Source organism: Acinonyx jubatus, chromosome A1 (assembly GCF_027475565.1).
Source record: "Acinonyx jubatus isolate Ajub_Pintada_27869175 chromosome A1, VMU_Ajub_asm_v1.0, whole genome shotgun sequence".
In the NCBI taxonomy this organism is placed as follows: domain Eukaryota; kingdom Metazoa; phylum Chordata; class Mammalia; order Carnivora; family Felidae; genus Acinonyx; species Acinonyx jubatus.
The window spans coordinates 48,019,821-48,091,909 of NC_069380.1; the positions used below are offsets into that span (position 1 = coordinate 48,019,821).

The window sequence follows — 72,089 nt, forward strand, 5'->3', positions numbered from 1 at the left end:
CCTAACATAGGCGCCCAAGGTTGGGAAACTGAACCCTGGTTTCTACCCTGGGATGCAAGACTCAAAGAGGAAAAACTCCATACATTTAAAGAGGCTTTTTGTGGCTGGTGGCTGGCCACAAAGCATGACATACCCACAGTGGTTTAAGAATATATGGTACCTGGCACATAATGAAAACTCCAAAAATGTATTTACTTTTGTTACCACGGGGTATTATGAAAAGAAAATGAGATAAATTATGGTACTCTTGATATGCATGAATATATCCTTTTGTTAGCTCTTTTCTACTTTTTAAGTATAAAGTATGTTTAAAAAGCATGCCTCAGGTGCAAAATATTTTAAAGATCACACATGCAACCTTGTGTAAATTGCAAGACAACACATTGAATGTGTTAGATGTCTTGTGTTTTTCTCTCTAGCTTCCCTTGTCACATCCCTGCATCCTTCTCTGGAGACTAAGACTCCGATAGATAGCAGCAGGCTTCTTTAGCCTCAGATTCTCCTTGAGTCTGCCAAAGAGAATGCTAGCAGGAGATCAGAGGGCGGAGGGAGCGTAAAGACAGGAAAATGGAGCTGGAGTTTTCTTGCAAGGTGCAGGGATCACGGGGTTGGCTGCATCCCTTGGTCCAAAGTCACATAATGTTTACAGCACTGTCCATAATAGGCTCTGGTAAGTAGTGGGAAAGAGGGATAAATTCTATGTCATTTAAAATGCTACTTGATTTTGTAACAGAAATATACATTTGTGTTCTTTAGCTTGGTTTCTTAGTTTTTTGTTAGTAAGCTTTCTCCATCTTCAGGTTCTCCTGGCCTGGCATCTTTCAGCTCAAGGATGGTACCAGTGCCCCTGGTAACCAGCCCCATGGTACCACAGTATCCTTTGTACTTTCTGCACACTTGAAAGTAATCCCTTAATTAAATTCTCCCCAAATATATAAGTTGACTGAGCCATCTCTTTCCTACCTGGACTCTGACCAATATCCTGAAAATGCATTGTTGAAGGATATTGTAGATACACATAACACAATATTTGTTTAGAATTAAAAATAACTATGTGTTTCCTGCATCTCTTTTATTAAGCTAGTTTAAAGTGTGTACACATGAAGGGACAGTGTGCTCAATAAAAGTCTGGGGAAGGTGAGGGTTTACCTTCAATAGTTAATTAATTCGGTGAACATTTATTTGGTTTCTTTGCTAGTCCAGGCCCCGAGCAAAAATTTAAAATAGTTAAGGGGAGTATGACCTGCACTCAGCTGTGAGTCTTAAAGAGGTAAGGTCTCAGAACAGTAGAATTTATTTTTTTCAGCAACTTTCAAGTATATAATAGCTACTGAAATAGAAATAATGACTAGAATTATTCATGTGGTCATAATAAAAAATTGATAACAAGAAGAGAAAATGTATAAACACTGTCTAGATTTTCTAGTTTCTTTTGATGGCTATTTTGAATTCTATAAAGTAATTTTGCAGGCATCTTTACAAAATTGTAATTTTTAAACATACGAATATCAAGAAGGAACCATTCAATTTTCTGTGGGCAACTCAATTTTCATGAGAGTAAAGCAGAAGTTAATTGGTACATGAAGTTAAAATTCCAAGAGTGTAAAAGGATCACTCAGTTAAAAACTAATTCTCTCTCCCATTGTTTACAAACACACACACACACACACACACACACACACACACACACACACACAGAATAAATCTTATAATTTTAACTGTATTTTCTCTAGTGGTATTAGTTTTTATTTCTTATATATAAAGATCTAAAACATGGAAACTTCTCTTGTCTCACTGTGAGATCAGTGTATGGTAAAGGAATATATAAATGTTTCCATCCAAAGCATCATTTTATACAATTATCAAACAAGTATAAGGTAATAGTGATGAAGGGTTTTAAAATCCTTCATAATCACTCTTATTGTATCACACAGATGTGAGTGTAATAGGCATTTTATGAAATATTTTCATATCCTGTACTTTTTTTGGCCTCTGAGGCTCCCCACCCATTTTGTCAATGCCAGTTGTCCTTCCAGAAAGAGGGCGGGTACCATCTGGAACAAAGAGGGCATTGATCAGTTTCGAGTTCTAAAGCCAACTTTTAAAAAAATTCCAGCAAGAGAGTTGAGCCTTTTAGAGAGTGAAAAGAGTTTTCTAAAATGCCAAAAAAGAAAAAAAGTGAGAGAGAGAAAGGAAAATGAAAGAAAGAAGAAAAAGCAAAAGGAAAAAGAAATCCCTCCTGTTCTCATATCAAAAGCAAAGACAGGGAGTTTTGTCTGTAAACCCCAAGTAGAGAAAACAACTAGAAGAGAGAGTGGAAAAGGCTCCTGGTCAGAGAGGCAGACACCAAAGGAGACCAAGGCAGAGAAAGAAGGGTGTCCTGGCTTAGCCCTAACTAAAACCGGAACGTGGCGATGGCAAGTATAGTTGGGTGTGGTGTTTGAAGGCTGTGAAAAAATACATAAAAGAGAAACTGTTCAGAATTCCAGCACAGCGGGACTTGTTTTTCTCTTCCCTGGGCACTGCCTGGGAAGATTAAAGGCCACCTCAGAAAAGTGCTTGGTCCAAGATGGGACACTCCAGGCCAGCACCACTCAAAGTGCGGTCCTGAGAAGGTGCTGGCCCGCAATTCTTTGTTGTGGCCTCCAGTCCATCCTGAGGTAAGTTCTGAAATGGGTTTAGAAACTTCCATAGCAATTTGATAGACTAGTGTCATGGATTGAATGTTTGCGTCCTCCCCCCCAAGCCCATCACATTCATAATTTGAAACCCTACCCCTCAATGTCATGGTAGTAGAAGGTGGGGCCTGTGGGAGGTCATTGGAATTAGACAAGAACTTGAGGGTTCTTGAGGGAACTTGGGGTTTATGGATGGGATTAGTGCCCTAAAGTAGAGAGAGAGAGAGAGAGAGAGAGAAAAAGAGAGAGAGAGAGAGAGAGAATGCACTTGCCTCCTCTCTCCTTCCCTTGATGTGAAGATACCCCCAGAAGTTGTCACACTGGCCCGCTTGCACTTTTAGCCTCCAGAACTGTAAGAAATACATTTCTGTTGTTTATAAGCCACACGGTCTGTGGTATTTTTGTTATAGGAGCCCAAACTGACTAAAAAACCCCAATTTTATGCCTGTTGAATCAAATATGTTAAAAAACTGGGGCTTGTATTGTGTACCTCTTTATTATTTATTTTTCTAGTAACTGATTTTTATTGTATTTTATAGAAATACTGGTCTGCAAGGGATGGTGGGGAGAACCCATTACAGTTTGAGAAGCATTGTTCTGTAGGCTGTATTACAAGTGGCTGAGTGAGGGCTCAAATAGAGGGATGGAAGTCAGACTCTCCACTTCTCCAACTCTCCCCGCACTCTTGAGTCTCATGTACCACGGAAGGAATCCAGAAAGCAGTAAGTGTGTTTAACTAGTAGGGTACATGGAATTACCTGAATGAAGAATCCAGGAGCCAGCTGTGGAGACCAGAGCAAAGTGACCCCACAGCACAGGCTGCAGGGTAGATGGCTAAATCAGACCTGGACAAATCTCTTGCTGATCCTCAAACAGGCCCACAGTGCCAGGCCAAGGTGTTTTCACAGAACCAGTGTGGGAACAACCCATGAGTCCACCAGACCCAGCACTGTGGGCCCACAGGTCATTCAGACAGGACATTAATGAAGCAGTGAACAAGGACCTAAAATTCATCTATTTGCAGGATCTCAGGGCATGGCTCCAGTAACTTCTATCCCAGTAACTCATGGTTTTGAAAGTCCCCCATCCAGGAACCATCTTGGGAATGGGAGTGGAGAAGACCAGAAAGATTCAGGATTTACTCCAAAGTGACTGCCCCAAAAGCTTATATACCGTCACTTGAGAGTTATGTTTTCTCCATTACCCAGCAGTGTACTAGCTGGAGAGCAAAATTAAAATAGAAAATAAAGAAATTATAGGGGCGCCTGGGTGGCTTGGTCGGTTAAGCGTCCGACTTCAGGACTTCGGCTCAGGTCATGATCTCATGGCCCATGAGTTCGAGCCCCGCGTCGGGCTCTGTGCTGACTGCTCAGAGCCTGCAGCCTGTTTCAGAATCTGTGTGTCCCTCTGTCTCTGCCCCTCCCCTGTTCATGCTCTGTCTCTCTCTGTCTCAAAAATAAATAAACGTTGAAAAAAAAATTAAAAAAAAAAAAAGAAATTATATTTCTTTCTCACCTAAGTGGTATTGCATAAATTATTGACCCTGCCATGCACCCAATAAATTGTGAAGATAAAAATCATGCCTAGTACATAGTACATTTTTAATAAAGCCTTGCTGAAATATCAAAGGGAAGTCAAGAATGTTACATTTTAAAAATATCCACATAAGCAGAATTAGGATGGTATAGGATCCACTACAGAGGCACTCTCCACTTACAGGGTGGCTCAAGCATCTCAATTCCATTGCTCAATATTTTAGGTGAAATAAATGAATTATATAAGAAAGTTGTGGCCATGTTGATTGACGGTAAAGTCCTGAGTAAGCAGTCAGATAGGAAGTTCTCCAAATCAAGGGAATATGCCTCAGGGGGAAATAATATTTAATCCATTTAAAAAGAATCGTTAAGCTTCTCAAAAGGATGAGATACAACAGGTTGGGGGGGTGACTTTCCCCTTACCTCTACACAGAAACGTCACTGTAACAATCCCAAATCCCCTCTCAGGTATTGACTATGACCTCTGGGGATATCTAGCAGGTAACGATCATAGTCATTCTTTCAATAGACATGACAGCAGCCTAGTAACTAGGCCAGATGCTGGAGAGTTAAAGATATTTAAAGATAAGTTACAGACTTAAAGAGATTCTTCCCACTCTTAAGGAGTTCACACTCCGGTGGGAGAAACAGAAGTGTAAACAGAGACACAACAATGTCATCTATGCCATGAGCAAGAGTGAAGGAAGCTACATAGCAGAGCAGGAGAAGTGAAACATCTTTTTATAGGCTTAATCAGTGAAGAATTCCCTAGGAAGGAGGTGATCTTTTGGGCTGAGTCTTGCATACTTCGGCAGCAAGGGTGGTTGGTAGAATCAGGCAGGCGGGGGATGAGGAGAGAACAAAGTATGTCTAAGTTTACAAAGCAACAGAGATGACACGCTTGAAGGACTTGACATGGTTCTTCTGTGACTGGAGCCAAGAGAACCTTTGGGGGTATGTGACAGGTGGCAGTGAGAAAAGTCTGCAGGGTCAAGATGAATGTTATAGATGGGTTTGAAGGCAGAATAACCTGACTGGAAATCGTTTAGAAGTATTATTCTAGAAGTTACACGGCAGATGGAGTGGAGTGGGAAAAGGCTGACCAGCTTGTAAAAGTCCAGGTGAGAGATGAGACCTGGCACTTTCTGACTTCCAAATATGACTCATTCAGGCCCCCATAAGAAAAAGGGGATCTTTGGGGCGACTGGGTGGCTTAGTCAGTTAAGCGGCCGACTTCGGCTCAGGTCATGATCTCGCGGTCTGTGAATTTGAGCCCCACGTTGAGCTCTGTGCTGACAGCTCAGAGCCTGGAGCCTGTTTCAGATTCTGTGTCTCCCTCTCTCTGACCCTCCCCCATTCATGCTCTGTCTCTCTCTGTCTCAAAAATAAATAAACGTTAAAAAAAAAATTTAAAAAAAAAAGAAAAAGAAAAAGGGGATCTCTTCACATGCAAACTGGACCTGGAGTCCATAAGCCTGGCTAATCTCATGTCCGTGACATTAGTTCAATCTCATGGAGTGTTTCTGCTTCTCCCTGCAGACATACAGCCCTCCTCTTGATGGAATAGCTCATTCCCTCCATTTTATTTATCCCAATTCCTAGATGTTTTGCATATTAGTCTTTTCCCGACCAAGACAATTTTTGCTGTTCTGCCTGTTAGTCTGTTTCCCTCATAATTCTGCAGCCCAAAGCATAGGTAAATGAGATTTAGGTTTCATTCCTATAGCACTGGAAATTCCATGCCCCTTTGGGTGCTACCTTTTTATTCATGCAGACATTCTTGCATAATCTATTGTGGTTTTTTTTAAGTTTATTTATTTATTTTGAGAGAGAGTGAGAGAGAGCGAGAGAGCGTGTGTACAGGAGCGGGGGTGGGGGGAGAGACAGGGAGAGAGAGAATCCCAATCTCTGTTATGGGCTCAATCTCACAAACTGGGAGATCATGATGTAAGCCGAAATCAAGAATCTGATACTTAACTGACTGAGCCACCCAGGTGTCCCCTAATTTTTTTTTAATGTTTATTTGTTTATTGAGAGAGAGAGAGAGATAGAGAGTGAGGTAGAGAGCCAGCAGGGGAGGGACAGAGAGAGAGGGAGACAGAATCCCAGCAGGCTCCACACTGTGAGTGCAAGCCTGATGTAGGGCTCCAACTCACTAACTGTAAGATCATGACCTGAGCTGAAATCAAGAGTCAGACGCTTAACTGACTGAGCCACCCAGGCACCCCAGTCCTGTATTTGTTTTTTAACAGTTGTCTCCTTTCACTATCTGCAAATCCTAGTGAAGAAAGCACTTTTCATTCCCAAGATGGCTTCTCTTATTATTCTATTTTTAATGACCAAGAGAAGTGTGCATCTTTCAGCCCAAACAGGGAACCTGGTTTGGAGCAGTTGAGTAGGACACAAGTTTAGAGAAACGTTCTAACACTGCTATCCCCTACACTGTTTGTAAACCTTTTTCACATTGGCCATTGGTAGTCTAGCTCTTCGTTGTTGCTAATTGGATCACAGATGACCTCCAGGTACCTCTGGAACTCCAGAAAGTTTCCGAGGGCAAAGATCTGGAGATGGTTGACTCCTGAGGCTTTGCATATAGACTGCAGATAGCAACCTATTGTTTGGGAAGGGCTGTCGTCACGGTTCCTCAGTCTTCCACAACGCTACATCCAAATTTACTCTTCCTGTAAAGGTCTATTGCCTGTTGAGCCTACTCTAGTCCTGTTAGTCACATCTTTCTATTGCAAGGTACCACAGAGCTCCTGTCTTCTTTGCCTTCTTCTCCTTCCTTTCTCATCTCAAGCTTGGGATGAATTTGGCTAGATCTTCTCAATTGCATTTTGCACTCCTGGTTAAGCAAATGTAAAATTCATGTCTACATATTCTCATGAAGCTCTTCCTCATACTCCTGAGACAACTCCTATGATTTCTTTTTGATACTATTCTTTTTCCCCATACTCTGATTTTGCACATCACTGGATCAAATGCTGTGTTTGAAGTCTTAGGACAAGCCTGCACCTCATTCTACTCTTGGGGGAAGCAGATGAATGCAGACATGTAATTCAAAGGGACCCAGGAGTCAGGAAATCCAGGCTGCTCTGGCTCCTCTCAGATGGTTCCAATTGCTAGTATGACAGTCTTTGCCAAGGAGGGCATTAATTTTAACCATAGAAACCTGGCAAGTCAGACAATTCAGCTTGACATTGCAATTCAGCAGTGGGAACTATTAGTTTTGGATCTGATTTTAAGTGGTCTCAGAATACCGGTTACAAACAGAAAGGGTTTCCTCAAGCCAAGTCATATGGTGGCCCTGTGTTTCCTTATCTGCTTTCAGCCAGGCAACCTGGGACCAGAGCATGTGCTGCCCTGTTGCAACCGTCTAATAGTATGACAGGCAGTTGTCCAGCTCTGCCGTTCTTGAATTTTATTTCATTTTTGCCTGATTTCATTATCCCTGAACAATGACATGTACATTACTGGGGAAAAAAAGAAAATACAATTGGAAAAATCCTAAAAGTCTCTTATAATTCCACCCTCTGAAAGTAACTGCTTTTAACAAATTGGTGCCTATCCTTCTAGAAGAGGCAATATGGGAAGAGAGATACAGAGGGAGGGAGAATTGTGCTTGCATTTCCTATTTCCTTGGAATTGCTCCAAAGCAAAATCACCAAAGCCTTGCTTTGGCCAGGACAGTATCCACTTTATCTTTGCCTCACAAGGATGGCTTGCTTCTCCATCCTAGAAGGGATTGTCCTATCTTCTACAGCCCTACAAACAAATTTGCACCCCCTTGAAGAGACTGTGATTGCAAGGATACTCTTGACCCCTTTTCTGTGTTAGCCACCTCCTTCTGGTTGCAAGGCATAGAGACTAATATCTTTAATAAAAAGGAATGTTCATTTTTGTGCACTTGTGTGCCAGATCTGCAACTGTCAATCTGTCTACAAGTCAGCACTTCCAAGGACTAACTTCTCTCTATTTTTCTAACACAGAACTCTTGGCTTCACCCAGCATGTATGCTCTGCTCTCCTTTTTTTCTATGGATAGGTCAATCCCTTCCATATTCCACATCCAAATTATGGCAGGAAATAACCTGCTAGATGCTGCTGTCTCTTTTGAACAGAATGTTCTGTGTTAAGTGACCTCATTAATCACTGGGTACTCTTGGAGCAGGTGTGTCTGCTCTGGTCCATTTATTAGCAGCTCTTCTTTAGAGAATGGACTAACGCTTCTTTCACAAAAGAGGAAAATAGGAAAGGTCTGGGTGGGTGTGGCAGGCAGCAACTAGCATGCTCAATAATGATATTGCCAACAAAAGAAGTGGCAGGGGAAGGTAGGTAGGGGTTTGATTGAAAGCTATTTAGGAGGTGGAGGTTACAGGACAGAACTTAGTGACTGATCATTAAACACTTAGATCTCTGGTTTACGTGAACCAGTTATGGGGTTCTATGAAGAGATAAAGAGTAGAAAAGATGGCATTGGTTTAGGAATTTATTTCTAGGTATATCCTAGAAATACCTAGGGGATACCTGTCATACTATGCATGGGGATATCTTGCAAATAATATCTCTTTGCAAATACTAATGCAAATCTAGAGCCAAGGGTAGAGATATGGCTGGAGGAAATTGATTTGGGAGTCATTGTACATAGATTGCAGATTTCAATCTGCTGCTTGAGGAACTGCTCTCTCCACCGTGGAAAAAGGCCAGATGCAAAAAATAAATAAATAAATAAATAAATAAATAAATAAATAAATAAATAAAATGGTGGCAAACTGAGTTTTGAAGGGAATACTACTTCTTTTTAGAGTTATTTCCCCTTATCAGATTTATAAATTAACAGCACCAATAGTAAAAATCAAGCATCAATTTCCCAACAAAAACCTTTTGAAGACCATTATAATTCATAATACTTCCTGATAGGATCTGAGACAACCTAACCTAGCTATTAGGATAAAGTAATTAAAGGTAGTGCTGATATGTTCCAGCTGCCATTGAGACGTATAAGGTGAAAAACAGGAAATGTTATGATCTATGTAATGTGAAAATCTGTATTCGGCTTGGTGGAGTATAACAGGAAGTGACTCTTGTTGGTAAAGAAGGTTTTAAAATGCCCTTTCCTTGCCACAGTTCACAGGAAATTAATTATGTCAGGGAAACGGAGCTGCCAAGGAGAAGGCAGACCCGGCACTCAGGTTACAGGGACAGAGAGCTACAGTATCACCCTGCTATTCCCATTGACCAAAAGGGAGGTGGCTGGCAATCTGTAAAACAGCTTTACCAATATTCAGTCCCCAAAGACTCTCTTTTGAAAAGCGCATAACTGGAGCCTCAGAAGAAGCACAGCTTGAATGGCTGGATGCAGAAAGACCTTTGAAAGAAGACATGGAGATTACATGGACGTTAATTGTTTCTTAAAGCTTAAGGGAGAAACTCCAGAAGAGCAGGGAGATACGATAGGAAGTAAATGGAGATTTTGCAGTGCTTCCTTCCCTTTCCACCAGCACTGCCATCAGCACTGCTGGAGAGGGGGCTTCGGAACGATGCAGCTCTGGCTTTCAATCCTAGTTTTATTATTTATTATATGTGTGACTTGGGGCAAGATTTTAAACTTCATCTGTAGAAAAGAGATGTGGCTTAGCAGTATTGCAAATACCGAGATAATGAATGCAAAGTGCCTGGCCCATGGAAAATACTGAAATGTTGGCCCTTATTATTTCCAAAGAACTTTGTCAATAAATACAAAAATACCTGTAAGAACTCTTCTAGGTTCCCTTATAAAATTACTCTTCTCAATGCATTTCCCCCTTGGGTTTGAAAATCCATCCACCACAAAATCTTTCCTACTAAAATAATTTAGTTTTAGGAATCTTACCTTAACATTTGAGGTTAATTCACTGGTTTGAAGGCTAAATTGAATGACATTCATTTTCCTCCAAATCGTAAGCAATTTTTAGTTTTAAAAATATGTTGAAGTTTCTATTTTGTGTATGACTCTGCCTATTACTTGGATGATTCAGAAACCCAAGTTTCTGTGTGGCATCTGGAGGGACTTCAGGAATTCATGGCTGGGTGGATGATTGCACCACCATTGCTGCATGTTTGGGATATTTGGGCTGTGTAGCATCTTGCTAGCAACTTCTTTCCAGTTTATTAGTGCATTGCAGACTTCAAGAGGTCTCCCTAGTCCTTTGAGTGTTGGGCTTTGTATAAAGCCAGAGCCATCCTAAAATAAATCATAGGGCATATGTTGATGACAGAAAATGACCATAGAGTTATCTTCCCACTTACCCTTTATTTTTATATTTAGTGAACTTCCTTCGACTTTGACATAGTTGCCCTATATTTTTTTCGTCCTTGGTTGTCTTTAAAAAAATTTTTTTTAATGTTTTTTATTTATTTTTGACAGAACAGAGACAGAATGCGAGAAGGGGAGGGGCAGATAGACACAGAATCCGAAGCAAGCTCCAGGCTCTGAGCTGACAGCACAGAGCCCTAAGCGGGGCTCAAACTCATAAACCATGAGATCATGACCTGAGCAGAAGTTGGACACTTAACTAACTGAGCCACCCAGGTGCCCCTCGTGGTTTTTTTTTGTATGTGTGTGTGTTTTGTTTGTTTGTTTGTTTATTTGTTTTTGAGAGACAGAGAATGAGCAGGGGAGGGGCAGAGAAAGAGGGAGACACAGAATCCAAAGCAGGCTCCAGGCTCCAGGCTCCAAGCTGTCAGCACAGAGCCCAGTGCGGGGTTCGAACCCAGGAACCATGAGATCATGACCTGAGCCGAAGCTGGCCGCTTAAATGACTGAGCCACCCAGGTGCCTCTGTTCTCTTTTTTAATATTTATTTATTTCTGAGCAAGAGACTGGTAGAGAGAGAGAGAGAAGGAAAGGGAGAGAGAGAGAGAGAGAGACTGAGTGCAAGCGGGGGTGGGATAGAGAGAGAGGGAGACACAGAATTCTGAAGCTGAGCTGTGAACACACAGCCCAACTTGGGGCTCAAACTCGAGAACCGTGAGATCATGACCTGAGTCAAAGTTGGATGTTTAACCGACTGAATCACCCAGGGGCCCCTTTTTTGTCCTTGGTTCTATTTTGCTGTGTAAATATTCCAAAAGTAGGTACTGGTAGATAAATTCCTGAGGGGCAGAGACTGACAGCAAATTCACTCAGAATGGAAACAAATTACTAAATACATTTTGCTGTATTTAAGCCAACTTAATGAGTTCATAATTAAAACCATTGGCAGAGTGTCACTGCATCATAAAATGTTGTCAGATGAAGTTCTTTGTGACCAAATTGGGGGTGAAATGAAGAAGTACCTCATTCTCCTGAGACAACTGGGATCTACTCCTGAGATTTACTAGACTTTCAGAGAAGCTAACATGTGGATTGAGGTTTGCGAGAGGCCCTGCCAGGCGTGTAGGCACTAAAGTGTGCGACCTTCTTACCCAAGCATATAAAGAAAAAAAAATTATCTAAAAAGTGATATTGACTGGCTCTGACTCAGCAAAAATGTCCTTGGGTCCAAACAAATACATAAAGCTTTGGTAACCATGTATGATTAAGGATTAACTTGCTTTGGCCTACCTATGCAACTTTCCTGATCCCCACATGGTCAGAGAGAAAGGACTTGGCTCTCTCTATATGTCATTTATAACAAAACTGCACAGTCAACTAGAACAAATACATCTGGACCCTGAAACTCTTTTGCTGGGCAGAGAAGGTGAGAACATGCTTAGCTGAGTTTGAAGGCTTTACTGAAAGGGAAGGGCCATCGCGGGTTGTAAAAGGATGAATCTTTCCTCCAGATTGTAGAGGTTTTAAGATTATAGTCATGGGAGAAGAACTGTCAAATATGAACCTGTCCCTGGTAATTAACAGCTTCCAAAGGTGATAAACTGGGCTCCAAGTTGTCTCACAGGTAATGTCTGATACTGAGATGACAGGAGACGCGAGTTTCTTCACATGGCATCTGAACTAAATAGTCAAACTGAAGAGACAATTTATTCTCTGTCTTTCTATTCTTTGTTATGATCCATTTCATTAACCAGAACTTCAAGGTTATACCATGATACAGAACCATGATAAACTGTAAGAATCTAATTGTCAAGAAAGAACGTCTCATCTGTTTTCATTACCCATGATAGGCCCTTTCTTATTTTAGAATACATTTAAAAATTTGCAGTAGGTGGTTTACACAGCATACTTAATAACACTCTAATACTTCTATAATCAAGTGTTTTTAGAAGTGATGGCTTTGTACTTCTCTGGTTATCTTGGTTACAAAAACATTAACTTTACTTAGAGGTTATGGACCTTTCAAATATTTTCAAATAGTATTAACAATTGACTCATTCAGTTTCAAACAATTACCTCAGGCTTTCATTCCCTACATTCCAGGCAACTACTTTGGACTGGCCCATTAGTCTCTGGCTACTCTGGTATTTTCCTTCTCTATTCTTCCCTTCTCTTTGTGTTCCCATTCAACCGCAGGAAATTCGGTAATCTATACAAATTATCTCTTTCCTTCATCCACTAACCCAGGGATATGAGCTGCATTGCTAATTTTCTAACAAGGAAAATATAAAGTGTTGATTCTAGAATGGGAATGAATGAGTCTGTGGTAAGAAGTGGTAGTTTAAGCTATACTTTGTTTTTTTTGTGAAGCAGCAGGCTCACCATGCGTAGGATTATGGAAAACAAAACAAAGTACAAGACAACACATTGGCAATTCATTTAACCCCGCGCTTTAGAACAAAACCTGGAACAGTTGAGGATCTAAAGCCAGTCTTCAAGAGTTTCTAAACATTTGGCATCTTCCCCTTTACCAGTAATAAACTACAAATTATATCTTTGTTCCACTATACAAATCTTATGTAAATATACACAGCACACAGTATGGGACGGGGAAGTACCATCATCTGATTCCTTAGGACAAACGATTGGAATAAGTGGTAAAAAGAGGATTCCGTCCATCCTCGAATCAAGTGACAGCCTGCTCACTTTGCATACCACTAGGGTATATGCTTATTTAATTGTTACTTTCTTATCTTATCAAGATGTTAATTCAGGGCAAATTATTTTGTTATCTGAGTTTACAGTGAAAAATAGCAAATATAATTCCTGCTATGCTACTCTGTTTGCTGCAAGTGATTAAATGAATTGTCGGTACCTTTGTAGGAAGTATTTCACGGATATTGACTTATCATTGAATTAAGCATTTTCCCACAGTTTTTTTTTTTTTTGAGATATAATTAACATATAACATTGTGTTAGTTTAATGTGTACAAAATAATAATTTGATGTACATATATATTTTGAAATGATTACCACAATAAGTTTAGTTAATATCTATAACCTCACATAGTTACAAACTTTTCCTTGTGATGAGAACTTGTAAGATCTATTCTATTAGCAACTTCCAAAAATATACAATACGGTATTCTTAATGCTATTTATTATATCACCAGGACTTACTTATCTTATAACTGGAAGTTTGTACCTTTTGACCCTTTACCCATTTCCCCCATCCATCCCCTCCTGAATTAGATATTTTTAAAGCATAATCCCAATGAATCAAAAACACAGGATGAAGAATGTACAGAATTAAGAAAAAGAAAAAAAATGTAATTATTATTGTAAATTCAAAAAAGTTAATTCTATTTTTGACATAATCAATGTTCACATTCAAGACCTTAGTTGGTTAAGTCAAAAGGTATGAAACTTATTTTTTTTTTTACAGTAATAATGTGATCCTACAAGTTTCACTTATTAGAAGCAAACACATTAAAGAGATGGTCTCTTTTCTGGAAAATCTGTCAGAAGTTTATCTTTGAAATCTCAACAGAGGAATAACGCAAACCTTGTAATATAATCTTGCAAACAGGCCATCCAGAGTGCTACAAAATGGTACTTCAAGGATTTGAACTCTTGGTGGCCACTCACCAATTATGTGTAATTAGCAAAGAAAAAAAAATACTACTACCTACAAAACTGAATGCATATTTTAAAAAACAGATATATATTTTGTTGGAGAATTTGCTAATGTTAATAGTTTGGGTAATAGCAATGTTAAAGAGATCATCTAATATTTTTGTTTAAAGGTGGAGTTTCAAATTCAAAACACTTTTTTGACTTCTTTCCTTCAAAATGGGTTGTCAGAAAAAATATTTGGATTAATAATTCTCAATGTAATGTACAGTCCTGTTATAATCCAGGGGAAAAAAAGGTCATATAAAAAGCATATGAGAAAAAGAGAAGGGGCAGAGCTTTACTGTGCACTGGGCATTAGAATTGTGGGTAAATTCTAGCTTGGTTATTTTTGCAGTGGTCTCAGTGCTGTGGGAGAAAGAAAGACGAGAAATTTTCCAAGTATTTCATGAAAAAGCACTAAATACTGATAAGAGATACTATCTCAATTCAATTAAACACAATCTTGAGTGACACAACCATGCACGAGGCTTTGTGGCAAAATAGAGGTATAAAAAGAGTCTCAACACTTAAGGAACTTACAATCTTATCACATAGACAAACATATTAAAAATATGTTCCACAGCCAAGGATAATGACAAAAACCCCATTTGTATTCAATAGATATTGAATTCTGTTCTTCACAATGTTCAAGTTACTCTCTGTGAAGTACAGTGAGAGCCACTTAATTTCCTTCCTGCAACATCTGAATTTCCTAGGCTAACTTTGAGGGCCAAACACCCAGTTCTTTTTATTTTTTTTCCAATTAAAAAGCTGTCATTTTAATTAAAAAATGTTTAATGTCTACCATAAGCTTCTGAGAACTGGGATTGATTTTTAGCCATTTCTGAATCCTATTGAATACCTTGTACATTGGTTAATGCACAAAATGTTCAATAAACATCCGTACAAGAAAAAATAATTGCACGATGAAATGAAGAAAAGAGCATATTTTAGTATCTTACACACACACACACATTATAGTCAATAAATGTACAACTCACAAAACCTCTTACTACCTATGTGATCTTGGGAAAATTACTTAGCCTAAATGAACTTTAGTTTCTTTATTTGCAAAATAGCAATATAAGAGTGCATATTTGATAAGATTTTGTGTAGATTAGATTTAACAATATAAATAAAGTGCGTAGCATAAGTTCTTGCATATAATGAGCATTCCATAATTACTAACTACCTTATTATTATTTGTCACTAGCCTATGTTTAAAAAGATTTGAAGCAACTAACACTAGGAAACAGATATAACAAAACAAGCAAACAAACAAGAGTAGAATGAGGCAATAGTGTTGACACTTAATTTTTTCCAGTTCTTTGATCGAATAAGTCAAATTGGTTTGTAGCTAAAAAAAAAAAAAAAAAAAAAAAAAAAATGCCCCATACCAGGTAGTGTTTTATGGAAGAGAAAGAGAGATTTTTGTTGCATCTGTAAAAATTTACTTTTAACAAAATTACTCAGAGAACATGACAATATTATAAAACAGAGAATGAAAAAAAAAACTGAAACACCAATGCATCAAAGATGAGAAAGTTTGCCTTCAGGTCTTTGAGTAATTAACAAATCCGAAAACTCGTTGACTTAGGTTTTTATGAAGTCATACAAAACTACATTCTCTAGGTATCCAGATGCATGGTCCTAAAATATGCTGACTTGGTAACTGACAAATTTTTCTTTATTATTGCGGTGAATGAAGAAGCTTCTCAAGAGGTGCTCAGCTTAACAGAATTATGCTTCTCTCCACCCAAGTGCTTACCACCAAAACCTGTTCAAAGATTCTAAAACCTAATGTTTAAAATCTATCTGAGGAGACTGGCCCATTATTCTCTAGGTTACCTATAGTACAAAATAGTATCACTCAGTGTCTAAGTTAAAGTGTTTTTAACTGTGAGGCTATGCTATTTGCTCCATCTACATTTCTTCCAGGGTCACAAAATCTGGCTGCATCTGCTTATGATCCAACTGTTTCTTGAGCATATTCCCTGTAGGGAGTATCTAGAGCTTCAGTGCCTTCCTTTCCATTCCCCATTCTTCCTTGTTTAAAATGCTCACTACTCCAAACATGGGACCTGGTGATCCAGTTGCTTTCTTGGGCTCTCATAATAAATGATTATTTCTGTTGGTTTCTAGACTTGAAATCCAGTGTTCCCTTGGGACCCCACTATATGTTACCTCAAAGACCCGGCTGTCTGCTAGCCCACTGGCATAGATAGCCTATTTTTATTTGTTTTTTGCATTGTTCTCTATACAGCAAAGTTGGCTGGTAACCCTGTTAAGCGAAGATTGGGAGAAGAGAGGTCACACTATTGCATGGTCCCATAGCCTGCACAGTGTGACTTCTTGTTGGGGTCTGTGAGCTCACAACACAATTCAGTGATGATGGCAGCCTTCCACACAGATTCATGACTGTGCTCTTTTGCCTATTATTGTCTTTCCTGTGCTCTGGGCTTTAGGAAATCTTGGGTTGGCTATTGTCTGAAACCTGATTTAACTTATAATGCTGCCAGATGCCGTGTCTCAGCTGCTCAATGGCATTTCTGAGCTTCTGCATTTGGCTCTCAGCTGAGTCAGCTCCCTCAGCCCGATGTTTGTGTCTTTAGCTAGTCCCAAAATTGTACACGGGAGCTGACTTCTCATGACTTGTTCTTCAGTACCCAAATGTGTAAATAGCCAATGACCAGGTCACTTGGAGGGAGTCGGGAAACTCATGTCGGAGGAGTAACACTTCATAGTGAATGACTGTCATATCTAGGGTTCTAGATGGTAGGATACTGAAATTGGTGAGAGGAAGTTCCAAGTGGAAGCACCTCATGGGGAAAGGCAGATAAATAGTTGTATATGGTGTGTGTGTGTGTGTGTGTGTGTGTGTGTGTGTGTGTGTGTTTTAAGGAAGTCAAGCAAAACATTTTGCTTAGAGGCTTCCATTTGGATTCATGGAGTTGAATAAAAATTTCATATGAGAAATTATGAATGTAAAAATAAAGAATCTGGTAGTATATTATTTATCCAAGGGGAATCCATTGAAAGTTTTTAAGAGGCAAACAATTATTAAAGGCCCAGGCATTTCATTGGTGCTGGAGAACAAAGGATACTAAGACCAATATTTGATATTTTCTCTCAAGGAGCTAAAATTCTAGTAAGGGGGGCAGATACACAGGTAAATGATTTTTATGTTCAATTCAAGCTCTTTTGTCCAATGCAGCTTGGCCCAGAGGTTGGTTTATTAACCAAATAAAAATTTGGTTATATTTAAAAATACCTTTTCATATTTTAATTTAAAAGATTACACATTAGATATTTCTACTGATTTTTAAAAATATAAGTCAAGGCCTTTTCTTCTATTATTTTTCTCACACAAGTCATATACATAATGCATGGTGTGTGGTTTAATATTTGTGTTTTTTAAAGTGGAGTGAAAAACTAAAGAAACATGCAAAGTAATGAGTGTAGATCTTCCTAGAGTTTTTCAGCTTTGTAAACTCGTATTTTAGTTATCTTGCCCACACTTACTTCAACAGTATTACTTTCAGCAATTATCTAGTCTTTTAAAACATTTACATGTGTTTTCACAGAAACAATTCTTTTCACTCTTTTCAAGTAGTATTGCACCAGTTACCCTGAACATTAGAATAAAAAATAGCCAAGTACAAACCCCCAGACTTTTTCATGTGACACCAGATTCTACCAACAGCATGATATTTGAGAAGGATTTTTCTTTTGCGAAATGAGACTAGTTACAAAGAGATAAAAACTGTTCGTGTGAGATTGAGTTGAGGGCTTGGGCGCGGCACGTATGAGAAAGAAGAAAGAGACAGACCTAAGGGTTATTTAATTTAGTTGAATCCATGTAAACACATGTTTCCCCTTACAGGATAGTTACAAGAAAAAGAGTGGGGAGCCACTGTCCAAACAGATTATGATGTGAATGGCAACCCCGAGATTTGGGTGGCAACCCTGAGATTAGCAGATGCCTTGGGTGAAGGAGCAGGGTGCATAAGGATAGTGTTTGCATTCTTCATGTATTTGTACTTTCCTCAGAGAGGTATATATATCAAGAGACATAATGAAGAGAAAGATGTGAAAAGGAGTTATCAACCTATTAAAACAGTGATTATATAATCCTTTCAAACTTTGGAAAATGAAAAGGGATGCTATCAATAGTTACACAGCTTAAGCCAACCAGGACTCTTCCAGAAACCAGAATGTATGTCTACCCAAATTAAAATCCTCTGTAGCATGTGATCTTAACCACTATTGACAGGAAGAAGAGCTTTAAAAATAAATATAATTGATTGACAATGAATTCCCTCATAGCTCTTTTGTATCTGAAGTGGTTTTCTGTGGAAACTTATGGTTTTATATTAATTATCTAGTTAATGGCCAGATTATCTGAAAAAATATCTTGAGAATTATTTTATTCATCATACATATCTCTTCCATATTTCCTAGGAGAGAATATTTAAGAAATATCCAGGGATTTCTAAAATCTAAGCCATAAATTCCTGAGAACTTTATTTTTCTTTTCTTGGTATCCAAGTATTAAGTGTTAGAAAATTGAATTTTTTTTTTTTTTGAGGAAAAGTTGCCCTAGAAACACTACTGCTATTATCAATGTGTAAAATGCCTTCTCTAAAACAAAGACAACTGAAAAATTATTAGTTGATGACAGAAAAGCTGAAAACATGTTGTAAAAGAAACACGGGGGATACTATAAGATCTTGTTTCTCATTACAGTGTACCCATATACTAGGTGTTCTTTCCAGTGAGAAAACCAATACCCAGGATTCTAAGTGACTTGTTTAGAATTTTACCTAGTACATCATTCACAATGATATGTTGGAATGTACAACCCCAACTCTTCCATATACTCAACATAAATAATCCAACAAGCTGCTCAAATTCCTTCCATGATTCTGGTTATAAATTGACACTGATCTATGCAGATTGTAATGAAGCTGTGGGCTTAGATGGTAGGCTCCATATTAGACAAGCCTCCAAAAAATGTTACCAGGCTTTACTTGCTGCAAAGTTAAGGGGTAAAACTGTGGGCCTGAAAAATTGTCAGACTAGAATCCCTAAGCAATTGGTGTTCCTCACTGTAACCGAAATAATCAGAATTCCTTTGTGAGGCAATACATAGTGGCTGGGTCAGCCTCTATTTCTTGAGGTCATTTGTTATGAGAATGAATATGGGAAAAAAAGAGAAATCCTCTGAAGAAGAGAAAGTGGAAGAAAGCAATAAAGGCAAATGGAAAGCGAGTGCTAAAAAAATAAGAGTTTCTTACTTAATGTAGTATTGTTTTGATTTGACTTATTGTAACCTCAGAAATGTGGTGGTCTGGGAATATCAAAGGTAGACATTTCAAAGAGAATAAGATATGAGTCATTCTTCTTAGGTGAAAGTGACATTAACTGCCTCCACCCTTTGGCTTCACATGGTTTGAGGGTTTTTTGTTTTTTGTTTTTTGGTTTTTTTTTTTTCCATTTTCTATGCTCTGCAACATCCACACAGTGTCTCTTGCCATGAAACTCAGGTAAAGACTTGAAAGCCTGGCTCCTGGGGCTAACAGATAATGCACAAAAGAGCCACTTTTCCTCTGTGCAGAGCTAATTGACCAAGACAGGAAACAAAACTTCAGGGTAGGCTTCATTAACAGCATGGTCTACCCAACTGAGCTAACAAGTCTGAACTAAAACATCATGATGCTATTTGCATGGTGTTAGCTGCATAAATGTACTTTTTAGAGGAAAGGCCTCGATAAATATGCAATACTCCTAAAAAGTTCTTATTTTTTTGTTTTTCCAAAGGAAAATGATGATGGGAAAGAATGTAAATAAAATAGAAAATGTGAACATTTTCTCTCCCTTCCATACCCCAGGAGTAATAACTATATGTATGCTCTCCTTCTGGATCTGTAAACTTGTAACAAATAAGGACATAATTTTAATATATGCTGGATCATATAAAACATGCTGTTCTCCTAGCCATAGCAATTAGGCAAAAAACGAATGAATGAATGAATGAATGAATGAATGAATGAATAAATAAATAATAAAGGCATCCAAATTGGAAAGGAAGAAGTAAATCTGTCACTATTTGCAGATGACATGACACTATAGGAATAAATTTAACCAAGGAGGTAAAAGACCCATACTCTGAAAACTATAAGATATTGATAAAAGAAATTAAAGATGACACAAATAAATGGAAAGATATACTGTGCCCATGGATTGGAAAAATCAATATTGTTAAAATGTCCACACTACCCAAAGCAATCGACAGAGTCAATGCAATCCCATCAAAATACCAATAGTACTTTTCACAGAACTAGAACAAACAATCCTAAAATTTGTATGGAGCTACAAAAGACCCCGAATAGCCCAAGCAATCTTGAGAAACAAGAACAAAGCTGGAGGTATCATGCTTCCTGATTTTAAACTAAATTATAAAACTATAGTCACCAAACAGTATGGATGACACAAAAACAGACACACTGAAATAGACCTACACATACATGTCGATTCATCTATGACAAAGGAGGTAAAATATATATGATGGAGAAAAGACAGTCTCTTCAATAAATGGTGCTCAGAAAACTGGACAGTCACATGCAAAAGGATGATACTGGACCACCACCTCATACCATATACAAAAATGTAAAAAATGGATTAAAGCCTTAAATGAAATAAGACCTGAAACCGTAAAACTCCTAGAAGAAAGCATAAGCAGTAAGCTCTTTGACACTAGTCTTAGCAGCATATATATATATTTTTAATTAGTCTTCTCAAGCAAAGGCAACAAAAGGTAAAATAAACAAATGGGCTTACACCCAACTAAAAAGACTTTTCACAGCAAATGAAGCCATCAACAAAATGAAAAGGCAGCCTCATGAATGGGAGAAGATAGTTAAGAATCATACATCCAATAAGGGGTTGATACTCAAAATATATAAATAACTTACACAACTTAATATAAAAAAAATTTTAAAACAACCCAATTAAAGAATTGACAGAGAAATTGAATGGGCATTTTTCCAAAGAAGACATACAGATGGCCAATAGACACATGAAGAGATGCTCAACAGCACTAATCATCAGAAAAATGCAAATCAAAACCACAATGAGACATCACCTCACACCTGTCAGATTGATATTATCAAAAAGACAAAAAAATAACAAGTGTTGGCAAGGAAGTGGAGAAAAGGGAACCTTCATACACTGTTGATGGGAATGTAAACTGGTATAGCCACTGTGGAAAAAAGAATGGAGTTTCCTCAAAAAATTCAAAATAGAACCACCAAACAATCCAGCAATTCCACTTCTGGGAGTTTATCTGAAGAAAATGAAAACACTAATTCGAAGAAATATATGACCCTATATTCATTGCAGCATTATTTATAATGGGCATAGTATGGAAGCAACCTAAGTGTCCATTGGTAGATGAGTGGATAAAGATGTCATCTATATATACAATGGCATATTACTCAGCCATCAAAAATGAAATCTTGCTATTTGTGAAAACATGGATGGACCTAGAGGGTATTATGATAAGTGAAATAAGTCAAGCAGGAAAAGATAAATACTGCATGCTTTTGCTAATATGTGGAATCTAAAAAAACAAACAAACAAACAAAACAGAGGAGAAACCAATTCACAGATACAGGAAACAAACTTAGTTACCAGAGTGGGGAGGGGGTTTGGGGGTGGGTGAAATTAGGTGAAGGGGATTAAGAGGTACAAACTTCCAGTTATAAAATAAGTGACACGTGGGATATAATATACAGCGTAGGGAATATAGCCAATAATACTATAATAATTTTTAATGTTTATTTTTGAGAGAGAGAGCAAGCAGGGGAGGGGTAGAGAAAGAGGGGAACAGAGGATCCAAAGCAGGCTCTGCGCTGACAGCAGAGAACCCCATGGGGGGCCCAAACTCAAGAACTGGGAGATCATGAATCTGAGCAGAAAACAAGAGATGGACACTTACCCGACTGAGCCACCCAGGCGTCCCTAATATTGCACTAATTTGTATGGTGACTGATGGTAACTAGACTTATTGTGGGGATCATTTTGTAATGTATAAAAATATCAAATCACTATGACGTACAACTGAAACTAATAGGATGTTGTAATTATAAAAACATCATGCTCCATGGTATGCTTTATGTTTAGCGTAGTTACATCAGTTTCCTTTAATGTTACTTCTATGACTCTAATAATTTACTTAAATCCAAGTTCTTTGATATTTAAATCTTAGAGGGCATCACTAATTCTTGAACATAAAGATGAAGAAATTAGTACAATTATGCCTCCTTACACATCTTACACATTCCTCTATTTTTTGTTTCTTATATTATTTTTATATTACATGGTTTACAACACTTACATTCCATTTTGTAACAGGTTGCTAGGCTTCATTTATATGACTTGGTTCTATATTTGAATTGGGTCAATATTAAGCTTGAAAAAAGGAAGTTTTACCTGTTGATACTATTAAGTCAGGGAAGCATGATCTTGGGAAACTGGTAGTGCCCATTTGGGTTTGTTGTTTCAGAATTTCTGCCCAGAGTTTACTCTGTGTGGGGGGCCCATCACCACTTAGCTTTAGGAACTCACATCTTGGGATGGGCTGATCACACAGGTCAATAAGGTCCACAGTGCAGCCCTATATAGATCACAGGTCACTTATTTGGTGACTCATCTCTGTTCAATAAATTCTGCTTGCTGCTTCCCTTTCTCCCTGTTACCTTACCACATCTAAAAGCTATTCTCCAGTGTTAGGGATGGATAATAAATACAAGTATCTACAGAGGTATTCCAATTACTCTCCCCTACCACTGAAGTGTAGAATTTGACCCTCACATTCTCCCTTTCCCCGCCTATGATTCCATTGCAGTTATCATAAAGAGAGAAAAAATGTTGGTTAGCCTCTTGGGGTACTCTAATTTTATTTCAGAGAAATTTATACTTTGGAGGACAGCAAAGTTAACTTTTGGCATTCTCTTTGGATTTGGAACAAATTTTTCTGTATTTTCAGGCTTTTTTTTTAATAGCTTATGGTTTTAAATTTTAGATCTTTTGACAAGTTTCACGGGAAGGAGAAAACATCTGAATTCCACTATCTTTTTAAAAAGTACACGAGTCTGTTTGTGGAATCTTAATTCCTATATACTGTCTAGTCATCAGGGCCTGCACTATGACCACACTCCTTTGCCTCTTGGAACTTTGTGTTGTATTTTGACATCTTCAGGGCAATTCTATTCCCACTTCGCCACCTTCTCAACATAGCCTAGTTAGTTGCCAGCAGTTATTCTTCCAAAGGAGCTTTATAATCAATTGGCAATTATGAAGCAGTCAGATTAGAATTTTTGTTACAAGTGCATTAAATTTTAAGATGAACTTGGAGGGATGTGACATTCACTTCAATAGGAAATTTGATTGGCTAAAAAAATAATGTGTAAATTTTGAACAAGAGGTAAAATCTATTGAAACAAACTAAAAAGGAAATTAAGTTGTGTCATGAGAACAGTGATCACGTTGGTCTTGTGCCTTAAAATAATCCCAGAATCTAGCACAGTGCCTGGCACAGACTAGGAACTCAACAATAGTAGAATAAAAGTCAACTATTGAATCGAATAAAAGTGAATTCCTTTTTTAGAAATAGCATTCTGGGTAAGAATTAGAAATTCTAAAATAGAATTAGAACAGAAACTGTGAACACTAGTTGATTTAATAAACAAAAAAGTGCTTTGAATCGAATAATCCAAGAAAAGAAGGACATGAGCACTTATTACCCCACCCTTTTTCTTTCTGAAAACATCTGGATCTTTTTTTTTTTTTTTTTTTGTGGTGCTTTGCAAATTTTAAAGTGGTATAATTTGGTTGGCTAGGGTGTTCCTGTTGGAAGAGGAGGAGGGTTGACTTATTTTTATGAGGGAACAAAAGTGTTGTAAATAGCTCAGTTCTCTACATTATAATTTAAACAATATACACTTGGGTTCTTCCATTATAAAGCATTACTTTGTATGCAGTTGATGGAACCACACATGCTGCAAATAATATATGGAAGTTTATGGGTAGAACTATCAAAATCTACCGAGAACTACTCCCTAATTCTTTAGGCTCCTGTGACAACTTATGTATCTAGGCATAGTTAATAGGTTTTTTTATACATTTACTCTGGAGTTTGTTGGGAACTCCTCCAGCTTTCCCTAATACAACAAGACAGTTTCCAAATGATGGTAAGGGACACTCTGCCATGTTAAGGGCTAAAGATCCTGACACTGAACTGTTTCTGGGATCCAGTAAAGCTTTCTCAGATACCTGACCTGAGTGGGATCGAAATGGAAGACAGACTCCTTTATGGTCCAAAAAGCTTGGGGCAGTTATTTCCCACCACTTTTGGGTGAGGCAATCAATGCCAAGCGACATCAATACCAAGATATTCCAAAATAGGTTAGTTTCAGTTTCGTTTTCTCTGCTTTCCTTTCAGCTCTGGAATTTTGCCTCTATGTTGCTGCCATGACTATAATGGATCCATCCAGCTGGGTATGAGTTTTTTGTGGGCATCCATAACCACATGGGTTTGAACAGCAGTCACCAATTCTGTATTATGTACACCCACATACCCATGCATTTCTCTTGTTTCAGCTTTCCCATGTTTACCACCTGTGGAGTAGACAATACCAAACTTAAAGTGTCTTGTCTCTTAGGCAAACCCATTTATTTTACCAGAGAGAGGACCTTATGTAATGAGAAGCTAAAAATTAGCCACCCTTCCTATCTGTCCCTCTTCTTGTATATTTTCCCCAAGAAGCAAAATCTTCTCCAGTTACTTTGTCCTTTCACCCTACATAAGGCATACCTCATAGGTGTGGTATCCTGTAAATACTCTCAATCAACTTGGTGCAATTCCCAATAATTTAGAATGTATATGTACTAATGACTTGATGAACAGGAGAACATAATCAACATTTCTACTGATTTTCTACAGAAACATAAAAGAGGTTTGACTGTTTATTCATTAAAAAAAGAATCAATTGCAGGCCTGGGCTACCTACTGAGAATAAAGGAAGGAACAACACAAATATGTTTCTAGGCCCCAGAATCTTTGATCCCAAGATTTCTAATCATGGGGCTAATGAGATCTATAAAATTCAGGATCTTCTAACTTTATGGGAAGTAAGCTAATCAATCAACCAACCTATCATATGACACAATGTGATTAACTGATGCTAAATAATGGAGATTAAGAGAAAAGAAAATGTTCTTTCTTCCATTTCCCTAGCATTTGAGCTCTTCCCAAGTTTCATTATACGTAAGGTCCATAGTACTTTGGAGCATATAACTTGCATGGAACTGACTGTTTTAAATCTGTGTTAGATAATTGGGAACACAAGGCATAAAAAGCTCTGCTAGAGTAGAAGTGCTTTGCCTTTTTGTGATTCTGGCATTTTTTTTTCTCTAAAACTATCATAAAACCAGTTCTTTATAAATAGCATAATGAATAAATATTATGAGGAACATGTTGAATTTAAGATGAATATTGTTGTAATTTTACCAAGCATGCCAAGATGTCAGTTGAACTTTATCAGGAAAACCACTGCAAGAATTGGCAGGTAATTGGAATATGGATTATTACATGCTCAAGTGAATGGGAAAAGAAGAGAAGCACATAAAACAGGGAAGGCAGAGCATTTTGATACTGCCTCCAACTTTATCTTTTATTTGAACAAAATACCCAGAAAAACTGGGGCTTTTAATCAGCTGAAAGCATTCTTACTCTTAAATGGCTTTCTCCTTGATTGCATACAAATTAGAGCATATCAATGACACAACATAACAGAATTAAGCAGAAACTAAAACACAGCACTACAACCATATTCAGAAACAGAAATGTTTTGACTGTGGCATCTCCAGAAAGAATTTGAATGTCAACATGGATTATGTATGTACTCTTCTCTCCCTACACCTGATCCCTTGATATCTCTATCCTGTTCCAAAGCTTCAATTACCACGTCTACAAAGGAGACACCCAGGGATAGAATAAGTATCCTTAATTTCTTCTCCACAACCAAAGTCTTGAATTCACACTACCCAAAGCACGTTAGTTGATTTTTTGCTGTCAAAGCCATGTTGCTAACAAGGATATAGTTGTTTTCTTTAAAACATTCCTTGCGGATTAATCTCTAAATCTCCATGAGATTTACTTCCTCTCTCTTCTCTATTGTGCATTGTGTGAAGTCCTGGTCTACATTGTGATTATTCCTAACAGGTAATTACTTATTTGTACAGTATTCAACAGTGACAGAGATAATCAGTCATTCATTCTACAAACGTTTATTGAACATGTGCCACTTACCAGGCTAATCTGAGACATGGGAGATAGAAAGGCAATGAAATCTAGCCCATACGCTTGAGAATTTTGTTGTCTATTTGAAGAGCTCTGACATATAAACAGGCAAAGTTACAATAGAGTGGGAACAAATGCAAGAATAGAGGTAGAAACAATGTACCTTGGATAAAGGGAGAAACTAATTTCCTAGGGCAGTGTTAGGGAAGAAAAACTGATTTTTTTGATGTGGTTCTTGAAGGATGAAAAGGTGTCCCAGCTTAGAAAAAAAGGGTGACATTTGAAGCAGAGCAAATAGCATGTGCAGTGGCCACGGAAAGATAATCTCTTACGGCAATTCATCAAAGATGGTGATGTTCAACGTGGCTAGAGCTTGGAGTACATGTAATAGCTGGTGCAAACAGTTGTATTTTGGTCACATTTAAAATGTCCTTTCACGCCAAACTCAGGAGCTTGAGTTTTGTTTTTCACGCTTATGTAAATATGTGGAATTTGAAGCAGGTGAATGATGGTAATAGATTTTTTAAAAAGGAAGATACCTTTGGGAGCTGTATGGAGGACAGCCTTGAGAAGCAGACTGAAGTAACATCAGATAGAAAACCAAGATAATCATCCAGATGAGAGCCGATGCAGATCTAAGCAAGGAAAGACGGTGGCTTGGAAAGGAGAGAAGGGCAAAGTCTCATGAGAAGTTTCCAAGCAAGAATTGGCAGGACTTTCTAATTGTTTAGATACAGAGTGAAAAGTAAATAGTACGTATCTTTGGAATTTTTGGCTAGGAAAACTGAGAGAATCATGAAAGACAGTAGGAAAAGTAGGCTAGCAGAGATGAAGGGGAGTTTGAACTTGGATGTGTCTGTCCCTTCAAAAAGTTTGTGGAACACCCATGTGGACATGTCTATTAGTTAGAACTATGAGTCTCTGCTGGGCAAAAGATAAGGAATTGCATTCTATGAATCATTAGCAATTGATCATGCTAAAAGCCAGGGCCTAAACAAAAACAATAAACAAAAAACAAGTCAACCCATAGCTTCCCAGCTAGATTGAGGAAGGGACTCTAACTTTTGTTCCTAAATATTTTGTATCTGATGTCATATCTGACATATACAAAACTCACTTTTTTCCTGGGCTGGTAAAGACTGGGAAGGAATAATGGGCATTTGTTTATTTTCCAATGTACTCATGACCCCAGTGAAACAGCCTCCTACCAGATCTCCTTGCCTTCTGTCTTTCCCAAGGCTTTCTGCATGTTGCTCTCAAGCTATTTATCCTAACTGAGTACTGGTCTAATCATGTCTCACCCACATTTTGCTCAACAATCTTTCAAGCCCCTTCCCATTACATATAACATAAAGCCCTGCCTTTTCAGTGGTACTCTTTCTTTACCTCTTTCCTTTCCCACACCTCCTACATAGAATAGCATCAATTGCCTTTCCTCAAACATGCCTCTCTTCATGGCTTCTCTTCATAGGTGCTTTTGTTCCTTCTTCCTATTCATATCTGTCATGATCCTCTTAATCTCAAGGATGGCTCCAATACCAGCAACCTGTCCTCTCCACAGAGTGTGGGACCTTTATCATAGCACTAAACTGCATTATTCCTTAAATTAGTGCTTGTGATTTATATCACATAAACTGTTGAGAAAAGGGCTGCCTTGTTCATGTAAGGGCAGCCATGCTGCCTCTTACACAGTAGTTGTATGATAATAATAGATATTTCCTATACCTCATATTTTTGTTTCTTTCACCTTGTAAGGGCATATATGATAACTCATTTTCACTTGGTATATTCATTTTGATTTCCTGACCAAAGGATTTTGTTTTGTATTTTATTATTTTTTTTAGCCAAAGTGACTCCCTGCTTAGTTTTTTCCCTTTATCTCCATCCATTGCCAAGGCCAACAATAGATAAGAACCTCAGTGGCTATGGAATCAACCCTCCACAAGCCTGGCCCTCTCATTCCACAGTGGAAAATATCAAGAGAAGGAGGATAACCCATGAAAATTTAGTTCATTCAGATCATAACATATAGTTTCATATTTAGGAAAATAACCCCTTAGAAGTTTCTAGTTTCTTTGGGAATAGGAACAAATAAAAACATAGTTCAACCAAATAAGACTTGGGTTGATATATCGGAATAATAGAGAATCTAAGCTTTTAAAAAATGTGTTAACATTTTTAGTTTTCCTCTCTGATAGAAGGAAATCTAGTCAATTTTCATGGACCTTAGACAGAATCAAAGATCAGCATGTTGAAGTTAATCAGTAACTTGAAATGCCTTTTTTCATGTGTTTGGAAGAAAGAAAAGGAGACAGATTGCTGTGAAAGGATAAGATGTTATTGCTGCAGAAATGCTTGTATCTCTACCAATTTTAAATGTCAGTTTTCTTCTCCCTAAGTTTATTTTACCTGTCTACTTGGATGAGATTCATAACTATCCATGTCTGAGGAATATTATCTTTCTTTTATACATTTTGTTGTAGAGCATTTCATCATACTTTGTGCACTGTATGTTGAAAATTCTGAAACTATATTACATCGCAGAAACAATTCCAGACTTAACTTGAAAAAGAGTCACAAATTGGACTGGAATGGAAATCATATATTTTGGAAAAGCAAACCAGTAAAAGCTGGACATGTTATGTTCTAAAATAATGGGTTACATTTCTTTAATCTTTGAAATAGTATCTGTGTAGTATTTTCCCATAAAGTATTACATATAGATAAGATTTTAGAATAGAATGAGATTTTGGAGGTCATCTAGACAAATGTATCACCTCATGGATAAGGAAATATTAAGCTTAGGAATGTTAAGTCCCCTTTGCAAGGTCACATAGAAATCAGCAGCAGAGCCTGAGAATTTAACTTGTCTGATTCCAGATCTGTGTCTCTTTTACTTATGCTACAATGTCTATATTATCTGCATTCAAAACTAGAATGTATATAGTAACAGTCTGATATGACCGAAATGGAAACAATGGCACAGAGTATTAGAAATCAGAACTGTCCTCCCAAATCTGGACATTTGATAATTAACACCCAAGAATACTTGTTTCTTAGTTTATTTGTGCCCATAGTTTACTTTTTCAATGTAAATATTATGTTGGTTTTTTTTAATCAATTTTCATGGTCTTCATTAAATTGGCCAAAAGAAAAATGAAGAAAACCAAACACTGGTGCTCCACACGTAGTGAATAGCTTTAATACCATTTGAATCTCAATCATCAAATATTAAGAATCCTTGGTACATGAAGTAATTCAAAGTCAAAGACAGTAGATCATTATGTTCCAGAAATTACGTGCTAAAATGTGTAATCACGCGGAGCATCTTTTAAAACAAAACAAACAAGGAAACAAATAAGCACCTTTAGAGTTGCTGGTTGGGATGGAGGTGTGCACGGAGCAAAACTCACACTGCCATATTTCTGGTATCTTGATTCTTGGAGCTTATCATCAAAATTACATCACCTTTATGTGAAATTGTGAGGGGGACAGCCTTCAGGAAGGAAAGCTTTGAACCAAGGTAAAAATATATAATGAGCAGTATGTCCATAAGCAGTCAGAAGAATACCTTCTCAAAGTCCTCTGAGTCTGGATTCATTATTCATGGTTTTAAATATCCAGGGTTCACAGGTCCAATCTGTGCTAGGCAATAATTCTGTGTTGCCCTGAGCCCCATGGTGTGCACAGCTGTTTGGAAAAGTCAAGAAGTACTGGTGAAGGTGATACATGGCCGCCGGATTTTTTTTTTTTTTTAATTTTATTCCTGTCGGACTTGAAAGGGTGAGAATTTGGAAGAGGGGAGAGCCTATGATGACAGTCCTAATTAAAGAAAATTATTCACTCTTACCAACACTTAGTCATCTAAAATAGTAACTTCTTTGGATTCCAAACCTGAAAGTAACTGTTACTTGGCAATTTTCTCATAGGTCCCTGAGAGCAGTTTGTAAGCCGCTAACAACCAGTGGCTGAACCTGAGGGAGCTACAACAATGGCGGTGGAGGAGTGGAGAACATTACCAACTCCAGTCCAGTCCTGTTTCTTAAACCGTCTATTTTAGTCCTGTCTATCCCTGCCCTTCCTGATGTTATGTTTCCAAGTAATCCCAATCTTTCACGCTCTGAAAAGAGATGCGTCTCCGTGACCCTGCGTAGCATTATGGAAAGAGAGGGAGAGCTGAGTCTGTTTTGTCACTTCTGATGGTGTGAAGATGGGTAGGTGAGTGATCTTTAATGCCTCTGTGCGTTATTTTCCTCATCTTGAGAATGGGATGATAAAATCTATCTTTTAGGTGTTCGTTGTGAGGGTTAAATGTGGCAGATATATAGTAGGTACTCAATCATTAATAGGAATACTTGTATATTCTCTACCCCTTTCTCAAATACCTGGTGAAAACTGTATTCAGGGGTGAGGATTCTTTTGCTCCAGCTCAGACCTCTTCAGTTCCACTATGTTTATCTTAGTCACCTAGGCAAATGGGTAGCAGCTGTTTTTGCATTAATGGTAAAGACAGAAGATTCTCTCCCCTACAGGACTCAGATGAGTTCCATTCTGAGACACCCCTTTGATCCAATCTCATAGACATTTTGTGTATTTATGCCACTGTCCTCAAAGCAAGCCTCTCCAAAGCTGGTGCTTTGCCCCTGCATACTCTTCCTTCTCCTGTTGACTTCCCTCCTAATCTTTACAATATATTCTATGAAAGTTTTATTTTATTGTATGTAACTCTCTCTTAGTCCCCATGCTTTGATTGAACTTTGCTTCTGCCACAAAGACACCAATTCTCTTCGTGTTATAAATTCCAGACTTGGTTACCAGTCCCTGTCTCGGTTGAATTCTCACTACTTCTACTGCTACAGCCCTCATCCCAGACGCCACCATTATTTGCCTGAAATGATACAATGGTCTATAAACCAGCTGTCTGCTTCTGCCTCTACATCTGTATCATGCATTGTCAGCACAGTAGCCAGAATGATCCTTATAAACCAAAGTCAGATCGTGTCACTTTGTTACTACTTCAGGGCAGGGACCATATCACTTTATCTGTGAATCTCTAATGCTTTTCATTGGAACTTAGCAGACTCTCCAAAAATATTTTGCTGAGTGATTAGAAACTAAGAGAAAAAAGATAAAGAAGAAATATGGCAATCATTGCCACATCCTTTTTCTCCCTCTCTCTCTCTCTCTCTTTTAAAAAAGCTTATTTATTTTGATAGAGAGAGAGAGGACAAACAACAGGGGATGGGCAGAGGGACAGTGAGACAGAAGATCTGAAGCAGGCTCTGTGCTGACATCACAGAGCTCGATGTGGGGCTCAAACTCGTGAACCATGACATCATGACCTGAGCCAAAGTCAGATGCTTAACCGACTGACCCACCCAGGCACTGCCACGTCTTCCCGTAAACTCTTGAATATCTGTAACTCATTTTGTTTGTAACTTCACATCATTTTATTTGATAAACAAGCCCATCACCTAAAAGGTAAGCAGATGTGTACCTCGAAACCCAGAAAAGTTAAGGGATGTGCCCAAAATCACAATGGCAGTGAGATTAGGGGCTTGGGCTTGAATTCATCCTTCTTCCTCCAAACAGTATGTTCTTCCTGTTATGCCATATTTCACATGCAAGTTTGGAGGTCCCCAGGCTTGTCTACCCTAACATGTGGTTTTACAATACATGTCATTTTGGGGAACATCTTTGGTAAAGGCAAAAATCTGACTTTACAGGAAACTCCAAGGTAGACATGGAAGTTTGGCAGCCAGGAGGATCCTGGCAGAATCCAGGCAGAATTCTCCAAAGTCTACTTTCTGCATACCATCTTTAGAGTACACATCATTTAATATAGAACCTGGGCAACAGGAGTGATTATTATATGCTTATAAATAATCTCCACCAAAAATTTAAATCTGTAAACGAAAGTGGTTTTCCATCTAGGAAATCTGATTTTGTTCGTGTTTTCATTATTAAATTAGGTCTGGTAGAGTCTAGAGAAACATTGGCAGGAAACATCTAACTTACTAAAATCAGATATTCAAAAGAAGTTTAATTTCTGTCTGAATTGATAATATAAAGTAGTGAAGTTAAAATTCTAGAAGCTGTGTTCAGTAGATGAACTCATAGTGTGACAAGATACGGAAGTAACCAAAACAGATTTTCTCTACTTTGTAAATAATTATATTCCTTCAGACCAGTGCTAACATTGGAAGCGGTTGTGGGGCAGTGTGGGAAGGAGGAGGGAGTCAGAGTTGATTTTTATGTGCTTCCTAGAGAACGGCTTGTTAAAGAGCAGAAAACAATGATGACAACAGTGACAGGAAAAGTCCACCTTCCCAAAGTGTACAGAAGATTAAGATGGAATTGCAATACATTCTGGACAGCTTTTCTTGTTCCAAAGTGATAATGGTGGTCAAGTAGACTTTTATGATTCTTTGTAACTGATTGTGTTACGTATCTACGTGGCAGTCTCAGTTTCTGCTACTTATCTTCCTAGTTTATTCCTTCACATACTACTGCTTGAACTAGATTGAACTAGATTGTTCGTATTATGTCTTCATAGTCTCTCAGGCCCCACATCCCTAAATAATGGTCTCATTCTAAAAGGTGTTTAATAAATATTTTTGAGAAATTTACCTTACATTCTAAGAAGAGCGTGCTGTCTGTATTTGAGGTTTTCTAACTTCTGAAAATTGGACCCACATCAACACAAAACTGTTTTTTACACAATGTTTAAAAAAATTTTACACATTGTTTAAAATGTGACATAATACAGTACAGACACAGGAAACCAAAACAGACTCCATGGTCATTTCATCCCCAACTTTAAATGAGACACCGTGAGTGTTAATCAAACTCAGGAAGGCAGATGCATCTCAGAATTTTGAGGGTCATAAAAGATGTTTTAGTCCTGTCAATTAAAGCAAAAATTGACCTTTCATTCTTCTTGATTTGATACTTGCTCTAAATCAGTAAGGTACTAAATTTATGTCACAAAGTGCATGTGGCTATTTGCAGTTGGTGCTAGTAAGGAAAACCAGGGAACATTGTTTGTATTAAATGAGACAACACATTTAAGAGTTTATCTCAGGTTTCTGCATAGCAAGTATTAAATAAAGGTTATAATTCATTTTCTAATTTCCCTATTTTAATTTTAAAAGTTTAGTAGTCATGACTTAGATTTATGACTTGAAGTGATATAGTATCTCAGTTGCCCCTATTACAAAAGCCAGCAGAGAGATTAAAGAGGAAACTAGCTGGAAAATATCTTTGACTAAAATATACATATCTGTTGTAATGGATTGCGCTCCCTCTCACCATATATACGTATACACATATGTATATGTGAATAGTATGTATGTGTATATATACATATAAGTAGTAAAGAGAAATGTGGTAAGATCTTGATCTATTAATAATAACTTACTTCTATTTACATTAACTTTTTTATAACCAAAAAGTTATCCTTTTCATGGGAATATTTCTCTCCTTTGGAGCAGATAATATACATCCATGAAAGTAGAGGAAATAAATCAGGCAAACTTATCTTCATCTTCTTAAATGTAATTATCTTTTGACATTTTGTTTTTACTTAAAATTTCCTAATAGCATATATGTAAGCATCTTAATAGAGGGTAAGAAGTGAGATGTGGATAGCCACATATCCACTTTGAATCTCAGCCACTGAATCTCTAAAAAGGAATATTAAGAACTCTTCTGCCCTCTTCTCAGAATGTTATTGGAGAATTAAACGCAAAACCTTAAAATTTCACATTTGCATGATTGCCACTTAAATTTCCATCAAATATAAAATGTTTGTTAGTGACATCACAACATGTAGGAAATCTGTATTAGTTGAACAGATTTTACAGCAGGTACATTTAGCCTTGTAATATAGGCATTTGTTTTTGAAATAAGCTTACACGTCCTTGCATTTTCTTTGGCATACATGTGTATGTACGAAGTGTAACAAAGTAGTGAGGCAGGTTTCTTTATGAGTTCTAATTCTTCGATGTACACAGCCAATAACCTTTTGATTATCTAATATGTGGCAGGCATTGGGCAGGCTGCTGGTGATACAAAGGGAAAGAAGTTGTGGCCTCATTCTCAAGGAGCTCACAGTCTCAAGTGGGAGATGAACACGCAGAAACATAATTATATTACAGCGGGATGAGGCTGTCGGGGCCATGTGGACACAGAACTCGGGAGCACACAGAGACAGGGCCTCCCGATGCACCTGCGGTGAGGTGGCAGTGACAAAGCATTCCTTAAGGAGGTAGCTTCTGGTCTGGATTTTGAAACATAACTAAGGTTCCACCACTGGAATAGGGTCTGAGGTGACGTGGGCATTCCAGTCAATGGGAACAGAATCTCCATGTGATGCTAAAGAGGCTTGAAACTGGTAAACCCAGTGTGTTGAAATAATGTCTCGTTGTTTTTAATTTCTATATGTTGGAGTTAGAAAAACTGAATGTGCTTTCACGAATATGGCTACTTAAAACATCTACTACAGGATGACCAAATGAATCATTATCACAGTTCCTGCTGTGGCTGAATGTTTTGTTTCTTAACCTCAAACCCCATAGTAAACCATGTCGCATTTCCATGGGTCAACTCTTCAGTGATTGTTAACAATGTCATCTTTCACCTGGACCACTGCCCAGAGTCTCCACCCCAGGTTTTGACCCACTGTGTTACCACCGGAGATATCGTAAATCAGCTTAGAGCTTTTATTTCTACAAGACAGATGATCCTGTCACTGCTCTACTTAAAACATTTAAGGGCTCCCAATTTCCTACAATATTAAGTCTTACTGTGGGAGACAATGTTCTTCACAAGCTGGCCCCAATTTTTCCAATCTTTTCCCAAACTCTGTTCTTTCTACTCTCAACCAGGTTCTCTAGGCTTACACCGTCACAAATTACTCACGGTTCGCCCCATTCCATATCCTTGTCTAACTCATATCTTTGTACACAAAACAACACAGTATGTTGAGACAAAGGGAACTTGCTATGGTTGGAGCTCCTGGGGGAGGGGAGAAGGGAAGAAGAAGAGGCCACTGAAGCAATACATGTGGACTAGATGACAGAGAATTGCCAAGGCTATATAATAAGTCTTGGTTCTATTCTACATTCACAGTCCTTCTCAAACATTTTTGTCTATTCCAAAGTATTGCAAAGAAGGAAGAAGAATATTTTGCACACCCCACCCCCATGGGTTTGGGTACATTGCCTGAAGAAGGGCCATGATAAGTGAAAAATTTATTTGAAGTCTCCTTTCATATTTTTGTATTCTACTGTGTATTTGCCTATTAGTTTTGATACTAAAATAATATTTGAAAGTTCTTGCCATCAAGTAAAATTGAATTTCAAGGAGGATATTATGCTGGGGTTTTCAATTCTCCTGGCACACTGCCAGGACTCCTGGGGAATGTGTATTCCAGATTAAGAAGCACACTTGAGGATGAGTAACCACTGGTGGATTTGAAGGAGGCAGTGGCAGCAACAAACTCGCAGTTAACTGTTTTAAATTTAGACAAGGAATGAATTAATATCACTGGGGTCTGGAAAGGTCTGATGGTGGCCTGGAAGATGGATTGGAGGTGTGAGGATGGAAGAGGGAGAATGGGCTGTTCAGGGTACCACTTCGATGGTGATACAAACTATTGAGGAAAATTCCATTTTTGGACTTGGTATTTGAGTAGATAACATTATTATTTATTGAGATAGGCATATAAACAGAAGATTTTCAATTCTGCACAAGGAAGTTTGAGTTGAATTGGGGATATATGGGTGGAGACACTCAATAGAAAGCTGAATACCAGGTTTGGAGACCAGGGGATAAGTATGCTTGCCTTCTCTCCCTCCCTCCACTCCCCCTGCCCTCCCCCCATTGCCTATCTATTTACATCTGGGAATCGTAAGTCTATAAGTGGAAATTAAAACAATGGGAATAGATAAAATTGCCTAGGGAAGAAATAAGGAATTCTAAGAAGAAAGTGTTGCAACAAAGAAAAAAAGAGGTCCCTAAAGAAGAAGAGGTAGTGAGGAAGAAAAAAAGCAAGATCTATGAAGAAATGTTAACATTGTATCCAAACTTAGAGACCTCCTAATATATGTTCTTATTTGATAAATTAAGAAGTCACAGCTTAAAAATAGCAAATGATTGCCCTAAGAACCTTGTTGTATTTTCTCATTCCTGGCTGAGCATTCTTACCACATTTTAATGATCTTGTCATATCAATAAAACTTCTAGTGTTTCATTAATCTTGCCTCTAGGGGCACCTGGGTGGCTCAGTTGGTTAAGCATCCCACTTTGGCTCAGGTCAGTATCTCACGATTTGTGAATTCGAGCCCCTGCTAGGGCTCTGTTCTGATAGCTCAGAGCCTGGGGTCTGCTTCAGATTCTGTGTGTGTGTGTCTCTCTCTCTGCCCCTCCCCCGGATGCTCTCTGTCTCTCTCACAAAAATAAACATTAAAAAATTAAAAAAAAACCCCATATTTATTAATCTTGCATCTACCATGGCATATAGTAAAGTGTTTCACAAAGAGCACTCAATACAGTTTTTTAAAGAAAGAAGTGGAATACAAATTATCTTTCGGAAATAAGAGTGGGCAGCAACTTGATGTTCAGTAGATCAAATTAAATGTGAGACCAATGAGGAATTTTTTTAAAAAAACAACAACTGTATATTAATGTATCAATGGAAAAATAAATCAACTACCTCAGATCCATTGCAAAGGGAATTTTCAGTAACTTTCCCCTGGACACTTCTACACGGAAGGGTTATTTCTGGTACTTCTTCACCTCCCTTTGGAACTTCTTTCCTTGCTCTTGGAGTTCTCATTCCCAAATACCGTTCTGTGTCTGTGTCCTAATCCTCCTGCTTCCTCACCACGTCTAGCCCGCCTTCTTCAATACCCACACTGCAACATCAGCCCTGGAACTCCAGTCACAGATGTTAATGGAAATAGTCAACATTTTCAGATCTGCTTCTGTTACAAGTGGACGCATGCTGCTTTAAATGGATGACAACTGTGTACTTTTCAAGGAGAGCCACCTGGTGCTAGGGTTGGGTCGCATTCCACTTGGGGGTTCCAGGAGGGAGTAGAAATAGCACATTCTTGTACTCAGAGTGTCAGAAGGTGGGTGGTTCCCCTGGAGGAGAGCCAGCCATTTTGTACACGACTCTTCTGTCCTCTGGAACATTTAGAATGCAGCCCGGGCTGGTTCTTCAGGCATAAAAAAGCAGTGGGCTTGATACTTTGCTCTCGTTCTCTAAGTAATGATTAGGTTTGGTAAGGAAGCATTTGCCTTTTTAAAATATAGGGGAACCACTCTCTCGGCTTCGCAGAAAACTGGAAGTGGCTTCTTGCCAGAGATTTGTGCAGCTTACTGGCTTGGTGGGCGGAAAAAATAGCACAGACCAATGTGAGGGAGACATCGACTCATCCTCCTTCCAACATGTGCCTGTGATGCCTCCCCAGAAATGCTGGGCAGATGGTGAAGATCACCTTGGTGGCATTTTGCATCAGAACTCAGAGTTTGTGTGCAGGAAGCCTCCGACGGGAGCGGGGTCTCAGACGAGTTTGTGCACGTCTACATTTCGGTGCCACGGTGCCGTCGCTGAGATTTGCATCTGTGTGGGGCGAGGAGGAGAAAGCGCATCTCACATGATGCTAATGACAGTGGTTCGCAGTGTTAAAAAGATGAGGGAAGGTCAGAGGAGTTAATTACTGATGGTAAAAAACCTAAATGCTCAGAGGAATTAACTGGTATTCTGTAATTAATTGTAAAAAAGGCTCTTTCAGTCAAAAAATATGATCTTAATATAGCCATCCGTAGTTTGAATTCCATCTACAGTTATTGCATTCTGTGAACATTATCTTATTGTACTAATAACGAGTTTGGAGGCAGCAAGCTACATTCTTTTGACCAGATTTAAAAGAAAATAAATTGAGCGTGCAGAGAAGACAAAGCAGAGAAAACAATATCTTTGATATCTTGCTTATTATACTGCCATAGAATGAATATCACAAATGCTCTTGATGACGAAGACAGTTTAGATTGTTTAGAATTGAAGAGACAACATCACATAGTTTCCTTGTTGCTACAGATTTTACAGATTTTCTGGCGCACAGAGATGAGATGGATTAAATAGTAGCGTTTCACTGTAATGATAACTCTTTGAAAAAAATATCAGACACGTAGGAGATTTGGGGGGATGTGTTCTATCATGAGTTGAATTTTCCACTGTAATCAATTTTCTGGCACATATCAAGATGTACCAGCCCTGTACGCAGGTGAAGAAGGGAGATGAAATACCGTAAGTATCTTCCTGATTTTTCTTATCTCCCCAAATAGAACTTAGATCATGCTTTCCTCTCACTTATTCTGGAATTTCCCACTGACGTCCTGTGAGGCTGCAGAGAGGGATTCCCTAGGAATCTGTATATATGTCATAGTCACTGAACTCAGAATTTACCTATGAAGTATTGAATAAAAAGTAGAGTTATGTCAAGTTACCTTAAACAGAATAGTTTTCAGATCTGCAAAACTTAATAGTAACCAGACAGACTTGACGTTATTAAAGAAAGGTATTTTCATTATTATGGGAGGAAGATCACAAAGGCCAATATTGACAAGTGTTCGTCCAAGCACTGTGCCAAGGAGGGAGAAGTGGGGGCCAACCGAGGTTCAGGCTTCCAGTCTCATTGGCAAAGCTATTATTAGTATGGTGGCACTGGATACCCCAGGCTACCTTAAACTAATGCTCTTATATATTCAATTAAGGCAACTTCTTTGTTATAAACTCACCAGGCAAACTTCTGCTTATGATTTGGCTTCCAATAGAGGGTAGGAAAAGGGTTGTACCAATTCCAATATTGGAGACTTTGTGATAGGTCTATTCGTAGTTTGATTCTGGTTTTATGCATCTGTTTGCCCAGTTGGTTGCTGTGAGTTTACACTGAGAACTTGCATTTGCTCTTAGTGCCCTGAAAACATTAGGTTTTTGAGCCTGACAGGCTAAAGGTGAAAATGCTCTTGCTGTTAGGATACTTGGAGTCAGTCAGCCAGGGTTCCTCTGATGACATTTGTATGCAACACTGCTGGCCAACATATAGACTGTTTATACTTCTGGAACAGCCATGTGAGTTTCTCTTTTTGTTAATTCAACAAAGGTGGGGACAAAGTTTCTAAAAGTAAGGCTTAGGTGTTACTAGGAAAAGCAAAGATGGCTTAAGGAAACTAGGAGAAATAGCTTTCTCAATTAATACATTTCAAGCAGTGATTCCTAACCTACGTATAAAGCAGGCTTCCTCTTGGGAAGCACTCGGGAACTTCGAGCACTTACTTCATTCATTCAGTTTTATGTTCTAGCCGGTCCTCTAAACGCAGGTGACAACAATCTGCTCACCATTAAGGGCTGGCCTATGTCTCACCAGAGACCAGTCCTCTTCTCGTGTGTGTCTCTCTAGCCATTAGCAGATGGCAGGGAGCAGATAGAAGAGGTGCAGCATTGGGTTCAATCAGGGTTGGGCTTTCACCAAGAGAGTATGCAAAGGGAGCAGACCAGAGCGGGAGTGGAGGTGTGTGCCAACAAGTGTTTATGATGAGTGACTGTGGATTTTAAGCTGGGTAAGGAGGGAAAAAAATGAGGGGTGTGTGTGTGTGTGTGTGTGTGTGTGTGTGTGTTTATGTGTGTGTGATGAAGTGGTGGGAGCAATGGATTGCCAGTTTCGGAGAGGCTGAAGGATTGGTAGAGTAAGGGTGCCAGGAGATGAAATGGAAAGATGGGAAATGGTGGTGGGCAAGTGGGTTGTTTGAGAAAACCCAGACAAACTTGTGTTCAAGACAAAACCACTCTCTGACACTTGGTATGTGATTCTGCAAGTTATTTAGCTTCTCTCTGTCTCTGTTTTAAATTTTTTATTCCTAAAGTGGGAAGAATAATAATATGTATTTTATTGAGAAAGCTACAAAGATTAAGTGATATAATGGATGTAAATAACCTAGCATAGTGAAGAGCAAATATTTGATAGTTAAGTAAATGTCAAGTCTTATGTTTCTACTACACAATAAAGGCTTTGAAAGCAGAATCATCTCTCTCTCTCTCTCTCTGTCTCTCTCTCTCTCTCTCTCTCTCACACACACACACACACACACATAAAGGTATGTAGAAAGAGAGAGTAGAGCTAGGCCCAGTGGAAGTCATGAGTGTGTCTGGATCATAAGGCTTCTCAGGGATGTCCCCAAACAGCTTGGTCCAAGGAAGGCTGGATGGAGGTTGGGGTGGGTGGGAGGAACTTGAACACAGTAGGTGAGAGCTGGAAAAATAACAAGCTTTCGTACTTGTTAAATTTGGTTTTCATCAACTATAATTGTATTTGAGGAAGACATATGGAACCTGAAAATTCTGATGAGTAGGTTGTTTGTTTTTTTATATAAATACATAGGAAATACTTTTTAAAAATTTTGTTGTCTGTTGTTCTTTTGAAGGGCACTTCATTGGAAAATACTTGATGGTTTCCTGGGAGAAGTTTTTGTATATGAATATCATAAGGAGAGGTTCTTCAGCGATTCCCTGATTAAATAGATGGAATCAATAGACATTTTTTGGAAGTTCACTCTGCTTGGCTGCATCATGGAGAGGCTTCCTGAGGCTGGGCGGGGGGTGGTGGGGGGGTTGGAGTATGGCTGTTCTGCCCTGTGCTACAATTTTAAGTACTCTCTTTGGTAATCAGGTCAGTCAGTGATCTCCAAACTTTTTAACCTCAATAGCCTTGCTGGAGCTCAATTGGGGGCTCAGGAATGTGACACATTTGAGACACATAGGTCAGAGTTACTGAGGGAAGTTTGGAGAGAAGAGTGAAAAGCCATTAGGAGAGCGTAAGCCAAAGATAGTTACGACCAAATGAATATGAAACCAATAAATATATTGATGCACAAACTTCCAGTTATAAAATAAATAAGTCCTGGGAGTGTAATGTACAGCATAATGACTATAGTTAATAAAACTGTAATGTATATTTGAAATTGCCAAGAGACTAGATCTTATAAGTTCTCAACACAAAAGAGAAAGAAAATTGTAACCATGTACGGTGATAGATATTAATGAGACATTATCATTTCACAATATAGACAAATACTAAATCATGATGTTGTACACCTGACACTGATACAGAGTTTTATGTCAATTATAAGCCAATTAAAAAATACATCAATGGGTGCATACACGGGAGAAGTCCTGCACTGAGAGAGAATGTTGACTACTTCAGGGTGCGATTAGCCTGTCAGGGAATGAGGGGGATGGAGACAAGTTCTCTACACACAGAACTCTGTGCTTGGAAAAAGGAGCAAGTCTGTTTTCTTTGTGCTTTAAGTAGGAAGAAATTTTGATGACAGAAATGCCAAATAATTCCAGAGAGATCTTGAAATCGTGCCCAGGGATGTCTGCGAGGTCCTGAGCAGAGGGGATGCAGACAAGAGTCAGCCAGTGAAAGGAGGACGGGGTACCAAAACAGGAACCCTAGACTTAGGAGGAAAGGCGCCCGGAAGGAGTGAGGTATGGAAAAATAAGAAGGGTAGACCCGTAAGAGATGCTGATGGAAGTGTGAAGGATGCATTAGGGAAAGTGTAGGCCACAGCAGCTTCGCTATGAAGGAGCTTACCCCCTTTTCTGGGAACAGGAACTGTGGGGGATTCGGTTCTGTGCTCTGTTTGTCAGGCACTCATTATGTCTGACATGCCAGTGACTGATGGTCTTATTCCATCAAACTTCAAAAAATATCAAGGCTGCAATAAAAGCGAACCCAGCATTGTGTAGCTTTATTTTTTCCTTCTAACCATTGTATGCATTAGTCACCATGCTAAAAAAATAGTGAGAAGACAGATGTGCCAAAAGTGGTAAAGAAAACATGTCAACATTCAAAGAATAATTAATGAAAAGTGTTGCTGTTTTAACATCACAAACGAAAGCCAATGCCAGTCTTAGTCAGTTCTTCTAAAAAATATCCAGACTCTCCATTCCCTGGAGATAGCCTTACCTGCTTCCTGATCTGAGCCTGTCCTCAGTGCAAGTTAATTGAAGGCTTCTTCACTGTGGACCTGAGCCTGGTGCCTGACGTGTCTAGATAAATTACCCAGGTATCCAAGCGCTCACTAAACTGAGGTCTTCTTTGCAATCCTCATCTTTGATTTTGTTACGTTTTCCTTTTTGTAGCGTGAGTTTTTACTTTCCAGATCTTCACTGTGACTGAGACTCTGGCTGAAAATGCAGTGTGCCTGGCCAAGTTCCCAATGCACTGCTTCCCCCTTCCTGCCTCCTTCCCCTTATGGATTAAAATTCCCCTATCTTCTCCCATCTTCCTCCTCTCCCCTGCCAGGTCATAAAGGTCTGACTCCTGAGTTGGCTAGCTGGTGTTCAAAATCAGTTTCCTAATTCCCCACACCTTGAGGAAGACACTGTCAAGAGAAGGCAGGCACTGCAAGTTTGCACTAAAGGGTCAGTTAGGCTGGCCATGCCAGAGAGGGCTAGTGAGGGAACCTGAAATGTAATATTCTTCCTGGCACAGAGGGTTCTGTTGACCTCCAGGTTCAATGACTTAAGATGGCTATGGACAGTTTCCAGATCCCACTTGCAAGTGGACAGGGGCAAAGCTTCTAATTCTGCCAGGCCGAGTCAGTCATTGGTGCCCGGATGGGTGTGGCTGAGAACACAGATGGCAGGTAATCATTAGGAGATGTAAGGATGGGGCCGGAACAGGCTGGAAATGACAGCTGTCATTCTGGGTCACTTAGGCACCCCATCTCCCAAGGACTGTGCAAGCCACACCACTTTGTGCCATGTTTTGTGTGTTTATTTCCCTTTCGTTGTCCCTTAGTTGTTAGAAATCATATCGGAAAATAGCATTACAAATGTTACTTTCCAGAAGCTTATAGATATTAATCCAAACCTTCTTTACCCTTCAATGATTCTTTTTGCAAGGCTCCCCCTCCACAGGATTCCTTAGATGGGGCTGCCAGCAGAGTCAGTGGACTTCACCTGTCCTTAGATAGGAGAACTTGGGCTGTGGCTCACTCCTTCAGGGCTTGCCACAGAAACATCATCCACCCTCCACCCCAAGCTCTGTTTTACACGTAACTCCTTTCCCTACTGTTCTTAGACTCAGCCGGACATTGGTTTCAGTGGCTCTAAATCAAATTATTTGTTACGATTCACCATGACTATACAAGGTACATTCTTCTTTTTAAACCATCTTAATGAAATCAGAAATATTTAACCATGACTACCAGCTCTGTTCCCTCTGTTCTTCCCACCATCCCTTTCTCTCCCTCCCTCTCCCTTCCTCCATTTCTTCCTTGCCTTCATTTCTCACTTTGAAATAAATAAGAAGTTTGAGTCACCTCTTTGTTAGGACAGATTATTTCAGCAGAGTTAGAAATGCCTAGTCTAGATTATTCCTATTCATAATTTATTTTTTAATGCTCTTGGGATCTATACCTACCTATCATCTACGTATGTATCTTTTTATCTATCTATCTATCTATCTATCTATCTATCTATCTATCTATCATATCTACCTAGAGAAATATTATGTTTTTAGAGTATGATGAAAAATGAAAGTTTGTGATTAGATATCTTTCCAAAATAATATTAATCGAAGGCAACACTTAAAAAGCGTAGTCTTACAGTACCTGCATAGACTCACCTGAGACACTTGCTGTAAGTACAGGGATCTCTTTGAAGGCTGGGAATCAGTAATACTGACAAGACTGCCCCTCCCATCCCCATCATTTCTAAGCACGTTATATTTCACGAACCCTGCATATGGAGACTTTGTAAACCACAGCCCATCACACAATGTAAAGGGCTGTTTTTAAAGTGGTAGCTAAGTGGAGGTGAGGGCTAAACATACATCTGGGAGCCACCTCAAATCCCTTGTGGAAATTAGAATTATGAATGAATAAAATGGAAGTATATATAAATAAATGAATATGTAAAACATATCGTTAAGTAGCTACATATCAGGGTTTTTTTCCCTGTTAATTCCTACCTTGAATGGTTTATCCTATCCATTCTTCAAAGAGATTAAATCTCTTTCCCATTAAAACTGGACAGCGCGTTAGAGCCCATGGAACTGTCTTCTGGAATAATAATGCTCTTTTAAATTCACCAGTATTTCTCAATGTTCATAAAACACTAGTTCTTGAACTATCTCTAGCACCATAAAAAAAAAAAATGTGACATGTTTGTGCAAGTTCAGCATACATAAATTAGGGAAATGCTACAGATTTTATATTCACCATTTAAGCTCCATAGTGCTCATTAGCTTATTACAGATCATGGAAATCTTGCAGTAATACATCTTTTCCTTTTTAAAATCAAGGTTTCTGAAACTTATTTGGCCAATGAGCCTTTTTTTTCAAAAGCATAACATTTACCAACACCCCCTCCCCATCTATCTTGAAAACCTGGTCTATACATTTTGTTTGCTCATTAATCATGTTAAGCCTGGAACTCTCTCTCACATTTACTGTTTAACCCTTTATGCATTTGTAGCTAAATGGTCTCCACTCCGTATATGTATATGTCATGTAGGATCATATGTTTAGAGTATTTTATTGAGTGAATTATCCTGTTCACGCCTGTTAGTAGGACTATTGCTAAGTGTGAGCATAGTGTTTTTTGATGACAGTGGACTTTCCGGAGGGAGGTCCTGTGACAGAAAATGAAAACTGAGACGGCAGGGCCTAGGTAGGTAGAGAGGTAATTCCATTCTCTCTGGGTCTTGCTATCTTTTATGGCTTTTAAGTAATAATTATTATAATAAGAATATTAATTACCATTGATTGTGCACTTATGTTCTGCAGTGTGCCAAGTACTTGTTATTCTTTTAATTCTGAAAACAACGCAGTGAGGAAGGCATTATGAAGGCTACTTTCCAAAGGATAATAGATATTTAGTGGTTTACATGTATGCAGATAGGTAACAAAACTGGGATTTGAACTCCTATCTCTCTGACATCACAGTCCACAATCATGATCATTCTGTCCTTTGACTGCTGAATGTGGAAGTACTTGAGTGGGCTTCCACGGTGGCAGATTTTAAAGGTAGTCTCTTGCAGATGGAATGACACTAAGGGTTAAGCAGGGAGGCAACTCCTCAAGCTGAAGCTGAATATGTATATATTTTAAGTCATATGATCTTGTGCCGCGGTTGGTGTGTGTGCATGTGTGAATTTATTTCTCTTTTGTTATCCTTTAGCTGCTAATAAGCCTTTTGTTATCCTTTAGCTGCTATTTAAATATTCAGGGTTTACTTCATTTATGCTATGAGTAATTAAAGAAAAGATAAGACATCCATAATTGGACCGAAGCTAAAAGGGAAACAGTTTCTCCCCTCAGAATGGCAGAGACCATGATTGCCAGACAGGTTACCAAGGGCTGAAGGTCAGGAGAAAACAGTGGTGCCTATAAGAGTTGGCTGCTTTCACTTCTATCAAGATGTCCTTTCTAATGTCTAGAATTTATTTTTAGAAATAAGCATTTTTTAACACTTCTTCTTTAAGAAATATTTAGTACATTACTTTAAGGAAGTGATAATTTTTATTATCCCTTTAAGGGCCCATAATGTTTTTAGCATGGTAACTTATCCCAAGTAGGTGCTCAATAAATACTGGTTAATTAGAGAAAACAAGCCCTTTCTCCAACTTGATAAGGGATGGTGTTTGGGAACAAAGGAAAAATAAACTTTTACTCAGCATACTGAACGTGCCAGAGTGTAATTTTGAGATTGATAATGAGATATCATATCATTGTTTTTGAAATATGCTCATTTGCTTAGGGTATACAGACTAGCTGAGTTTTCAGTTGCTTATCAATTATATGGCATTTAGCCTTTTATGTTGTATCATTTAGCAGTGGGCTACTAATCAGAATTTCATTTAGCTTTCAATTGCATGATATAGTGAGACCCAAAATGGACATAATTTCAGGAAGGTGTTTTACCAAATTATTTTTGACCTGAGAAGGATATCCACAAAGCAGTTAACTGTAGCTTCTATTATATTGAATGGCTTCTATTTAATTAAAATTGTGTCTCTAGTCTAGAAATTATTTTCGAAGAAGTGCTTTCTTGCTAAATAAGACTGTTATATATACAGGAAAACTAACTTTTTTTTTCCGGTGACTGCTGTTGCACACTGAGGAGAAAAATGTATTTCCATAAATTTCAAATAAAATTCTTTTTAGGTTTTCTTAGGTTCCATTCTAACGCCATAATCTACAGACAGGATATCTAGTTTCCTTAAGGAAGCCAAGAATGAAGAATTTCAAATTTAAGGTGCACTGTGTTCAAGTCTCTCATAATGGCTAACACTAGGATCAGCATGGACCAGTGAGTATAAACAAGAAGAAAAACAGATAAACAAAACCCAGCACATGAGTTAAACAGAGATACCTGAACTCCAGTCCCAGCTTTGCCCTGTCTTGCTTTGGGGACTGGGTCCTGTACATGACAAATCAAGAGGCTGAAAATTGCCCTTCTTACTTTTGTTGTGAAGACGACCAGTTGAGTACCAATGCGGATCTGGGTGGGACTGTACTAGACCTTATCGCTGTAAATCAACTGTAATGAAATGACTGGCGGGTGACATCCATCCCAATAGGTAAATTTCTGTGGGTGGGATCATGGGGCTTTCAGCCTGTCAGTGAAAGAGCAGAGTGGAGCTAGTGTTTCCCCTCTTGGTGGTGGTGGTGGGGTGGGTTCATCAGCATTAAGCTTTTCTTTTATTCACAGAGGATTCTGAATCGTGCTTCTAAGATTTTTGTTAACTGTTGCTATGTTGTGTGTAAATAGCCTAGGATTTTCAGACAGACTCACTGTCATTCACCAGTCTCAATTTCAATCACAATTTAGCTCTTATATTACACATGAAAAGGCAGAGTAAGAATTAAAATTTGTATAAATGTCACTGGAGACACATTTTTATATATTAATTGATGACTGATCTTCAGTTTTCTGGTTGTTTTGCAGTTATTACCATGTGACACTTTCCCTACTCAAGCAACTAATCCACCAGGCATCAGAGAACACAGAGGAAAAAAAGAGGGAAATTTTTGGTTCTTGGGATCTTCAAAAGTTAAGGTCAAAATATAAGGCAACGTTTGAAAGCATCTTTAATCAGCCAGGTTTAGTTTTCCCAATTATAGGGTCTAGACTGGAGGAAGTATATGGCCAGGGGGAAGGGAGAGCCTTAGAGGCTGGCTTGTTCCCTGGAAACCTTGCTGCCTGTATTCCTTGGCCTGAGGCCCGGGACCTGGACGAGGCTGGAAACCTGAGACATAGAGCCTGGTGCTACCTTTCCTGACCAGGGCTTGGGAAAGCAGCACGGCTCCAGAGTAGAGGAAATGTCATGAGCCGTATCCACACATGTGGACCTGTGTCAGCTCCCCAGGGTCTGCACACTCCTTGGCATGGCATGAGGAGAAGCAGACCATTTTCCCTGCTACCAAGAGTGGTGCAAACATGGCACAGAAAGCTGGCACAGACCACATATAGCTTGACCGTCAGTGTGTGACATGTAGCAAGAAAATGTACGGACTGGACTGATCCAAAGCCCACTCACCCCCTGATCCCCATGGATACCTCAGTACTTTGTCAGAGCCCCCCAGAAACTTAGACACACCCCTGCCAGAAGGTCATACATAATTAAATGAAAATTAAGTTTTGTCACCTGAGACACAGTGAGCTTGATATGGAAAATGATTTCAGTTATTTCAGTTACAGATAAGACCAACAGTGCACTTACGCGTTTGATTTTGTGGACCCAGATCAGTTTCCATAGAACAGCTGTATTAACATCCACCAAACTCCAGTGCAACACTGGATGCTTCTGTTGTCTTTTTCCAGATGTGTTCAGCTCGACCTATCTCTCCCTGTTTGACTTTCACATCTGAATTCTGGTGAGTGGTGTTTTGATAGGTCATTAACAGCTATTCTCTGCGTTAGTTGAACAGTCTGGTTTGTATTAAATGACAAGGGTCACTTATATACTTCCCTTATCATCACCTGGGAGTGCTGAACTGCTTCCTTTACACATTAACTTCTATTATCTTTCAATCCAGAAAAAAGAAAAACAACACGTGGCAAGAGGACCTGTTTAGAATATTACGAATCACCATTTTTGTATCTAAATACTGCTGTTTTGTTAGCACTAAGAGCAACTGCCTTAAAAACGGTGTCAGTCCTTAACTGTTCATATGGTAAAACAATGGTTTCCTATTATTTTTGAAGGTTTTGTTTTCTTCCTGCTGGCAGGCAGCCGTGGGGTAGGATGTACTAGACGGATGTACTAGTCAGAGAATCCAGATCTTATTTGCAGATCTCGACTTACCAACAGTGTGACTGTGCTGAAGTCATTTCTCTTCCCTGTGCCTCTGTCGCCTTACCTGTAAACCGAGCGGCTCGATTAAGTGTCTTTCAAGTCCTTGTTAATGCAGAGATGTCCTGGTTTCGTGGGTGCTCATTCTCTGTGAGTTGGTGACCAAAACAACCTGCGATCAATAATTGGGACACAACCATGTAAAGTACTAAACATTATATTTCTGTAGATATTTGTAAATTAAGGATCACATCTCTTTGTCACTGTCCATCTTCGTTACTAGGAGAAAATGAGTTGGCTACAGCATTTGGGGATGGGCACCTGATTCACAGGTTGAATATCCACTAAGGGACTATCTCTTGATCGTACCTCCAAATACTCCTTATTCTTCCTCAATTTCCTCAGTAGCTAACTGCTCTTGGGGTCCTCCAGGAGCAGACTGTATGACAGGGATGTAGTACAGGCCACTTATTTGGAGGTGATCCTAGGACAGCTCCTGCAAGAGTGAGGAAGTAATATGGAGAACAGGAGAAAGCTAATGGAAGGTACTTGGTGATCTCTCCTGCCAGGGACCTCTGGAAGACTGAGCAGGACATCCCCCACAGCTGTCCCCCTCTGCTGGGGTGGGAGACCTGGGGTACTAATGCACTGACTTTCTATCCTTTCCCGGTTAAAGGTATTAACTCCCCTGAACATCGGGTTTGTGTCCTGGATAGGGCGGGCATGCTCCTGTGGCCAGGGAAAGCCCTAGGGCAGAGAGTCACAGATGCTTGTGGTAGGTAGCAGGTGGTTTGTATGGAAACGGGATTAGCGGTGCCAAAGGGATTTGGGCAGGGCGCCAACAGCGTCTGCCACACTGCCCAATCCGGGCAATAATACATTGTTGCAAGGATTCTCCTAGCCTCTAATTCCTCTTATTCTCCTTTTGATATTTATCATCTAGAACACACTTCCTTAGATGATAAAGTTTCTCTAACACCTTCCCCATCAGCTTCCCCTCTGTGATCCGTCCAGTCCCCACTTACAATGTTGCCTTCCATTCTTTGTTAACCTCTTCCTTTCACCTGCAATGCGTTCCTCAGTCACTTATAACTCCTCCATGTCCTTCCCAGCACACAGCATTTTTAATAGAGAGCATAGCTAATGCTTTAAATTTTTTTTTCTAGTTTGAATGACATGCCATCTCAAGGGTTATCTCTTTCCAAAGGCCTTTCCGACAGCAGTCGAAGTATTCCTTTAGTCAATACCATTCAGTCCTTGTTTTCCACTCCTTTCTAGTCACCTACCTGATGTTATTAATCTTTTTAGTGTAAACATCATTAACTCAAGGAAGCCTTTTCTGAGCCCCATGATTAGACTGGATTTCCATGGTACCTGTTCCAAGAGCATTCAATGCTTATCTTGGGTAGTGCTCATACTTGTAATTTCTGTTCACTTTCAATCAGCCTTCCAGGGTATATTCCCAAAGCCATGCGGCCAGGTACCATGGTTTTACTGAACTTCCAGAATGTGGTCCAGTGACTGGCACATAGTGGGCATTGATTAAGAGTCACTAAATCATTGTAGGAATAAACTATGCCATTTTGGGCTGATTAACATTTTAAAGAATAATCGATTTCACTTCTGAGTATTTTTTCTCATGAATTTATAAGTATATTAAAAGTAGAAATTATTTCTCCTGTAACCCCTCTAGAGTGCTATATGCAATGCACTTCATACAGTAGGATCTTCAAAGTGTTTGTAAATAAATTAATTCGATAACTCCAAGGTTCCACACTGAGTGCTTTGGTAAGTGATAACTTGGACCACCAGAGGCATGCTGTTGTCTCTCAAGTGAAATACAGCAACAATTCAACTAAAGTAAATTAATTGTAGTAGAGGGACTAAGTAATAAAATCGGGTTTCAAACAGAAAAGCAGTGAAGAAATATATCCTGTGATTAGGAAGGATAATGAAGGTACTGAAAATAGATACTAATTCTAAATGTATAGGGAATGCTCACAAAGATACAAATATTGGGATATGTGTGCCAATTGTCTTAATAAGATGCACCAAGAAAAACAAATTAGTTTAAAGAGCAAAAGCCAGCACAGGATTTGCAGTTAATACTTTTGAAAAAAAGAAAAGTAGATGACGGGAGCAACGTTAACAAAATTTCAAAAATACGAAACAAGTTAATTGGTTCAGATAAGTATGCATTAAAATAGCAGAGACGCTTTTGAAAAGACCTACTGTTTAACAGAATAATATTAATTATTATAAAAAAAAGCTACTCTGAAACGTGTTGTATTTTCCTGATAAAAATACAAAATTAGAAAACACACAGAATAGAAGAATATTATCATCTCTACATTTCTATATATTATCTGTTTGTAGACTCAATTTGCATAATATATAGGTAGGCATTTTCTACACAGGGCCATAAAAATTAAAAAAAAAAAAAAAAACACCTCAAAATAAAAAGTACTCTGGCTTAAGCATTTAATAGAGTGTGACAGGAGATTTCATTTGCCCAGACTAGTCAAACAAGATTGTGTAGAAGCCTACTAGCTTTTCTGGGACATTATCTGTAAAACAAAAACAAAAACAAACAAAAAATAAAAAAGGAAGTGACAAAGGAACAAAAACCATCAAGAGTTAACAAATATACATTTGTATTCTGGGCACTAAGGAGCCTTGACTGGAATGGAACTCCGTCCCTGGAGTAGATTATAAGCACCAGACCAGGAGAATGAGGAAACCTGGAATTGTTTCCGGGCATACCTGGTACTAAGGGGGGTGAATGCTAAAGGGGGTGAACGCACAGTATGTGGCAGTGATAGAAAGGTGACAGCCTGAGGCAAGCAGTGCTGAAACCCTTTATTTTCCTGAAATCACTTGGAATCAAGTGCACTTTGAAGGTAAGGCTTTGGGTATCCACTTGCTGGCGTGAAGGAATTCAAGGCAGGGTGGGAGTGGCTGCTTCGGCTGGCACTAGGTGGCTTAAAAAAAAAAGAGACTGAGAAGTTTAAATATTAAATTCTCAAGTCACAAACTTAAACCCAGGGACTCTACCTGATGATTCTAGTAGACTCTCTCTCTCTCTTTTTTTGTTCCTACATCCACAGAGCTGAGGTCCCCAAAACACAAATGAAAAGATTTGGCCATGGGTTGTCAACATGCCCTGTCTCCAGGTCTCCTCTGGTAAAGTAAAAGCATGAAATGGGACAGAGTAAGACCCTGAATATTGCAATGAGACTTATGGGAGAATGTGAAGGATTTGCAATATCCACAAATTCCAAATTGTCTAAGCTTTTCTTGCCAGTCAATGTAACCAAAATAGCTTAAGCAGATCTCTTTTCTTTATCTTATGGGGGCTATTCCTCCTTTTCTTGAGCCAGTGCTCTTTGGGTTCTAAGCCTCTTTTCCAAATCTCCATTTCTTTCTTTCTTTCTTTCTTTCTTTCTTTCTTTCTTTCTTTCGAGAGAGAGGAAGAGAGTGTGCACGAACATGTGCGCACACACTTACATGCGTGTTTGGGTGTGTGTCCGTGCATGTGTGCACAGTTGGGGCAAGGGGCAGAGATAGAGAGAGAGGGAGAGAGAGAATTCCAAGCAGGCTCCACACTGTAAAGCGCAGTGCCTGAGGTGGGGCTCAAAGTCACTGAAGAGTGAGATCATAACCTGACCTGAAATCAAGAGTCTGACAGCTTAACCAACTGAGCCACCCAGGCGTCCAGCCCTATCTTCATTGCAAACTGAGTTAGATTTTAGCACACTCAGTCAGGGTGTCTACCTTAGTAGTAGGTTATACAATAAAATAAATACATTTATCAATTTATAGTATAATAGACATGGGAAAAATATGTAGGACTAACTTCTGAACAAGCTCAACCAAAGCTTGAAAAAATAAAGTTTAAGTTAGCAGGTTTGTCTGTTCTTGTTTTGTTTGTTTTTGTTTTTGTCATTTACATAGGCATAGTTATCTGAATTCATTGAGAAGGCAAGGTGGTTTTAATTTTTAGGTAGTTTGACTGACAGGAAGCTGTACTGAATGGTGATCATGCTAAATAAAGTGAAGATGCCACAAATGATTTGCCATAATATACAGAAAGGAATCAAAAGACTAAGTTTAGAATATGAATCCTACCTTCTTCCTAACTGTGTTTCCTTAAATAGGCGCAGAAAACTCTGTCCTTATTAAGGCTTTGAGAAATATTTCAAATTGAGAACCACTGGCATCTTTACAAAATGCAATCGTGTTTTTCCTTGTAGGTAGGGATAATGTTGAGAGAAACACTGATAGTGAAATGGTATGCCTGATTACAACAGAGATGGTAAAATCCTATAGTGGAGGAGGGTCAGGTGCAGAAGCCAATTTAGGGACTTAACCTCCAGAGGTTAGGTGGTTGTACTCTCTCTAATAGAGGCACATGGGTATTTCACATTGGTTTATCGATCATGGAGTCTATAGATCTGAAATGTATGGGCAACTCACAAAATTCCTAATAAATTTGCATAAGAACTCCATATCTATTGATAGAGCTCACCAAAAGGGAGACATAGTCATTATCCCTATTTCCAGGCCTGTGGTCATTTTCTGGTTTAAATATATTCTGAGGAAAGGAATATAAATAAGTAGACTTTTCACTTGTTTTGGGATAATAGCTCTAAAAAAGCACATTCTAGGCAAAGAAGAATGACACTGTGATTCTATGGTCAAAGCAGAAGCTTATGGTAGTCAGGTGATAAGTGGATTCTTGACCCAAGTCCATCACACCATGGACACAATGAGACCTGCAGACACGTCCTCTTCTTTCCCCTCCATTTCCTGAGTGTATTTTAGGAAAACATATCCTAGGCAATTGGCACGCTACTCACATTTGCTTCTGTCTCATGAATCAGAGTTATTATGAATGGAAGGACCAGGGATGGAGGTCCTGGATCTCCCCATCCTCACTAAAAGAGTAATGAAGAGCAATAATACATTCCTGTGGAATCCCAGAGATTAATGCTGCCATCAATGACTGGAAAGATAGGGAGTGGTCATTTCTATCACAGCTCCATTTAACTCTCCAATTAGGCTGATGGGGAAGACAGATGGGTTTTGGAGAATGAGAGTGGATTATCATAAGCTTAATTAGGTGATGCCTCCAAGTGCAGCTGCTGTTCCAGATGTTGTCTCCTTACTAACTCAAATCAATACAGCCCCTGGCAATCAGTCCAGCCTGCAGTGTGATCAGCTCTACCAGCCAGCCCATATGACCCAGCAGATCCAATGAGGCTTAAACAGTTTGTGGCAGATTGGGGTGCTTTGTGGAACCCCAGTAGCAAATTCACATTTAAGACCTCTAAGATTGTTTTTATAATAAAAGCTATGACCTCTTCAGCAAGTAACTATTCTTATTTTGAGAAACAACCCTTGCATTGTTACTAGACCTTGGTAGACACGAAATGCCTGATCTTTTGAAATGAGCTTCCCATTATGAACCAGCTATGAACTTATCCACCAAATGATAAAGTGACGAATACCCAGCAGCACTCCATCAAGTGGAATATATACTGGGACACCTCATTTTATTATGCTTCACTTTATTGAATTTCACAGGTACTACATTTTTTTTTTATATATAAATTGAAGTTTCAAGACTTCAGTGGAAGAAGTAACTGCAGATATGGTGGAAATAGTGAGAGAACTAGAATTAGAAGTGGAGCCTGAAGATGTGACTGAATTGCTGCAATCTTGTGATAAAACTTTAAAGGGTGAGGAATTGCTTCTTATAGATGAGCAAAGAGAGTGGTTTTTTAAGATGGAAACTTCTCCTGGTGAAGATGCTCTGAAGATTGTTGAAATAGCAACAAAGGATTTAAAATATTACATAAACTTAGTTGATAAAACAGTGGAAGGGTTTGAGAGGATTGACTCCAATTTTTAAAGAGGTTCTACTATGGGTAAAATCCAATCAAACAGCATCACATGCTACAGAGAAATGTTCATGAAAGAAAGTGTCAATCAATGAGGCAAATTTCATTGTTGTCTTATTTGAAGAAATTGCCACAGTCACCCTAGCCTGTTAGAAACCACCACCCAGATCAGTCAGCAGCCATCAACATCAAGGCAAGACCCTCCACCAGCAAAAAAATTATGACTCTCTGAAAGCTTAGATCATGGTTAGCATTTATTTAGCAATGAGTAGTTTTTAAAATGTTTATTTATTTATTTTGAGAGAGAGAGAGTGAGTGAAGGAGAGGCAGAGACAGAGAGAGAGGGAGAAAGAATCCCAAGCAGGCTCCGCACTGTCAGCGCAGAGCCCAATGCAGGGCTTGATCTCTAGAATCTTGAGATAATGACCTAGCCAAAATCAAGAATCAGATGCTTAACCATGTGACCCAAAATGAATATTTTTAAATTAAAGTGTGTACATTGTTTTTTTTTAGACATAATGCTACTGCACACTTAATAGACTACAGTATAATGTAAACATAACTTTTATATGCACTGGGAAATCAAAAAATTAATTCGACTTGCATTCTTCTCTGATATTTGCTGTATTGCAGTGGTCTGGAACCAAACCCACAGGATCTCCAAGGTATGACTGAAGCCAGTCCTGAATGCACAAGTTAAATTGCACAAGGAGTATGTTCATTCTCCCCAGGTGGCCTCCTGTGGTACTGCTGTTTGCTCTCAGTACCACAGGAAAGGACTCCTGGAGGGGTTTCCATGATGACCTAGTGGCTTGAGAAGATAGATGATAGATGGATAGACAGATAGGTAGATAAAGAGATAGACAGAGAGACGGCCTGGTTTGTAGATGCTTCTTACTCATTTCCTGGGAGCAGCATTAGGTGGACTTATGTTATCTTATTGCATCACTTAAGAGAGTGGTGGTGTTAAAAGGAGGTTTATTTTGTTGCCTAATTTGCCTAGAACAAGTCATGGATTGAGTTAAGTAAGAACACAAACCATAGCAGGTAGGAAAGATGAGTGAAGGTGGTGAAAAGGCACAAACTTCCAGTTATGAATGACTTCTGAGGATGTAATGTACAACTATGACTATAGTTAACAATACTGTATTGCATATTTGAAAATTGCTAAGAGAGTAGACCTTAGAATTTCTCAACATAAGAAAAAAAAAGGTAGCTATATAAGGTGATAGATGTTAACTTACCTCGTGGTAATCATTTTGCAGTATACATGTATATCAAATCATTATGTTGTACACATTAAACCAACACAATGTTATATGTCAATTATATATTAATAAAACTGGAAAAAACATAAGAGAGGGCTGTCAAAAAAGAAGAAGGAGGAGAAGAAGAAGAAGACGACGACGATGACAAACCAATGAGTAGTGGTTAATTAGCTCCATCAGGTAGTCAGAAATTTGAAAATAAAGACTATTTTGGTAGAGGTATGTGAGTAAACCACATGGGATAAATCCAAAGTGGAAAAACACTAGTAACCATTTAGATGCTCATCAAAAGCCTCTTAAGGGTCAAGATGCTTTCTTAGATGTCTGGATGTTACCAAGCTTCCTCTCCTATTCTATTCAGTGCTTACTGAATGGTCTCATGAATGACATAGCAGTGGTGATAATGGTGATAGTAATAAAAACTATTATAGTGGGTTGAATGGTGGCTCTCAAAAGATATGTCCATGCCCTAACCTCCAGAACCTGTAAATATAACCTTACTTGTGTAAAGGTCTTTGCAGATGTAATTAAAAATCTTGAGATGAGATCACCCTGAATTATGTGAGTGGGACCTAAATCCAGTGGCAGGTACCCTTACAAGAGACAGAGGAGGAGAAGACACAGACACCAAGAAGCCCATGTGAAGATGGAGGCAGAGGTTGGAGTTACGTGGCCGCAAGCTAAGGAATACCCAGTCATCAGAATCTGGAAGAAGCAAGGAAATAGTCTCTCCTGGATTCTAGTCCTAGAGAAGAAACAGTCCCTACTGACACCTTGATTTTTGATGTCTGGTTTATGACCTGTGAGAGACGGAATTTCTGTTGTTTTAAACAACCAAGTGTGCGGCAGGTAATATATGATGGCAGCCACAGAAACTAACGTACCAAAAATTGGGACTTCTTCACATTAGGCTTATTTTGCCATCACCATTGCTGAGGGCTTAGTTTTCCAGTACAATTAGTCTACTGTGAGCAAAGGGGCTGGGACCTGGGTGGAACTCCTGACAGGTTGATTACTTTGGATGCTTTCTATCAAGTATTTGTGCCCACTGAAAAAAACTGTCAGGATACGGATCTGCTTTTCCTGCCTATTATTCTTTTGGAGGCACCATTGACTGTGGACTTTAACTTCACCAAAATATTTTGTTCAACATTTTTCTAGCCACACAACTGAGTTTTAGTGAATGAAATATGGCAATCTACTGCTGCTCATGGGATTATTGGTTTTGTCATATAGCAAATCATCCTAAAATAGCTCACTTACAGAATAGTTGGGTGGCCTATGGAAGGCTCCCTTTTGGTCCCAGCTAGGAGATCCCCCTTGTGAGATTGGAATACCCGCTCAGGAAAGTAATATATGGAGCCACTTATCTCACAAAATAAATCAATCTGGGGGAGAAGAAATGATAGGTTTGGTGCTTCTCAAGATTACATCTCAGAATGTGCTCCAGAAATTTGTGCTAACCTCAAACACTTTTGGCTTAGAGGATTTAGTAAGCAAGGGCTGAATGTATCCACTAGGCATCATAACAAGGGTTCTTTTTCAAAACTACAGTGAGATATCACATCATACCTGTCAGAATGGCTAAAATAAAAAACACAAGAGACAACAAGTGTTAGCGAGGATGTGGAGAAAAAGGAACACTTGTATACTGTTGGCGGGAATAAAAACTGGTACAGCCACTGTGGAAAACAGCAAGGAGCTTCCTCAAAAAATTAAAAATAGAACTACCCTATGATCCAGGAATCACACTCTGGGGTATTTACCCAGAAAGTACAAAAACACTAATTCAAAGGGATACATGGACCCCTATGTTTATAGAAGCATTATCTACAATAGCTAAACTATGAAAGGAGCCCAAGTATCTATCTATAGATGAATGGATAATGAAGTGATATTGGGGCGCCTAGGGGCTCAGTTGGTTAAGTGTCTGACTTAGGCTTAGGTCATGATCTCACAGTTCTTGAGTTCTAGCCCCATGTCCAGTTCTGTGCTGACAGCTCAGAGCCCGAAGCCTGATTCAGAATTCTATGTCTCCCTCTCTCTCTGCCCCTCCCCAACTCACACTCTGTCTCTGTCTATCTCAAAAATCAATAAACATTAAAAAAAAAAGAAGAGGTGGTATCTATACACAATCGAATATTAGCTATATAAAAGAATGAAATCTTGACATTTGCAACAACGATAGAGAATAGATAGAGCTAAAGAGTATAATGCTAAGTGAAATAAGTCAGAGACAAATACCATATGATATTACTTATACGTGGAATTCAAAAAGGAAAACAAACGAGCAAAGAAGACAAAGAGAGAGAGAGAGAGAGAGAGAGAGAGAGAGAGAGAGAGAGAGACCAAGACACAGACTCTTAACTATAGAGAAGAAACTGGTGGTTACCAGAGGGGAGGTTGGTGGGGGGATGGTAGAGATAGGGGATGGAGATTAAAGAGTACACTTACCATGACGAACAAATAAACTGAAATGGAAAAAAAAGAAAAAGAAAAAAGGAAAAATTCCCAAGGGTTCTTTTGAGTTGGAAGCTAAAACAGCCACTGGCCTTTTAGTTCCTCACCATGAGTTAAATGTATTAAAGAGAGAGATTATGGTGCTGTCTGGAGTGGTTCATCCTGACATTGAAAGAAAAATGGACTTGTTTCTTCACAATGCAGACAGCAAGGTGTATGGACAGAATGAGCCAAGCTGAGAGTGGGGGTGGAGAGCTTTGTGTCACCAATTTTAGCAGTAAGAAACAACAACAAAGACTAAAGATGACTTCAGTCTTGTACAGCAGGACTATCTAGGACTCCTATCTCTTAGGAACAAAAGTTTGTATTATCCCACAGGTAAAGTTACTCAATCAGCTTTTGTGCTGGCTGATGGCAAAGAAAATATGAAATGGGTAATGGAGGGGTATACTTGTCCTCATGATTTTGCATAAACAACTGTAGTCACTTTTTTTTTTATAGTCATTTTCATATGATCTTACTTGCTTTGTCTCTCCCTGTCTTTCCCTCTTCTTCTCTACTTACATATTTAACAAATTTATCTTTTAATTCCTGTCTATTTGCACCCACTATTAAATATAGGGCATATTTAGTCCAGGGGATGAACAATACTTATATGGGATGGAGGCAAAACTAGAGAAGGTTTGGATATTACCCAAAGGTCTGAGACATGCAATTGGATTTGTACATAATGGGACTTTGGATGATCTCCTCGTTCTAAGAGCAGAAAAGTGTGTTTTAATTATATAAGAGATGGTATGACATTTTACAGAAGCAGATTTTGGGGAGAATAAGTGTATATATGGATTTTAATTAGTGAAAGAGGTGGAGTATAGGGATATTTGTCATATTTTTGCTGCCGAGGGACTCAAGTTCCTACGATAGGGGAATTCTCCACTATTTAAGGCAGTATACTTAACTTCCATCTTAGAAATCACATGGGATAAATGGTCCTATTTCTCTGTGAGTTAGGGTGAATAACCCAGATTTGGATAATGAAATACTCATGTTGAGTCAGTTTTGAATCTAGCAGAAGTGATGCAAGGTGGCTAGACAATATCCAGTCATTATGAGGGTGGCATCAGTGCTGTTAGTGTCTGTGTGCAGGGTTCTGGTTGCCACAATGTTAGTGGAGAGTTCCTGGGAAGTCTACAAAAGTGGCAGTTGTGTCCTAAGCCATTCCAGGGGAGAGGTCTTGATGTGATCCTGGTTCCTGCTGATTTCCTGAACCTGGTTCTTCAGTATTGTATAACATAGAATTTGGCAGATCTTTGCCCTGGGGACTAGGAGGGAATCTCTAAATCCTTGGAATCTCTTGAGTGTGGAAGTGACTTTGCCATTCATGGTAGACCCTTCAGACCATAGTTTATCATAGTTTATGCTGATGAGATGGATTGGGATGGCCATACCAGAAAAACCAAGTATGTGATTACAGATTTGGTGCTTTGAGCTATATGGTATTGGCCCAGTCTCCACTGAAGTAAGAGAACTAGAGATTTAGTTCTATCATGTGGCCAGTAATCTGAACAATCATGCTCATGGAATAAAACCCCAATAAAAACTCTGGACACTCAAAATGCCAGTGAACTTTCTTGCTCAGTAACCATGCATTCATGTGCTGGGCATGTGAAGTAGCCTGAGGACATGGAACCTTCATCTTTGAGGTCTTCCCATCTATTCATTTGGCTGGTCCTGATTTGAATCCTTTCTAATAAAATCATATTTGTAAGTATAATGCTCTCCTGAATTCTATGAGCTGAGGGAGCAGTGGGAATCTTCAAATTTGTCACCAATTGGTGAGAAGTGCGGGGGGATCTGGGAACCTTGGAGCTTGTGACTGGTGTCTGGGGTTAGGGGAGTCTCATGAGGGACTGTGCCCCTAACGTGTGAAGTTTGACCTAACTCTGGGATTTAGGATCAGAACTGAATTGTATTCAGCTTTCCTACCAATTCTTTGAGCTATCTGCACATCAACCTAGTAAATTCCTATTTTTCTTAGAGCAACTTTCTGTTGTTTGCAATCAAGCACACTGATAAGAGAGAGAGAAACTGTACTAAAGCTTTAGTAGAAACTGAAAGTAAGCTTTGGACATTGATCTGAAGTGTCTCATCATTCTAAGATGAGACACTTTTCTTTACTTCCCTAACCAAATTTATGACCAACAGATAGTAAAAAAGTAAAAAGAAAAACAGTAGGATCACTTTGTATGTTTATATCACAGAGAATAAACACTTGTGAAGCAGAAAACCTCTTAAGAAAAAATAATTGATGAATTACATTTATAACAATAGTTGAATTTTTATTGCAAAAGAAAGTTGCTTTCTCAATAATGAACACCACTTCCTGAAATATCTTTAAAAATTCATATCAAACTTTTTACCAACTATATTAGTTAAGGATGTGTTAGACTGCTAACCATAGGGCCCTAGAAAAGAGTGGCATAAAAAAGCAGGGTTAATTTTTCTCTAATGTGAAAGAAATCTGGAGATAGACAGCCAAGTATGATATGCATGGTATCATTCAGGATCCAGGCTCCTTCTAATTTTCTTTCAGAATATATGCTGTCTTCCACATTATTGCAAGATGACTCTTGCCCCCATGAGCATGGCAACTAGCCTCCAGCCAGGAAGAAGAGTGAAGGGCAAGGGGCAAAGAACTCGGAGTTAGTTCCTTTAAAAGAGCTTTTCTCGAATAACCTCCAAGCAATTTCATTAGTATCTTATTGGCCACAACTATGTTCCTTGACCAGCTCTAGCTGCAAAGGAGTCTGGACATGTAGTTTATATATGTATTTATTTTTTCTTGCTTATATTGTCAACACGAAGAAAAATCAGAGTCATAAAGAAAATTAGTGTATTGTTTTCTTTAACTTCTACTTATAATTACTGTCATTAAACAAATTCCTATCTAATCTACAACTTATTTTACTACCAATTTAACTGCTGATTTATAGATGGATCCCTAATTTAATAAGTATTCATATAATGGCTAAATGTTCATATAGGATAATGTTCAGACTTGTTTTGTGTTTCTTTGGTGAAAATTCCTGCCATTGGCCACTCTTTTGGACTGTCACTGAAGAGTAAGGTTAAAAAATTTGGGAGGACACTATAGCATATCTTAAAAATAATTGGATGGATTGAGAACCGACAGTATTAAACTTCAATGTTTTAAGTTGCACGCATGATAGTTGCCATATTAAAGTATCTGAGAAAGGAATAGGTCTATGCATAAGGGCCTGAAGGTACGATTGTGGAGAATCAGTATGAAATTATGGAAAGGAGATGATAAAACTGTTGTAGGATGGGATGTAGCAGAACCCTGTGGGTCATTTAGAGAATCTGGGAATACAGAGCTGGAAGAAACAAGAATGGATTCTTCTTCCAATTGGGAGGGAAGTATTTAGAATATTTTGAAAAATTCAATCATAAATATTTAGAATGAGCTGTGTGTCTAAAAGGGAGAGTGAGTGACCCAAGGAATATTGTCAGATTGAAGTTCACAGAATTTAAGGAGCAAATTTTTCCTGAAGCCAAGACAAGGGGTTGATTTGTAGACAGAAAAGATCTAGATATGCCAGGTACCTGGATTTCTGAGCAAGATAAACCAGGTTGTGGCCAAGGAATAAAAGTAAAAGTGAATTTTTAAAAAAGATAGTAAACACTAGGACTTAGGGAAGAACTACATCTTGCTTTAAAATAAAGTAAACTGTGTCAGATGAGCCTAGGAAACCATGAATGCAGACTTCCTTTCCCCTTTGGAAGGGTGTGCTTCACTTGCATTCTTTCAAATAGTGTTCATTTTAGTTTTTTCTTTTCTGCCTGGAAATATCTAAAGATAAACATAATCACTAGGTAGTCATTACAGAATTCCTTACTTTGTGGCATACAGCTGTGATGCAACTAGAGAAATTATGTCAGATTTTGTTTGTTTGAAAAATGAGACAATGTGAAGTTTATTAAATATGAACGTATGATTCTTTAAGGTGTAAATAATACAGTAACATCCCTTCTACCCTCCATAAAAGCAATTTATATTCTTTTCTCCTTAGGCTCATTTTTTCCTTGGTAAACGTATCTGTACTGCCTTGAAAAATGATTAGAATTGACTTAATGTTAATCTATTCCTGTAACATAGTTTTGATATCCAGCTTTTTCCTTGAGCTTGAGCATGTACAGATCTTTTTGTCCCCCATATTTGTGAAATTTCCTCTTTACATCAGATCTTTGCAATGGCTGTGTTCAATTCTGTTATATTCTAATAGAATTGTATCTGATATTTGCTAAAATCTGAATGATTGGTGCTCAATAAAAACAGTATAATAATAATAATAATCCTAAATGATTTATGTGAATTACAAAACATACTCCCACTGTAACTGAAAAGCAAACTTGGAATATCTTTGGCCTTTCATAGGATTGATAAATTATTTTCAGACTTGCAGTTTTATGGGAAAAGTGAAGATCACCCAAAGGATTTCAAATATCATAGGGATTATGTAATGCGTGGCAGCTGGTGGGTTGAAGACAGAGTATCCCACCCTAATTCTTACTAAGACACTGATTTCGTTTGGGTAATAAGGGGTATTTCTAAGTATTATCTCAATGAGATAAGGTGACGTTACCCTAGTTTGAATCCATAGCACATGAAGCACAACGAACTGATCAAACAGTAAAGTATCAGTAAAAATAGAAGGCTGAGCATGAACTTAAACAACGTGCATCTTGGAGGCATGCACCAACAATCATCTTACTTTGACAAAAATCTCTTCTGTGGTAAAGTCCTCCAGGGAATGTGATTATACCACTTCCTTCTTTTCTCAGTACCAATGTTTACAAATCTTCTTGTAAGAAAATACTTTTTTATATTTAACCTAAATCCCTATGTGGAAGCTTAAGCCCACTACTTCCTCTTCCAGTTTTAGTGAAGATGTAATACAGCTGCAGCTTCCAGATGGTTCTTTAAAAAAAAAAAAAAAGACCTAAGGCTTATTTACATATAATCAGCTCAGCTATCCCCTTTCTCTAGCCCCATCAACAAGAAAAAAAGATTGCATTGCCTCCTCTTACATTCCTATTCCCTCTAAGGTTGCACATTACCATTTTATTTTATCTTTGTAGTTAAATCTTTCCACCTGTCCCTAATTATTTCCTTATGACCAATTTCCAGAAGTGAAATTCCTGGGTCAAAAGGTAAGCATATTTTCAATATTTTTTTGATTTATATTGCCAACTGACTCTTGAGATAGATGTTTATTTATGCATCTACTGGCTGTGCAGCAAACAAAACGTTTCTTCTCACTGTTGCCAATGTGTATTATCACTCTTTTTATCTTTGCCAATTGGTGACTCGTTATTTTAGTTTTCACTTCTTTTCTTACAATGAGGTTAAGCTTTTGTTTTTTCATATTTGCTGGTAATTTGTTTTTATGTGTGTGTAAGAATTCTGTTTTCTATTCCTTTGCCTGTTTCAATATTGGCATTTCTCGTTTGTAATAAGTTTTTCTAGGAAAGACAATAACCTTTCTTTGCACGTTACCCATATAGTTCTTCCACTTTTTGCTTGCTATTTTATTCTACTTGTCAAATTTGGAAGAAGCAGATGTTTAAAATTTTTAATGTAGCAAAACTGATAAATCAGTAATTTGTGAGGCTTGTGAAGGAGTCTGTTCATACCCGCAAGATTATATAAATATTCACTTATATTTTCTTTCTTAGAACTCTTATAATTTCAGAGAAATAAGGGAAGGCATCACAGAGAAGGTGACATCTGAGCAAAGATCTGACAGAGTTAAAGAGGGGGCCATATGCATATTTTGGGGAGAAACATTCCAGGCAAAGAGAACCACAAATGCAAGAATCTTGTAATTGGAACTTTTGTGTATGGTTTGAGAACCAGCAACGAGGCCAGTGTGTTTGAGGTAGAATGACTGAAGGGGTAGAAAACACTGGCCATGTTGCATAGGGCTTTCATGCTCACCATAAGTCCTTTATTCTGAGAGAAATGGGAACATTGCGGGAGGAGGGTTTAATCGCAGAAGTCACGTGACCTGAGCTTCATTCTAACACGATTCCTCTTTATTCTTTAATAGTTCAATCAGTTGATTCAAATTATTTATCGAATCTTTTTTTCCCGGATGGAGAGGTTATTCTTTTTGATATAATTTATATAAATTATTAAATTGTTAAGGATGCTTAGCGTTAATATAAATTAATCTAACGTGGAACTTTCATTTTATTTGCTTTAATCTCTTGACTTTCTCTTGCATAAATAAAACACTGTTTTAATTGTTGTACATTAAAGTACATTTAAAGTCTGATTGAGCAGATTCCTTTTTATTTTATTTATTTATTTTTTAATTTTTATTTTTTTTTCAACGTTTATTTATTTTTGGGACAGAGAGAGACAGAGCATGAATGGGGGAGGGGCAGAGAGAGAGGGAGACACAGAATCGGAAACAGGCTCCAGGCTCTGAGCCATCAGCCCAGAGCCTGACGCGGGGCTTGAACTCACGGACCGCGAGATCGTGACCTGGCTGAAGTCGGACGCTTAACCGACTGCGCCACCCAGGCGCCCCTAGCAGATTCCTTTTTATTACTGTTTTCTCAAATTTTTCTTGCCTGTTTTTGGTCATTTTTTTTCTATATATAAACTTTAATGTTATGATCAAGTTACTAAAATTCATTGGCTTTGGATGTGTGAATAAACTGCCTGGACTATTTTTGAGCAAGAATTGAAATCTGTGCAATACTGTCTTTCAGTAATTTAAGCTTCATTTAAAACTTTTCATCAAGTTTTGTAATTTATCACATCCAGGTCTTGTACATTTCTTGTTCTCTCTTAAGTTTGTTCTATAGTTTTTAAATTTTTTTTTTGACGTTTATTTATTTTTGAGACAGAGAGAGACAGAGCATGAACAGGGGAGGGGCAGAGAGAGAGGGAGACACAGAATCTGAAACAGGCTGCAGGCTCTGAAAGGTCAGCACAGAGCCCGACGCGGGGTTCGAACTCATGGGCCGTGAGATCATGACCTGAGCCGAAGTCGGACGCTTAACCGACCAAGCCACCCAGGCGCCCCAAGTTTGTTCTATAGTTTTAAGACACACTGATGTTTATGTTAACCTAATTTCAGTATTATAAAAAATAATGTTTTCTTAAGGAACAATTACATGGATGACTTCTGTTTTCTTGCTTGTACTTTGTTCTCAAAGACATCTTGGTACTGGGAAGAAGGCAAGCTCTTCGATTTTGAACAGTTCTGGATTTGAATCTTGATTCTGCCACATATATAGCCTTGAAAAGTTTACTTTATTTGATTGAGTCTGTTTCCTCAATGGTATCATGATAATAATCCCTGATAGGGCTTATATGGAGATTAAATGAGGTAAGTGAACATAGGATGTAACAGTCATTCAGTACATTTTTATTTTTTGACTTTTCTAGTGATTTATATTTTCCTCCTAACCTTGCAGTTCATATTTAATCTTCATAGGGCAGATAAGATCCACCATGAAAGGTAGATGGTGTTTCTGTCTGCTGCTTGAAGGGCTGCCTCTCCAGAGCCTCCACACTTCATTTTTTCCTCTACTTTCTTAGTCTTATATGAACTAGTTCTACCTAAATCATTTTAAACATTAGTAAATAATATCCTGTGAAATTATCTTTTGTGACAGAAGGCAGCTTCTTTTTTATTCTTTAAAGTTTTTTTTAATGTTTATTTCTTTTTTGAGAGAGAGACAGAGTATGAGTGGGGAGGAGCAGAGAGAGAGGGAGACATAGAATCCGAAGCAGGCTCCGGGCTCCGAGCTGTCAGCACAGAGCCCGACGCGGGGCCCGAACCCACAAACTGAACTGTGAGGTCATGGCCTGAGCTGAAGTCGGTCGCTCCACCGATGGAGCCACTCAGGCACCCTGACAGAAGGCAATTTCTAAAACGTGGCATTCCATGGGGTGCCTGGGTGGCGCAGTCGGTTAAGCGTCCGACTTCAGCCAGGTCACGATCTCGCGGTCCGTGAGTTCGAGCCCCGCGTCGGGCTCTGGGCTGATGGCTCAAAGCCTGGAGCCTGTTTCCGATTCTGTGTCTCCCTCTCTCTCTGCCCCTCCCCCGTTCATGCTCTGTCTCTCTCTGTCCCAAAAATAAATAAACGTTGAAAAAAATAATAATAAAACGTGCCATTCCAATGGTCTCTGTCATGTCACTTCACTGAAATAACTTTCTATTGCCAACAACTGAGAGAACGATCAGGGACATCTCCGAGATAGATTTTTTACTACCGTGAAATGACAACCTTGTCTTTCTCATATTTTCTGAAGTAGCATCCATATCGGAAAGACACAAGAGCTGACCTTGAATGGATAAAAAAGGGATATGACAGAGTTAGGGAGTTTGAGGTATCAACTATCTATACAGAGTAGATAACTATCCATTTTCTTTAACCCAGTTGGCTTGACACATCCAAACCTATCTTGCAGCCTATTCTATTTAGTTCTCCTCCAGCTGGCTTTTTCTCCATAGTTGAGCCTAGTCTTTTCCTCTCATGATTCTACCTTTAAATCCTGTTCTCAGGGTGAGCTAACTCTCTTTTGCTTGCAAAGTTGATGATTGGAGAAGCAAAGTCCTTTTTATGTCTGGAAAATAAATCTGCTCTATACACTTCAGGTAGACACTGCCCTCTTCATTAGATTTGACCCCTGATTTGGCAGCATCCCATGGATGATGCCTATAGCCATGCCCTTGATTGGCCTCTGGTGTGTTTCCCAGTCTACTCTCCTTGAATAATCTTCATGTTTTCTGTTTCAGGGCCTGCCAGAGGCCTAATGGCTCAGCCTCTCCAATCTCATTGTGGTTCTTCTCTTGCTCTCTGTTCTCGTGTACTATGAAATGAGTATAGGGGCACCTGGGTGGCTCAGTCGGTTAGTCAAGCGTCCGACTCTTGGTTTTGGCTCAGGTCATGATCTCATGGTTTTGTGAGTTTGAGCCCCGTGTTGGGCTCTGTGCTGGCAGAGGGGGACTTGCCTGGGATTCTCTCTCTGCTCCCCACCCCCACTTGCACTGTCTTTGTCTCTCTTCAAATAAATAAACTTAAAAAAATTTTTTTTAAAGGATTATACATACTTCACATTGCCATCTATAGTATGGTCATTTCTTTCGTTTCTGGAGGCTAACTACATCTTTTCATCACTACACTATTTTCCCTGCTATTTTACTTTTCTCCAGTTCTGTTGGTCTAGATTCGTACCTAGTGGACTGATATAAATCTGACTTGGCCCATGTTATATATGATCATGTCAGTGAAGTCTCCTTGATCTATCCAAAATTATGTGGCTCCTCTCTCATTCACATTCTTATAATTCTTTTTACTTCTTCCCAGGTAGTTGTGGTATTCTCCCTTGTATTATCTGGCAAGTACTTAGTGCTAACTATGTACCAGTTATGATACTAGGTACTGAGAATGCAAAAATGAACGCGACAAGAGTATACCATTAGGAATACCAAAGTGGGCAGAGAGGCATATAAAATATTATATTGCAACAAAAATATTATATTGAAACAAATATAGCTCAGGGGATGTAATTATAAAACAGCTGTGATTGTTTCCCAGAGCTCCTTAAAATGCGCTTTGTAGGGCTAGTCCTTCCTCTTCTCCTGGATGAAAATCAAACTATAACTTAGGATTCTATCTTAAGGCATAAAACCTTCTCTTAATGTAGTAATTATAATGTCCTATCCCAAGAAATGTCACCACCAACCCTCTACCTCCTCTTATTTAATGGAAAATGGAATTTCTTTCCTCTTTTGGGTCTAGTGGGAGAGAAAAGTAGGAGAGATAGGTTGGGGCAAGCTGTTCCTTCCACTGCTTTGTTACCGTTGTGGGCTATGTAGTGCTGCTCTTTGGTCCTGATGAATGCTTAATATTAGCACTTTCTTTTACAGGTGCTCTTGTGGGTTCTTTGGAGCCCTTCCACTCCTCCAACTTCCCAACTTTACCAGTATTCCTTCCCTTGCCTCACTCAATAGTTGAGGACTTCTGTGCTTGTTTGGGCTGGTTATGTCCTATTCACTGGTGACAACTGCCAGTTTCTCTTTGTTCCTACTTTGGGTAACTTTCTAGGCCAGGACCCTAGATGATCCCACATAATTGTTCTTTCACTCATTTGGCCACATCTGTTCCAATGGAAGCTTTCATTCATTCATTTCTTATTCCCTCTCTTCCATCCCCCTAGCCTCACTCCAGTAAATATTGGGTTTACGTACTGATCTCAGTTCAACAACAACTGCTTCATTTCTTCCACAAAGAACCTTCCAGCCCACCTCTTGCACTTTACATTCCCAAGCAAGACTCAGGTGCTGGTCCCCAGTAGTATAGGACATGTATTGAATCCTTCCACTTGTCCCTTTAAAACTCTGTCTTTTTCAGGGTGCCTGAGTGACTCAGTTGGTTGAGCATCTGACTCTTTTTTTTTTTATGTTTAATTTTGGTAGGGAGGGAGGGAGGGAGAGAGAGAGAGAGAGAGAGAGAGAGAGAGAGAATGAATGTGAGCAGGGGAGGGGCAGAGAGAGAGGGAGACACAGAATCTAAGGCAGGCTCCAGGCTCTGAGCTGTCAGCACAGAGCCTGACATGGGGCTCAAACCCACGGACCATGAGATCATGACCTGAGCTGTAGTTGGACGCTTAACCAACTAAGCCACCCAGGCGCCCCTCACCTGACTCTTGATTTTGGTGCAGGTCATGATCCCAGGGTGGTGGGATCAAGCCCCTCATCGAGCCCCATGTCGAGCCCTGTGCTGAGTATGGGCTTAAGATTCTCTCTCTCCCCCTCTACCCCCACCCAAAACAAAACAAAACAAAACAAAACAAAACAAAACAAAACCCTCAACTCTGTCTTCTGACTTGAGATAGAAAGTGAGCACCACAGTCTCCCCCTATAGCTTTCTCCAAAAATCTTTTCCATATCCACTATCACTTTTCTGAGCTCTTCCTAAATTTTTAAAGGTACACTGTCACCTCAGGGTCACAACACTTGTTTTCTGCCATTATAATTTTTCAAATCTTGCTTTGAAATATAGTATCTATAGTTTTCATACTTCTGCTAAAACAGAGATAGGGAATCTCATTTTAATTCCCAACTACATAATTATATTATTATTAAGGAGGAATGCTTATTCCTTGGTCCTTCTTATTTCCATTGTCAGGAGATGACTTTAGCTGCTTTCTCCAGTAAAGGGCAGTCCATCTTTTCCCCCTGCCGCCCAAGGAGCTCTGGTGGTGTCAACACTGATTGGTGAAACTGGAGACAGCCCATACCATTTACTGTGCTGGTGGTCAGGTTACCCGGCCTGAATAGTTCTATACTTACTCTTTTCTTCCTGGACATATCTGTCCTTGACATCCCTGGGAAAGAGTCTCTTCCATCACAGCACTGGGATTTTAAATCACGATGGGAGGTAGGAAGTCTCACTATACTCCTTAAGTTAGTCAATACTAGAACAGCTTTGGTGCTTAGGCTCTCGGCTAGAACTCTGGATAGAAGATATGTTAACCAACATCCTGAAACTAACTCTTCACATTGGTAAAGTATGACCTACTTTTTGGTGGGTAAGAAAAATATTTTTTCTAAACAGTAATTCAGTATCTCTCACAACAGTTTGAAAGAAATAGAAATTTTGTTGAGATTTTCTTTAGTCATAAGTGCTTTTTGAGGAAAATAATCAAAATGTTGAACAAGCACAGAGATGGCAACATCAGGTCTGTAACCAATGAATAAAAGGGTGGATGACATTATAGTCTGATAGTTTAGCTGGAATGAAAATACGTAGCATAGGGAAATACCTTAGGGGCTGTTATATACTAGGCTCAATAGAGTAAGAGCATAGAATACATAATGGGCTTTGTCAAGCATTGTTAAGCTTGTTTGGTCTCAGATTTTAAGGACCCTTAATTCCATGTTAAGAAGCTTGGACTTATTCTCCTGGGCAGAGAAAATGCAAGGCTTGGGCAAATATATGGGAGCAGATGAAAGTCTCTGAAAGCTGAGTGATGGACAAGGATATTATTTTAAGTCCAGAACACCAGACATGTTGGATGTCATTGGTGTGGACAATGGGATAAGGAATGGATTTTAGCAGGAATGTTTCTTGCTACCATCCACTGTGGATACCTCTGGGGTTGAGAGTGGGGCTATAAACCTTTTTAAATTTATCCTGCATGGCTGGTAAGAATATTAGCAATTGTTACCATTTATTAAATGCCTACTGTATGTCATATAAATAATTACCGATCCTCACAATGCTGTATGTCATTCTCATGTTTCCTTCCTTTCTTCCTTTACAGTGAAGAAAGTTGTCCAAGTTTCCAAACCACGATGGCAGCCTGGTATATCTAGTGTCCTTTTTGGTTGGAGACTCTGATTCCCAGCTTCGTCTCTGCTACCCCCCCTCCCCCCCCCAGTACTGAAGTCTCTGAAATAAGTGAAAATAGGCTCACTAACTTAAATCTGTTCCTGACAAAAGCTGTGGTCAGGGAAGTGAGCTTGCATTACCTGATTGACTCTTACGTACTACAAAAATACACCTGGGAAGTTTACAAGTCTGTATTCGGATTGTATCACATGCTAGTGAAAACTGACACTGCAGGCCTGGTGGGAAAGGCTGATGAAAGAGACATGATGGAGAAGCTGATCTGGGGATCAAAACATGATATCTGGTCACATTATCTAGTTTTCTGCAAGTTGTTGATAGAAAGTGCCTTAGTACATGGGGTGAGGGGTGAGGCTTAACAGTGGAAGAGCCTTTGGTTTGTAGTCCGTTGTGAGAATCATAGAAAACCCTGTTCTGTGGACACTCATCGCCACTCTTTTCCCTAGCAGACTTCTGAAAACAGATCTAATTGTGTGTAGAAACCCACGCTCACACTTTCTGGCCAAATACTGTACCATAAAAAACTGAGAACATAGGGGAAAATAAATTCAACTGCAGACCAACTTTCTCTGAAGTCACAATCGGAGAGACACTGCTTCTTAGAAGTCTCGTTCTTCCTCCAACGACTGACAGCGACGTAAAATCTATCTGTGATCCATTAGTAACTGGTCATTATCCTTCTCCTCGACTTCTACCTCCCACATTCTGGTATGTCCCTATTTCATGTTCTGCCCGTGTCTTTCTTTTTTTCTTTTTTTTTCTTTTTTAACTTTCTCCATTTTAGGAATGATTTTTAAAGCTTTCTTCTCTGTTTTTTGAAAAGTGTCATCTCAAGAAGACTGCATAGTTTCTCACACTTCAGAAGTTATCCTGGTAGAAATGTTAATTGCTGGGGATGCTATTTGTCCTCCATTCTGTGATGCTAAAGTACTTTTGCAACGACTGTCATCAGAGGAAAAGGTGGCCCCTCTTTCTCTCAAAACCTTGAGACAGTAAGAATTAAGACATAAGGGATGTTGAAGTATTTTGGCATGACAAGCAGAGATGAAAGGCATTTAGAAGTTGGACTTGAAT

The 72,089-nt window shown here is 38.9% G+C and overlaps 1 long non-coding RNA gene across 2 annotated transcripts; it reads left to right on the forward strand.

The window, feature by feature from the left end:
• The first annotated feature begins 1,681 nt into the window (after nt 1-1,681).
• Nucleotides 1,682-41,188, forward strand: LOC113601056 (uncharacterized). Of its 2 annotated transcripts, XR_003422197.2 has the most exons (4): nt 1,682-2,660; nt 3,218-3,400; nt 24,687-24,742; nt 30,476-41,188. It is a non-coding gene; the product is annotated as an uncharacterized LOC113601056 (long non-coding RNA). The 2 variants fall into 2 exon arrangements; XR_008295962.1 differs by having other exon boundaries at nt 1,682-3,400.
• The last annotated feature ends 30,901 nt before the right edge of the window (nt 41,189-72,089 follow it).